General features: G+C 38.9%; 1 protein-coding gene across 1 annotated transcript; it reads right to left on the bottom strand.

The window, feature by feature from the left end:
* Nucleotides 1-8489: 8489 nt before the first annotated feature.
* On the bottom strand, nucleotides 8490-65991 carry LOC140159063 (uncharacterized). The gene is made up of 18 exons (XM_072182393.1): nucleotides 65966-65991; nucleotides 56693-56869; nucleotides 53408-53568; nucleotides 52055-52231; nucleotides 50042-50259; nucleotides 49107-49189; nucleotides 45003-45196; nucleotides 42088-42306; nucleotides 35159-35269; nucleotides 34552-34710; nucleotides 33114-33297; nucleotides 31968-32202; nucleotides 30285-30457; nucleotides 28627-28850; nucleotides 23318-23460; nucleotides 22156-22339; nucleotides 20482-20643; nucleotides 8490-9682 (listed from the first exon to the last, which is right to left on the bottom strand). Exons 2-18 carry the CDS (start codon nucleotides 56856-56858, stop codon nucleotides 9443-9445), a joined length of 3033 nt encoding a protein of 1010 aa, XP_072038494.1. The 5' UTR covers nucleotides 56859-56869; nucleotides 65966-65991; the 3' UTR covers nucleotides 8490-9442.
* Between the last annotated feature and the right edge of the window lie 1851 nt (nucleotides 65992-67842).

The following is a 67842-nucleotide window of genomic DNA, read 5'->3' as shown; positions in this document are numbered from 1 at the left end:
AATGGAATAACCTTTCGCAATAGTAATGTCGAAATTAGAAATTGGTGTCAATAATACGACGGTAGTGTATCACTTGAATTTGATACGATATCCAGCCAGCGATTTAGGGATAAAAAACCTTTGACCACTGACCTGACCTACCGTCACGTAAAGCGCCATATTCGTTTGTTTTTATTTCCTCGTGTGATAATAAATATCATTCAAACTATAGTTGTCGGCCGTAAACGTAGTTTATTACTGGCCTAAGAAGTTTATTTTAAAAACAAGTAAATAATCATTACTCACCGTTCTATTTGATCTTGTGGATTTCTAAACAAGTAATAAATTGAAACGCCGCCACCGGATTGCTCTCAGGTAGTAAAGCGGGCGCACTTTCAAGCTTTGAAGCTTGCTGTTCACTACCGGTAGTAATATTAATTAAGTGATGTCACTGATGTGCAGAGTTTCTGGAATACCACTTGTATCGTGCATGTATAATTTGAATGCAGCTTGCTGTATTTATTATGTGTTGCGCCAACCACCGAGTTTAAGACCATCGAAAAAAGCAATTGAATAATTTTGGAGATTATCAGGGCTGTGCAATAGTTTTGAGTCCTGGGGAGGGTAAAATGGGGGGTGCGATTTAAAACGCTTTATAAAAGGCTTAGGATAACCTGGGGGGGGGGGTACTTGGATTATTTTTCGCCGGGGATGTGCGGCCCGAGCTTCCGAACCCATAACCATTTCTAAGGGTCACGATTTTACCGAAAATAGGTACCCATATCTAAGGATTGTCAGGAAAGTAAGGACCCATATCTAAGATATCTAAGGATTTGAGCTTGAAAATAGTAAAAGCAACATGTTTTTCCCGCATGTTTTTCCTTTTCACACATAGCACGGAAAAAGGGAGACCCATGTCTAAGGATTTTTTCTTCAGTAGACCCATGTTTTAGGATTTTTCGTGGGAAACCTTGTAGGCCTACGTGAGTACCCCGGCCCGGGGGAGGATAACAGTAAATGTCCGGAAACGCTTATGATATGGAAATTTTATTTTGAACAAAAATTCTTTAATCACTATTGATGATTTCGCCTACCATGGTCAATAATGAGTAAAATTTTTTAGTTTTTTTTTTTAAGTTTTCTTATTGTAGGCCTACATCTACAAATCTGATGTATTTAATCATTATTTGGAATCGCACTAATTTGAATGTCCAACAGGGGGTGGTCACAATATTTTGGCAGGCTGAGAGGGGAAGCTATTTATTTATTTATTTATTTATTTATTTATTTATTTATTTATTTATTTATTTATTTATTTATTTATTTATTTATTTATTTATTTATTTATTTATTATAATTATTAAGGCTTGTTCAAGTAACTCGCCTCTACGCACTCACTTGCACCGGCTCAACAAATCAATCAATCAGTTAATCAATCAATCAATCAATCAATCAATCAATTCACAAACAATGAATATGAATAAATTATATGATATTCAATTTCGATCAACAGACGTATCACAACCATCAAACAATGAATAAATGAACTGATCGACCAAGAGCCCTTTGAGTGTGAGTGAGTGATTAAACAAAATAAATACATAATTATTTACATTAAAAACAACAACAAATAAACAAATAAATAAATAAAAAATTTGAACAAATGGTATCGTAGCATTGCATTCACAAAAATAAACATTGCTGACAGGAGGACTCGAACCAACAATCTTGGCATCATCAGTCTGATGCTCTACCACTGACCTACGACGGCGGATAGTGGTGAGGATCTAGTTTTTAGCCTATATACAGCGTTCGTCTGTGATAATGCCGCCTCGTGAAATAAATATAAAATAGACAAGTTATTTTGATATCAATCTTTTTTTTTTCAATAGAGCCGTAACATTTTGTTTAAAGATCTCAATTTTATTTTCTTTAGAGCAGGAAAAACATTTCCCCTTTTCTACAATTTGAGCCCAAAATAAGAATCTACTTCTTTTATTACTGATTTAATGTTACACGTCTCCCAACAGATATTTAGCTGGCTTAATGGTGTTGCACTGTGCTTTTTAACCGGGAGGTACCGAGATCGATTCCCACCTCTGCCTACAATTTTTTTCAAGCCTGGGAAATAATAAGTTTATTTGGCTTCACAACGCTAAATTATTCATGACTTGCCCGATCTGGTGGTGTAAAGTGCTCTCCATAACATATGAATATTAAGCAATAACACAGTGGCTAATTTAAATAAGAATGCGGCACATGCAAATGAGGGATTGCCCTCTCCAGGAATTGCTTCATGCCTTTGGCTTTGTATCGATCCATACTGGACACGCCCACCACATGCCAATCTACCGAGAGCATTCACGATGCTGCTACCGGATTGGTCCAAAGTTTGCATGTTACGTAATCAAATAAATGTAACCATTTGGCAACATTGTTTGGCAAACAACACAGATTTATAATCAAACTTCATCTGATATTGTAACATTTCCATAAAAATAGATTAGCATTTTTTCCATAAAATGTCAGATATAAATGTCCCCCTTTTAATTTTGAGCCGAACAACTGAGATAAGGCCGTATAAAATTAATGTTTTGGTTCTCGTCCAGAGGATTTTCATGAATTGATGAGGGAGGGAGTTTTTTCCAATGTAAAATCAGCATTGTTAGTAGTTTTCGGTCTTTTCCAACAGTGCTCGAGCAAAGGAGGAGGTACTTCCTTTTTTGAATGTGAGATTCTGAGGATAAGGCCCATGAAAGTCAATTCGAGTTTTATATCGTACTTTTTTTTTCCAGGTTGGTGAGGTGACTTTTTCATTTTCATTATTTCATCAGATTTCATTATTGACTTAAAATGCGTATTGATTTAAAGCAAAATGGAAATAAATGCGACGAAGAAATTTTCATGAAAGGTAGGGACTAAAAAAGTTAGAAGAGCCTGGTTTTGCTTCCAAGTTATGAATTTATATATGTTTTACAAACAAAAATATGTGTTTCCAATTGTCCAATTGCTAAAACTGGTGAAAACACTGATTCTTTGAAAATAATGAATTATTTTGGCATTTTTGACAATTTGACGCGGGTATTTTTGATTTCCATAAAGTCACGCGGGCGGGGGACGGTAAACTCGGAATCGACTTTCACGTGCCTAAGCCCCCTAGAGCACCACAAAAAGACTTGAAAGTGAAAGAGATCGAAAGTAAAGAATATAATTCCCCACTGGGGGTGGGGACAGACATTCCTCATACGAACCGGGTCAATATTTCTATTTTTTTCTTTTCATATCTAGAAATCCCAAGAAGTTATGAGCCACCCTCCCCCAGTGACAGTGGTATACCACAATATACTGCCGAAGCACCATGGTTCAGCTCGGTTATGGTGCAGTACGGTAACCACTCTAGTTAGATTCTTGAGCGCAAACAAAAATTGGGGTCAACAATTCACAACTTCAGTCAGCAAAAAAATATTTCCCTTGGTACATTAACAAGTTTGTGCCACCCCCACCCCACCCAGTTCCGAGAACCTAACTATGCTACTGACAAATTGACAAATACTGCATGGTTAGAGGTGAACTATTTTTCCAGAGGTAATGGCAAAAGGGCCTAACTAACAAATTGATTTTTTCGAGATAATTGATTAAAAGTGTGCTCAGCCTGCATAGACTTGTACATGTTAACCCATCCTAATTGGGGTATTTATTAGTGTTTGCGGGTTAGAATAGATGAATTTTATGTTTTTAATTAGACTGGCCCCCAGTCTCAGTTCAGTTTCATCTCTGGATAATTTAACAATAAATAATTACATAATGCCCTATGAAAAAAAATGCCAAAGTCCTGTAACCCCCTTATTTTCTTCAATGCCAAAAACCCATTCCTCTTCATCCACAAATCGACGCCACTGATTACACACACAGTCAACCATGCAGCAATATAGATTCCTTGGGTTGATTTTTAATGCTATGTAATCTACATTATCAGTCGTTCTCCATGGACCCGAGGGAGGGTATAGTTTTTAATAGGTAGATATAGTATCCATTGACCTTCCTGTGGTGAAAACTCCATTGCTCAAAAACTGTTAGTTAGGCCCTTTTGTCACGGTAGGGCAGTATAGGCCTATCATCCCAAATCTGAAGGGTAAGGGGTGATAGGCCCGTAGGCAGAACTGAGGGAAATGATCCTGGGAAATGATAGTGAGTCCTATTTTCCAGATATAAACCATGTAGTATTTGCTAGGAGTATTTTATTACAACAACCTTTGACTATTACCGTAATATACAAATACTGAGTTGTAATAATATACATATACTACATGGTTAGAAGCGAAATACTGCAAACTATGTTTCCCGAGGTACTGGGTACAGGCCTATCACCTGAACCCGGAGGGTGAGAAGTGATAGGCCCAAAGCCAGAACCGATGGGGAAATAGGGAGCCCTATTTTGCCGATATAAACCATGTAGTATTTGCCTCAACACTGGTTTTGCTACTGATTTTCTTGACATCACATTATATAAGAAATATCCAATTGACTTATTCTTTATACACATTTCCATCTTGTTCGACAAAACCAAGTGATTTTTTACTGAACTCACTACAATATTTCATCCTTCGCATCGGAGGACTTCATCAGGTATGACTGATATGGTCATCTGATCCACTTTCCCGGGAAACTGGTTTCCGATACTTCTTAGTTTCTTTCGAATCTTTAAAAGCAGATCGTAAACGTGACTTAGAAAATATTGTATCGAGTAAAAATTCACTTGGTTTTGTCAAACAAAATGGAAATATGTATATTGTAATCAACAAACCTAATGAATAAATTCAACAACTAATATTCTTTATCTTAAATTCTGTTTTTCTCTTTCTTTTCATATAGACAAGCATGCTTATATAGGCTTTTTAGCCTGGCTTAAGCATTTTGCTTGAGTCTGGTCTCATCAGGACCCAAGTGTGTCTCTGCATGGAGTGACCATTGACAAAGAAACAAACAAATAAACAAACAAAGAAACAAGCAGACACAATATTATATGTTTTCTCAGTTAGCTTTTTATTTATGTATAAGCATTATAATATTCCATTATCAAATAAAAAGTTAAATATGGCAGTTACTTTCTGAGTTAACTTCTTACTTGAAATTTCTGAACTTTTAGCCTTAAGTTTTGCACAGAAATCGAGACTATTGTCAAACTACAACTGGATCAAATTCATGAAAACTGTTGTCAACGCAGTATAAAATTTCAAGTAGGTTGAATTTGTGGTCCGCATTATGATCATGATTAAAATATAATATATATATTCATATCTTTTATAGAAAAATAGAAACGATATTGCACTAATCTATTCTACTCGGTAAGTTTTACATTGTATTTGTACAGGTCTAAAGCATAAAGACAAAAAAAAACCATTCATACTATACATTAAAATAAATGAAAGATGCACCAGTTACCAAAGAAATCAAGTCTAGCTTATTGATTGTCACAATTCTGTCCTTAAAAATGATATATCAGGTGCATCACCTGAAAAATCATGTGCAAGCTTTATATTTATATTGTGTAAGTGTAGTTGTACATGTATACATTTTATAAATGTTCTTTAATTACTGTATTTTCCATCCTGTCTGCTTAAATGCTTAAAAGTATTTACCTTTTAAGAAGGTGTAATGTTTTATACAGTTTCTCTACTTTTGTATTGCATATTGTAAAATGTTTGTGCATTATAGGTTAGCTACTTTTTACTATTGTTCAGCCCACTGACAAAATGCATGGTAAAATGTGCTATATAAATTCATTTATTTATTTCTTTACTTATTTACATTATAGTAGGGTAATCCTCATATGAAAAGAAAATATTTTGGCTTGACATAAAGTTTTGTCTAGCAAATTTACCACTGGATGTGACATCTACCACTGGATGGTTCGACAGGGTCTATGCCTAAACAGGGAAACCCAGTAAAAATGGTCCAGGGCCAAGCCCAGTGCAGTGCAGGTAAGCTGTAAATAGTTTTATGGATAAGATAAATTTAAGAAGTAGCACCCGATCAGGGTACAATCTTCCCGACACAGACTATGTTTATAAAACTTATTTATCTTCATACAAAGTGCACCTGTAAAACATGTGTATCTGAAATATTACTTTGCTCAGTAATAGATTCATTAGACCAGACTGTGCATCTACATGTATCAAGCCCTACATGCTCTTCTTTTCACAGTCTCTTGTCAGTCAAAAAATTACTTCATAAGATTTCACACCACCAAACCATAGTCCCATAGAGATATGTGCTAAATTTGCCTTGAGAAAACATCATTTTTTCTTCACAGCCCTTGGCTGATCCCTCTGGCTGGGCAAAAAAATAGGTTGACCATTATTATTTTTTACGACTGGCCCTTGAAACCTATAATGTCCGGGAATTACTGAATTTTAATGCAAAATCATGCCAGTGTTTTCAGAAGAAAAAGGCTGCTTAAAATGATTAAAAATTACTTGATCTCTCCCATTCGTGGTATACCTGCAGGATTTAACATTACTAATCATGATCAATCCAAATTTAGCCAAAATTATGCAAATTTCTGCTCATTTTAATGCTTACTTTAGGTGTAAATGATTTTTTATCAGAATTGAAATGACGGGAGCACAGCCATGTAATACTATTTGGTAGTGTGAAATCAGAAGACTCATCATTATAACCTTTTCATATCATAATTTATTCAGAAAGTATTTTCATGTATGTTTTCTTACATATTGCTGCTTAATTCTGCATTTAAAGCATCATACCTGTATTTCTGTGTAATTTTTGATTTATGTAGAGTTTATTGTGCCGATGGCTGATTAGTTATAATAGATACACTAACATTTAAAATATATTTCAGCTTTAAAAGAAGACACCCTCAAAAGGTTATTACTTTGTTTATTTATCTATAAATAATATAAATAAATAAATAAATTTCGGAATTTATATAGCGCTTTTTCCAGAGGATTCAAAGCGCTGTAATTTCGCTGTGTGGTGAATCATCACAATCGGATCGCATCAACTAGGCTAGTTGCAGCCGAACCCGGCGCAAACCAATCCGCACTTAGATTGTAACATCCACCCATTTTCTGCAGCTCCCCAAATTCCATTGGGTGAAGGAAGTTTTTGATAACGAAACAACTAATCACCGATTTTGAAAGCAGGAGGAAACCGGAGATCCCGGAGAAAACCTGCAAGAACGAGCATGGATCGGGATAAACCAAATGCACATGAGTCCGCGCGGGCTTGAACCCGGGACCTCAGTGGTGCAAAGCGAGGGAACCACCGCTGCGCTTAACTCGCCCTCCCAATTTATTACTTCTATTAAATGTGATTATTGCTTGAATTCCCAATCTACTTTCTACAAAAATTCCTTTAAAAACTCTTAGTGGTCATTCCCAAATCTCAAAAGCGCAGTTTCCCTTTCATTTTGTTAGTTTTGGATCGAGGAACAAATGATCTTTTTTGATCAAATTTGGGAATTTTTTATTTGCAAAATTGCCTTTTTTTATGCTTCCACCAGAGGTATAGTACATATTTCCTGGTTGTCAGCCAGTCCATCTGAGTTTGTGAGTGTGATGATTTCTCGGAACTGATTAAGGGGGTATAGTTATGTGACTTTGTGGACGGGTGGAAATTAGCGGTTTCCATTGTTATGTTGTACCAAAGTTTGGTAGCTCATTTGCATAAATCAAAACTCGTGAGCACAATAAGGCATATCGTAGCAAAATCCGGAATGAAGCATGGACCTCCTCCTCTCATCTAACAAAATTTTCGAAGGTATCACTCTTACAAATGTTTTTCTTTTCTTTTCTTTTTAATTATTCTTTTTTTTCTCCAAGTGAATCCCCCCGGTAAATTTATGTATAGGCATTATGGCTGAAACTTAGCATCAAAAACAGTGAAATTTCTAGTTTCCAATAAAACATGAACCTTGTTTATGGCATACAATTTAAGGTAGCATACAGGATCACTGGAGTGGTACATCACCAAAATTGAGTTTTTATCACTAAAAATCATCTTCAAAATGTATTTTATCATATCATAAATAGATTTTAAAAGAAATCTTAAGATTTAAATCATAAGAGAAACAGTCCAAGACACTTTCAAATTTAAAAATCCCTCAAAATACAAAAGCAAGTAAATCATGTTTTTCCCATGATAGATCGCATTCGCGTAACGCGTACAGCTTGCAGAGAGGACACAAAGTAAACTGGTGGGCGGGGTGATTCATCCTGTGAGCCACTTTAAGATGACAAGATATTGTGCATGACTACTATTGACTACCATGTAGTCCATCATTGGCAGGGTTGTAGCTACGCCGGGCGGTGGCGTGCGGACCCGCCCGGCACTCTTAATTTCCACCCGGCACTCAAGTTAATTTTGAGCCCAAATACCCGGCACTACAGTCTCAAATGTTTCAAAATTAATGAACAATCAGTATAAAAATGAGCAATTCTTACCAAAATTTCAATTTTTTTACCATTTCATATAAATTTCACCCGGCACAAAAATTTGATCATTGGATATTTAATTTGCTGGTTGTTAAAGTAAAAGAAGTACTGTTGCATATTTAATCCTCGGACACATGCTTGTGTCAATTCTTATAATTAGTAGAAACTCCGACCTAATAGCTGGATGCTTATTAACAACATTGCGCAGCACGGTTGGTTTAAGTTTTCCAAGGCATGTATACATCACCATACCCTTGTGGAATGCTTATTGGATGCACTCGTTGCTGCCAAATGTAGAAGTTGTGTCCAAGAATTAAACAGAGGAATAGTGGAAGACAGTATGTGTACATTGAACTAGAATAAAGTCCAAGTTATTCAGCACATAAAACATTGTAAGAAATGTGTAGTGCTGGCAATATAAAAGTATATAAGTAAAATTCCAGAGGGGGGGGGGCACTCAACACAAATGACCATACAGGTATACTCTCCCATAAAGACCCTTGTTTTTGGACTGCGCAGTTCCGAAAGACCCCTGAATTTGACCAAAACAGAGCTCTGAAAGACCCTTGATTTTGATAATTAGGCCTACAGCTTTAAAAGACCCCTAAGCTGCTTATTCCTCACATTTTCAACCAGTCGAAAGCAAATAAAGATCAACCCTTGATTTTGACTGTTCGCAGCTTCAAAAGACCCCCTTTTACCTGTAGACAACTCCAAAAGACCCCCTTTTACAGATACACCATTAGCTCCCAAAGATTCTACCTCAAAATTACGAGAGCATACCCACAAAAAATTTATGATGTGCCCCCCAGGTAAAATTCATGCGCAGAAAATTACAGGCAAGATTGAGATAATTGAAGGTACATCAGAGGCGGATTTAGGGGGTGCCCCCCAATTTTTGCAGAGCGGCGCCTGACTTTCTGTCAGCTCGGCGCCCACAAAAGCGGTTTGGGCATATAATGCCCCCTATTGAAAATTCCTGGATCCGCCCTGTACATGTAGTATATTTATGCTCTAGCTGGGATAGGATCATGTTCTTTGTACTCTCCTATTGGTTTAAATTCCACATCGTCATAACCAAAGGCCTTTGGTCCTACTACTTTCAATGCTGCTTCTGTCTTGAGTAAAGGTGAACAGGCCAGAGCTACTACTGCTACACGTAGTCCAAATCGCACCTCCTCTGTAGTTATTGGCTCCCCTGAATCCACATCTGTTATACAAATAAGATCTGGGACTGTAGCCACAACCTAGCAAATGGAGACGACAAGAAAAAAAAAAGTGTGAAGTAAAAGCTATAATTTATATCTACATGCATGTATATAATTACAGTAAGTTTACTTAAAGTCCCATTCAGTGATCCCAGCGAAAGTATAAAAAAATTCAAATTGTGTCTAAATCCCTTAAAAGTGAAGAATAAGTTGTTAAAATGGTCATTAGGTATTTCTGAAATGAACAATTTGGACACAACATTATTGACAAAGTTGAAGCCCCATTAAAATACATGTAGCTAATTTATATACTGTCAGTATATAAATTACAGATTCATGTAAAATGTCTTATTTTGTCTCTCATACACAGCTTTCAGCTATCACTACTAGCAGGCTATGTTAGCACATCTATGACAATGACAAAGGTACTAAAATGTGAATTTTGATGATTTTTTACGATTGTTTGGATGAGCAAATTACTGAATGGGCCTTTAAAGGCCCATTCAGTAATTTGCTCATCCAAACAATCGTAAAAAACAAGAAATCTGTATACTGACAGTATATAGTTAGCTACATGTATTTGAGATGGGGCCTCAACTTTGACAATACTGCTGTTTTCCTCATTGTTTGCCAATTTTTTTTCATTTCAAAAATACCTATTTACAATTTTAATGACTTATCCTTCACTTTTAGGCAATTTATAAACAAATTCACCTTTTTTGTTCTTTCGTTGGGATCACTGGCAGGGCCTTTAAAGAACATATTGAAATAATAAAAACCTAAAGATTGATAAAGCAAAACTAGTTTCATATAAAGAGGTGATTGGGTCATCAAGACGATACCTAGCCGTCTATCACATGACCCGTGGTGACCCATCCAATGGGTCAGTTGTCTGATGAAGTCTTGTTGTTCCAGATGCAATGTTGCAAAGTTGAAAAAAATAAGTTCCAGTACATGTATTAGATTTATTTCCAAAATTTCTTAGTCGGATATATTTGAGGTGAACCTGGAATTGGAGCATAGCTGCAATTCTTTTGCTGTTTCTAATTCTCTGACATGTCCTAACATAGAATCTGGCTGATGACACTTCGTCATTATTGAGCAATTTAAAATATGACCAAAAGACTGGAAATGAGCCAAAATTGAGGAAATGGTAATTCCTTTATCATGGGTTTCTCTACCGAATGTCGATTTGAACTGAAATTCCTTCCCACAATACAATATGCATATCATGTAATTTTTGTTTGCTTTGGACTTCCTTGCATAGCTTGATGAAGTTTTGAGCTTTGGCTAATATTAAGGCCTCAATTTTTTGCAATTTTTAATTTTTAATTTCTTTTTTTTTTGTTGGTGCAGATTTAGAGATTTCCTGGATATAAAGCCAAGTGCTGCAATCATTCATAGTTGATTTTAAAAAGTTACCAAAAAAAAATACAATTTTGTATCCAAAAGGGGGAGATTTGTAACTTGTGTTCACTTCAGAATTATTCAAGATAATAGAAATGTGTACAAAACCAATGCATTTTTAGATCTCTAATAGATAATAAAGTGAACACAAACCTTTTGGATACAAAATTGTAATTTTTTGGTAGTAACTTTTTTCAAATATTTTTTAATCAACCATGAATGATTGCAGCACTTGGCTTTAGGTACAGGGACTCTCCAACCTACTCTGCATAGTATACAGTTGAAAATGTACAGGGCCTGCATATAACTGCAAAGGTGTGGAAACTTTACAGATTAAAAAATTTGAAGAAAAAAATGGGCCAGGCATTTAGGGAATTTTCAATTTTGGTATATAGTTGCATTTAAACAAAATGTTTGTCCAAAAAAATCATTAAATTGAAATATTTATGCACCTATCACATGTCACTAAGTGGTGTTCTAGACTTCAGTAAGTAGTCATCCTTTTTCTTTGTGTAGAGTAGGGGAAAGTTAAGGGTTACAAAATTTGCACGATTGTACACTGATTTTCCATTGTGTAATCATAATTGGTAAGATTTTATAAGGAACTATTTCATGTTAGCTTATCAACCTGAAGAAACAAAATTAGATACTTTTCTCTTTTTCCCTAGTAAGATATAATGTGCAGGAAATCATGTATGTCAGCAGTTTGCATGAGAAATCCGCTCTCAACTAAATTGATATTAAGGGTGTTGGCTCTTACTAACGTTGTTCTTTGTTATGCAAATGAGCAGTTTACGCTTCCGTAGCTTCTACACAGAAATTTTGGAGCTATTTTTTTGTTATTTCCCTATTCCATGTGCATAAAGGCCGTTTCTATAAAGTTGAATGAGCATGAAAAGAATTTTCCGCACGACTATACAGTGCAAAGTAAATATTGTTTTTGTATACTTTTGGAATGTAATTCTCCCACCATGAAAAAGCCATAAAATATACGATTTTGGTCAAAATTTTATTTTATTATTCTTTGTCAAATAATGAGATAATGTCAGTATCAGGAAGGTTTTCTGTTCATCTTAAGCTGAAATAATGACATAAAATTAATCACTTGCTATCTTGTCTACTTAACTATGTTATTCTATGTGCAATTTAATGTAAAGCCAAGAATTCTCCGCGTTGCGGAAATTCCGCGAAAATCACGGAATTCGGAGGTAAAGCGGAAAACGCATTTCTGAGAAAAATTTTTTTAAAAAGCAAACATGACCTAGAAAAAGAAAAAGAAAACACAATTGAAAAGAAATAGTCCCAAACAGAAATGTTTGGTAGACTCATAACCGGTGCGATCTTACCTTTCCGATGTTGATTAAGATACTTCTTGCATCGATCCCGAGATGCGGAAAAACCAATAGTCATTTTGTCCCACATAAATGAATAAATAACAAAACCCCGATCCCCGGTGGACTCACCCAAAAGGTGACGTCACACCATATGATCGCCCCTTATCCGACTTGGGATCCCCTACTCGGACCAAACTTGTAGGGGTGGCGGGTCGGGATAATCAACATCGGAAAGGTAAGATCGCATCGGTTATGAGTCTACCAAACATTTCTGTTTGGGACTAGACTCAGTACACCGTCGATCTTACCGCTTCGATGTTGATTAAGATACTTTGCATCAACATCTGAAAGATCGATCTAGCAAGTAACCGACGGATGGAGGTACAAGATTGGTCAGCATCTGATCAGGGATCGGGAGCGGTAACGATGGTTTTCGCGAGGTCAGAAAATATTTTCCCCAACGGTCGGGAAACAAAAAGACCACGCGATCACAGACATAAACCTCCTTACTTAATAAGTTTGGTGGTTAAGAATAGCGACACTGGTTCTTACCATGCTGAGTATTCTGTATAGTCTGAAAACCTGGTACCCGTACACCACCGATTATGATCGCCAACAATGTCCCGGTAAACCTCCCGCCTGTCTCTGATTACTAACGTAAACGGAAGTATCGTAGAGAAGGGCGAAGGTGGCTTCCGGGACACCGCCTGCTAGATCTCCTCAAGGGACAACCGAACGGTATACCCAAGATGATGAGATAGCTCGTGTCGAGTGGGTCGTGGGACGCTTGAAACCTTCGCGATCCCCGGACCCCACCAACACCTGGACCAGCCATTGCGACAGCGGCTGGACCGAAAGGCTCTGTAAGGGTGATGAATGCGGTCGTGAGTCCCTCGCAAGGCTTGTGTTCGAAGAAATAGTGCTGCAGCGCCTTATCGGACACCCCAGCCTATCTTTGGCTTCAGCCGAACCTTGCCCAACCCTGGGGATTGGAGAGGGGCGAATGTCGGTATGCACCGCGCCTGTCAGTAGTCACGAGAACAGAGCGCCAAAACAGTGTCGCTCCAGTGTTTGTGAACACGGAAGCTAACCTCGAGACCGTGTGCAACTCAGCACCGCCGTCCCGAAGCCAACGCCAAACCGGAAAGCCATCTTGAGAGTTACGTATTTAAGCGTCGCTTTTGACGGAAGGTCAAAAGGGTGACCCTTAAAGTAATCTAAGACTGTGTTGGGATCCCTTTAGGAGGATCACTTTCCTTTTTGGTAGACACTCGCTGAACATACCGTCGAGGCGTGAGACTAATAAGGTAACCATCGGCTATGATAGTCGAATTCGCCTCGAAACCTCGGTGAATGGAGAGGACAGCTGACTTATAGCTGGCCCCAGTGGCCCGCTGAAGTCTTGCTTGGAACTTTTCTGTCAGAAACTCCGGAACTAGCAGCACAGAGGCTCTAGCGGGAGAGCTATTTGTCTCATTGCACCAAGCGTAGTATGGAGCCAGACTCTGGCTATACGTACGGAGGGTAGACTTCCGCCTAGCCCCGGCGATGAGAAAAACAGCTTCTGATGAAAAGTATCCTCCGCTGCGTGTTCCTGGTAAGGGCCATGCAGCTAACTGCAGGTGCTCTAGTGATAGACTGGGTACCTCCGCCCGGGCATCCGGAGTAGATCTGGTACTGGGAGTGCCAGCGGCCTTGCCGCTAGCAGAATGACAATGCAGTCTTCCCACCCGATCTTGGCCACCACCCTCATGAGTAGTGAGATCGGAGGGACTGCATAAGCTGTCATCCCTCCCCAGTCTATGGACAGAGCGTCCACGGTGAATGCTTGGGGGTCCGCGACCCTTGAGCAGTACACCGGCAGTGGATGATTGCGATGAGATGCGAACAGATCTTTCGAGGGGTGGTACATCCCTTGAAGATCGCCTGAGCGACTCATGGAGCAAGGGACCATTCTGCTGGTCCCGACACCCTTCCTCGTGACAGATTGTGCGCGAGGATGCTGGTGACGCCCGCGATGTGTATCGCTCTCATCGTAATCTGCCTGAACTTGCACCACCCTATCAGGTGTCGTGCATGCAGGCTCAATCGTGGTGGCCCGGAGTCCCCTTGTCTGTTGGGGTAGGCTACCACGGTTGTGTTATCCGTCAGGACAACGGTATGTGATTCCACGATCACCTCCTCGTAAGCGAGGGAGGTTGATGTGAAACTCTGTCTCTATGGCCCCCATAGGCCCGAGACGGAGTCTCCGTGGATGTGGACCCCCAGCCCCGCTTTTGACGCTATGTTCGCTACGTGACATACCGGGGTGCAGGAAACCTGACACCCTGGGTCAAATTGGGCTGATGGGTCCACCACCAGAGTTCTCTCGCGCGATCTCCGACAACGGAACCGCGAGGGATATTGGTGATTTACTGGGCCTGCAAGCAGGCTAGAAGGTGTAGTTGGGTAAGCCTAACGTAGAAACGGCAGTACAGTACGAGGTCTACCATACTGGCCATTAGGCCTACCACCTTCATCCATGCCACAGCGGGTTTTGCCCGAGACTCGCCAAGAGTCAGGCACACCGCACCATGTTCGCCACCCGCTTCGGGTGAGAGCACCGCGAACCCCTCCGTGAGGGTGATCTGGGCCCCTACAAATAGTGGTGTCTCGTCGGGACCACGCTGGACTTTTTTGAGCTGATCAAAATCCAGGGTCCCGCACCCTACGGACTATCATCCCCACGAGCCCCGTGGTCTCCAGTGGAGTGCGTGCGTATATGAGCCAAACGTCCAGGTAGCAACTGATGTTGACACCCCTGTGCTTCAGGTACGCTGCCACCGCTCTGACCAAGAGTGTTAAACACCCTGGGAGAGATGGACAGGCGGATGGCCGGTATCAAAACTGGTAATTTTGATCCTGTGCCTAGAAGGGCAGATGCCTCCGATCTTGAGAGGCGATTGGCATATGCAGATAGGCGTCCGAGAGATCTAGCGATGTTGTTCCCATGCCCCTGATGGGGCAGGCTAGCACCGAGGCGAGAGTCCCCATTCTGAACCTCTTGGGCCTGAAGAACGTGTTCAACAGCCTGCGGTTCCGGATGGGGTTCCTGTCGCCGTCTTCCTTGGAGCCAATGGCTCCAAGATCACCCGTAGAACGGGGGTAGACCGGACAATCGCCCGCCTTCGTGAGAAGCTGTGTGATCCCTGTCAGTAGTGCCCGACGCTGGGGGCCGCCTGACTGGCGGCACTACTGTGGACCTCTGAAATGTGCAGACGAATGTGGGGAGACTGGGTTGCCAGTCTGTAACCCCCACTCACCACGGACCATACCCAGGCGCTCACAGAGATGGTTTCCCACCTCTGGGTGAAAGCCATCAGCGGTCGTCCACTGGGAGCGCCCCCGGTGGAAAAACCGCTGAGCCCCCCAGGAATGCTCTGCCTAGCTTCCCTTGGAAGAGCGCTTGCTCTTCTTCGGGCTTGCCAGCTGTTCCTGTGCTACCCTTGCGCCTCCCAGAAATGGGTGCTGCAGAGGTAGTGCGCTCGGGTACTGTTGGTGGTGCACGGCCTGCTGAAGTCGGAGCTCCTACCCATGGTAAGGGCAGTTTCCGACCTCTTCAGAGTGCTCCCGTTGGTAGCTTCTTTGCACGGTCCTCCACCGTGGCGCAGAAGCATCCAAAGAGAAAAGGACCCTGCCTTTCCATCGCTGAGCGATTGGAGTGGCAGGCCCCTCCCCGGCGCTGAGTGGACACCCTATGGGCTAGGCCCATGGAGCTCTCGTTGAGGCTAGCTGTTAGCACCGCTAATAGGCTCACCTCGCTGGAAGAGCTCAGATGTTGTCAGAGCGTGATACGCTTGACGACATCTGGGTCCCTCTCGGATCCCCTCAGGTAGGTCCTGTGGTCCTCCCGCTGCTACACGCAGAGGAAGCGTGCAAGCACGCCGCGCCATAGCTCTACTGAGCTCGACAGCCCCACGATATCTACCCGTGAGGTTTGCCGGGAATGAGAGTGCAGGCGTCCCTGTGAGGAAGCAGCAGCTGAGCATCCTACTGAAAGGATCCCTGGTCCTCCTCCATGGACTCCCCCTTAGGGGGTGTCCGGAGGAAGATCAGTGTTGTTGCTCCCCTCGCGGGCAGCGGGGAAGGAGATTGTAGTGATGTCACTACGGACTCAGCTTCCGACTCTTTCCCTCGCCCACAGTATCCGTGATCATGCTCCGATGATGACGGTAACTGAGGACGGGCATCTGAAAGCGGGTAAGAAGGCATAACCACTGTGTGGCTCGCCGACTACCTGCCAGCAGAAGAGGGAGTACTCCCCGCAAGACCCTGAGGTATCCGCCATGGCACCACTGGGTCCGCATGCTCTCGCAGCCGTCGTCCTAGTGCTAGCAGCACGGGGCCTACCCTGATCAAGATCTGGGTTAGCCCCATGCCGGCTGGCCTGGTCAACAGCTGATGTTGGTACTGCGTGGCCATCGCTAGGCGACACTTGCCACGGTGCTGGGCCGTGGAAGAAACACCCTGCGGCGGGTACCACGGGCATACCCAGCCGGCAGCTGACCCTGAAAGGATCCGCCACCAGGGTAACCCCATGGTACTGCAGTACCAGCACCGCCTCCCCCCTTGTTGCCACAGAGACTGTGGCGACTAAGGCGGTGCTGCGGTACCGGTGCGGTATCAGCGTGGTACCCGTGAGGGTTCCCAACTGTGGACCGCTGTACCCTCGCCACACTGCGTTCCCTGTTTGGGGATCAAGCTGTGTGCTGGCGGTACCGGCGCCGGTACTAGCATGGGTACCCGTGAGGGTTCCGGTTGTGTACCGCTGTATGCGTGGTTCCAGCGTAGGTGCCCGTGAGGGCTCCCGGCCGTGTACCACTGTACCCATGCCTCACTGCGTTCCCCGCAAGGATCAAGCCGCAGTGTATGGGTACCCGCTATACCGCTGTCCCTTGGCTAGAGGGAGCTTGCCTAGTACCACGGGTAGCTGAGCGTGCATACCCCGATCAATCACCTCGCCACCTGAATAGGCAGCGTCAATCAATGGAGCTATGCCCTGTTGATTTGACAGTGATCGATCAAGAGAGGGTAATTGACCCATTGACGGTAATGGATCACCCACGCTCCGCTGGCTCTCGAGGACATAAGTGGGTTGTTGATCAGCTAGGCTGTTCAAGCTACTTACTGTACCCTCTAGAGCTTCGGCCAAGGTCGCTGTGTGTGGCGGACCACTCCCGGCAGCTATGGGCGGGTGCATAGCGGCTACCACTGACGTCAAGCCGTAGCTCGCCTTTGTAGCTGCCACCGAATGCACCTGGGTCGCTGTCCCGTGAGAGACTGCGAGCCCAACCCCTGAATAATCGCCAGCCAGTCCCTGTGGACAGCCAGCAGCTATTCTAGGGCCCAGGGTATCACTCGGCGGTCCCGCCATGGAACGCTGCCGTGTGACAACCCCAGTTGGTTCTGCTAAGACTACACCCACAGCGTTAGCCGCGTATCGTCTCTGTTGAACCCATGCATGCTAGGGTTCAACCCAGGCAAGCCCGGGTACCCTTGCATGCTGCCCGTCGCTGGCTACTACTGTGGCTGTTTGAGCCCGTGATATGCCTGCAACAGACGGGTGTCCTCCTGCTAAAAACCCGTGAGGATTTTCGCTAGAGGACTGGTATCCTCCTGCTACAAAACCCGCTTAGGGTTTTCGCTGGTGGTTACCGCTCTGCTGCCTGCTACTTTGCTCCGACGTATAGTCAGTGCTTTCGCTGGCTGCTGAGCCTTTGGACGCGCTTAGCAGTCCCGAAGGAACCGCTTGCTTGTCCGGGACCGGAGCCCCTTAAGCAGACCTGCCATGACCCATAGGGGCTGTCACAGCAGAATCTACCGTGTCGACTGGTATCCTCCTGCTGCAAAACCCGCTTAGGGTTTTCGCTGGTGGTTACCGCTCTGCTGCCTGCTACTTTGCTCGACGTATAGTCAGTGCTTTCGCTGGCTGCTGAGCCTTTGGACGCGCTTAGCAGTCCCGAAGGAACCGCTTGCTTGTCCGGGACCGAGCCCCTTAAGCAGACCTGCCATGACCCATAGGGGCTGTCACAGCAGAATCCACCGTGTCGACCTTACCAGTGCCCTTGGTAGATTTCTTCTTCGTCTTATGGCGATGGCGACGGAGCCTATCCCAATCGTCAAGCTGGAACTCGGAGAGTCCTAAGCAAAAGAAAGACATCTAGAAGATCGTGAGCACTCCTGTGGGTGAAACAGAGCGGGTGTGGGTCCCGCTCCGTCACCAGGGAAGGGCAAGCCCGACAGGGCCGAGGCGAAGCGAGGAGAAAGGGAGGGGGCACTACCCCCCCAACACGCCGACTCAAGCCCAGTAAGCAAACCTGAGCACGGAGGCTGGTCGCTAACGTTAGTGGTAAAGTAAGGACTGGCTAACTTTATTACTAAAATGTCAGACGGGTCCCTACCAATCCCCACCGTATGAATATCTGATTAACTCGTCTTTATTGGACGGTAATGAAGACATAACGATAGAGTAATCACCCTAACATAGCAACAATAACCTACCGTACATGAAATACAATGTGTATGTACAAACATCTATTGTAACTTACAGGCTGCAATGGTTGTTTTACGTGGGAAACAAAATGAATGGCGCCAACGAGCGGCCATTTTGAATTGCTCGTGTGTCCCGTGATACAAACGGAGGCACGATATGTAGCTAAGTTTTGGATCGCTTTTTGTCACTTTTTCGCCAGAAAATGCCGTCAAAACTATCCTCAGCCGAACAATACCGGTTTGGTTTTACCTAAGGTGTGAAACTACAACCGTATATCTCGCTTTTGGTCGAGAAATTGATACACAGTGCTATGAACAATCGATAGGCACGCCTGTGTCAGTCGGAGACCAAGGAGGATAAGGGCGATCATATGGTGTGACGTCACCTTTTGGGTGAGTCCACCGGGGATCGGGGTTTTGTTATTTATTCATTTATGTGGGACAAAATGACTATTGGTTTTTCCGCATCTCGGGATCGATGCAAGAAGTATCTTAATCAACATCGGAAACGGTAAGATTGACCGGTGTACTGAGTCTAAATAAAATACTAAATGAAATGGGTCTTCAAATTTCATCAAAATAAAGTAAAATCCGTCATAGATTTACCGTACAACGCCTGTCCTACCTCCCATTGCAGCCATGTGAAATGTTATTTATGTCAGAAATGTGCTAAAGTTACAAAGCGGAGAAAAGCGGAATTTAGCATTTGTAAAGCAGAAAATTCTTGGCTTTAAATTTAATGTCTTAATTAAGGCATGTGGAAGATTGCATGGTATTGCTAGAAAGTATAACATGACTGTGGTTATTTACTTCCTTTTTGGAATTTTGGAACAGAAACATTCAAGAAGTCATGGGTTTGGGACTTTTTATGATCCAGAGAGGGAAATAGACTCCATACTTTGTTGTTCTGTGTGGTTGAAATTCACACCACTTTTACATTCCCTTATATAGAGCCAGTTGGCCGATATGTACGTTGTTTGTTTCATAATACACTAATACCCATCAGAACGAGCTCAGAATGTATCCACAGTTTCATCAACACAGGAAATATTCTGTCATTACAATAACCTATAAAACACAGGTACGGCATTGCAGGACAGTCTGTATTATAGAGAGCCAGTTGGCTGATGGTACGTTGTTTGTTTCATAATACACTAATACCCAGAAAGTGCCCAGAATGTCACCAAAGTTTCCTCAACACAGGAAGTACTGTGTTATTACAGTAACAAAACAAAAACACCACAGGTACAGAATTGTGATTGCTGCATGATCAAATTGCACTGATTTTGTTCACAGAATTCACCAAAATAAACATCACAAACAAGAACTGGTTACTTAATACAAGCCAATTACAATTTTCTAAATTTTGGGTAAATTTCAGCCAATTTTGGTCATATTTTAAATTACTCAATGATAACAAAGTGTCATCAGCCGGATTCCATATCAGGACATGTCAGAGAATCCAAGAAAATGGGAAGGGACTTTAACCAATTTCAAGTATATTTGGAGAGGTGGAATTTTAATCAGGCATAGGGTTGTATAATAGTATGTCATCTATTTTAATACCTGTCCTTGAAGTTTTGCATCGGTGTGTTTGACTACTTTTGCAATGAGGTTCTCATTCTGAAAGTCTACACTCAGTTGCTGTCCAGTGAAGGCCCCAATACCATCAACTAGGAGTGTGCCTTTGTCAAATCCTCCAGTGCGGTTTCTTGCTACATCCAATATCTGAAACATGTTTGTACATATTTGTAAAAATATTACAATATGATTCAATTTAAGAAAAAGATTATGTAAGCTATGACAATCACTGAACTAAATTGAGTCACTTATAGAGAATATATTTTATTTATCGTCGGTGGGCGGGAAAAACCTCATGTGTAGTTTTAAAGGTCAAATGCATAACCTCATATGTAACACAATCTGGTCCATGGGGGGGGGGGGGGGCGGGGGGGGGGGGAAAGGGGGCATTTTTGAAAAAGGGGTTACCATATCTATTACCATATAGGCTATCATATACTGAAAACACCAAATGTCTAGCATACTTGGTTCTAAAGTTATGAAGTTTCGTGATGTCTATTTTCTTATGTATTTTATTGTTTTTTACTCTATATTTTTGCCTTTATCTCAAATTCAAATTTGCCATCTTTGGCCCCCATGGACCAGATTGTGTCAAATATGTAACAAGTAGGCCCCACATACATAAACCCCACATGTGCAATTTTGATCAAATTCTTTATTTTTTGCATATGTCAACTTGAAAAAAAAATGACCCAGCACACCTTCTGACACTTTCCTTTTAACTGTAAACTACACAAGTTTCTGTAAATGACCAAACAACCAACGTCATTTCTCATGTTAATTATCCTGTTAATTTTCAACAGTTTTTTGCATCTCATACAAAATGATGAAAATGTTACATATGAAATTATATAACTTGAGCCCACTTGTTACATATGAGGTTTTGCATTTGCCCTTTGGAATTACATGAGGATTTTCCCGCCCAGCGACGATATTTAGAGAAAATATTTTAATATGGTTTCTTAAATTCAGCAAATTATATAAATTTTGTAAGCAAATATCATTACACACTTAATGACTTTCAGTTTCACATAAGAAAAACACATAATTTGTAATGTTTTTTAAACATATGCCCCTCCCTGTAATTCTACAAGCACACAAAGGTTTGAATAGTTTTGTTGAAAACGTGATTGTTTTAAATAAGGATTCAGTGACCTATAATTATTTAAAACCACAACAAATGGTTCCTGACAATGTGGAGCTTATTTTGAAAATTTGCAAAATTTTAAGGAAGAACACTTTGTCACAGATAACCATGGGTTACAGGCTGTCAGTAGTTAAAACATGATCACATGTCATCAAGTTTCATTTTTGATGCAGTGATTTGTTGAATTTAGGTGTTTTTAAAGAATATTTCATGATTACTTCTATTTCTGTTTTCTACTCCTGATTCTATGATTTCTCCCAGTGATTTCTCTCCTGTTTTCCGTATTCCTTATTTACACACACATAAAACTATAAGTTTTCTGAACATTTAAACAATTTTGAATTTTGACTTCTGTATGAACTTCACACCTCAAATTGTGCAATGCAATACTGAAAGTGAGAGCAGATAAGCTTAATTTTCAACTTGATTTTCTTAAGAAGCAAAATCCATCAAAAAGAACTTTAAATGCTTATATGGGGCCCAAACAAGATCTGACTAAATTTAATAACTACCTTTCCTTTCATAAGAAGTTTGCCAGCTTCATGTTTCACAATACTTTCAACTGGGTCTGCTTTTGAACGTTGTGCTCTTAGCACAGCCTTTCCAAGATGCCAAGCTCTGCTCATGGAGTATAGTACACTATGTTGTAAAAGCTGCTCTTTCTTGAGAGGAGAGAATGTCAAAGCTGCTGCACATCTGAAAATATATTCAAATCAATGATTGTCAGCAGCGTTCGAAATTGTCAGTGTCTTAGATAGGGTTGAGATTGAGAAGTAATTCCTTATCCAAAATCTGATTTTAAAGATTGTATATGCTCATCGATGAAGATGAAAGTGGAAAATTTTTGCAAAACATTTAATTTTCATCTTTTTGTGCTCAATGGGCGATTCCATTTAAAATCCTCACTCCCCCTGTGGAAGATTTTGGAAATATCTTCCACAGGAGGAGTATGAATTTTAAATGGAATGAACACATTAGGCAGCTCTGTTTGAATGTCATACACTCTCTGAGAGAGATTCAACCTGAATCTTCCACAGAGGGAAGGGAGGGTGAATTTCAAATGGAGCTGCAAATGTGTTCATTCCATTTGAAATTCATACTCCCCCTGTGGAAGATATTTCTAAAATCTTCCACAGGGGGAGTGAGGATTTTAAATGGAATCGCCCAATGCAGCTACTGTAAAAATTAAAACTGTACGAATATCCCGGGACGAATATGTTCTTTTATGTACAGGTCTATATGTAAGAAAACTCAAAATTGTGAATTTTAAATAGGTAGCTTACAATCAGCAAAGCACGAAAAAATACACCTGCGAAAATCGCCACTTTAAAGTACAAAAAGTGCACTTAGCATAGGTGCTGCATCCAATAGCGTGCACACTGTTCTTTAACAATCCATGTCATGGGTCTTGCCCATTACATTTGTGACCCAAAATTTGTGGGAAAAAACTAAAGAAAACCGAATATATGCCAAAACAAATCACAAAAAACGATTTAAAAGAACTAAACACCACAATATTTTTTCAAAATATAAGACTGCAATAATGCACTAAAATAGCTCTTTTATATTACATGGCTTTAAAATCTTAATTATTTTGTTTATTCACATATGAATTGTTTGTTCTCTTTGTGAAATGCTATAAATATACAAAATATATAACCTCTTTATACTAACCCCATTTTGACCACATTGACCCTGAAGAAGTTCTCCAGATCCTTGGGTGTATCCGTCTGTAGTGCAACACAGCGTTGAATTCCTGTATCATCAGCAAGAGTGCTCGGATATAGAGGATTTCCAGATATGGCTGGCACAAACATCTACAAATAATTCACAAATGGGGCATTATTTCAGGAATATATAGCACTATTTATCATACCACTAAGGGAAACATCAAAGAACACCGCTAACCTGATATATTTTCGTATCTAGTCAGTGAGTGCGTATTTTACGCTTTATATCTAGTCACTGAGAGCGTTTCGCAAGCCCGATCTGGCGTGTACGGCGAGGTACGCGATAAAGGCAATTCACAGAAACCGGGCGCGTAAAATGCACGCAATCACTAATACGCGGAACAGTCATTTTTTTTTTGTAATGTTTTTCCTATTTAGCAGCAATTAAAATGTTTAAAAACGTAATTATTTCAACATTTAGAATGACTTAGTGGTATGATAAATTCGTTATTAGGTTCAGCGTCGGTATGATGCGAGGGAAATTATCGTGCGCTCAGTGTCATACTGGGTTCAGCCTTCGGCTTCACCCAGTATGACACTTCAGCACGATATATTTCCGCACTATACCTCCGCTTCACCTAATAACTAATAATCCCAGGACTATATATCTATAAACACTGTCATAACATAGCTAATAAAATATCATCCCCCAATTGCAGTAGTCAACCATCACAGGTTGGCTAGAGAAAGAAATTTATGTAGAACTTATTTTGAAGCTTGCATATAAAAGCATATCCCCTAATTGCAGTTATCAACCATCAGAGTTCATGGGCTAGAGAAAGAAGGAGAGTGAGAGCTCTCTACTGCTCTCCTTAAATCTGATATGAGAGTGATTTTTAGCTCTCCTTAGTTGACCAGTCTCTCATTACATTCTATTGTAATGCTCTGAACAGCTCTCCTTGAAGGTTCCAGAAGAGCTACTTAATGCTCTCCAGCAAATTCCAAAAGACAGTCCCTGATGTTCACGTAAAATAGTCCAGGCCCTAGCTAGAACCCGGCCTACACCGGATAGGGCAGAGATTTTGACACTTGATTTGGGTTATTGGACCTTTGAGGTTAACGAATCACAGAGGTGCTTTTATGAAGCGCTGCCACTGAATTCGAGAAATCCAAGATGGCACCAAGCGCCATTTTGAAAATTTTAAATTTTAGTTTTCACTCAATATTCATGTGTAATACATCATTCTATAGGTTTTTGCATACAAGGAATCAATTTCTGACATTATTTTTATGATTGAAGGTCAGTATAACATGTTTACATTCAAAATGGCCACCGAATGGTTGCCAAAAGATGGGGTTTTCATTAAAATGCATTTAGAATTCAATATTTTAACTTATTTGATGTTAAAAATAACCATGGGATGCTGATATTATGGTGACAACAAAGCATAAGTCGTCTATGTCATTTCTATCATCTCCTGGATATGTTTAAAAATCAAAATGGCTGCCAAAATGGCCGCCAAAATAGTCTTTTTTCATTAAAATGTGTTACAGGAGTATTATAAAGTACCAGATTTACAATGAAATGGTGCCAAACATTGTGTTCTTTTGTATTCAAAGTATCCCTCTGGTAAAGGGGTAACAATATGACATCGGCATCAATTAATATTATCTCATATGGGCATGTAAACATTCAAAATGGCCGCCAAAATGGCTGCAAAACATGATTTTTTCATTAAAATGGTATTTAAAACAGCATTTTAATAGATGTTGTGTTAAATATTTCCATGGAACGCTGATATAATGTTAAAGGGATATTTCTATCCCAATTTCTTCCTGCTCATGTGTTTTTACATTCATAAAAGAATCTTAAATCCTAAATTTCATGCAAATCGGACATTCCGTTGGCGAATTATGGACTATAACATACCGTATATTTCAATGGTCCATAGGATTGTGTGTTATACTTTCGTTGGCGACAGAATAAAATTCAAAATCGAATATGTTGGCCGGTTTCTCTGGAAAGGGAATATATTTGCAAGATTCCTCTTGCACATGATCATTATGCACCTAGTATATAAGGGGTCCCGTTGGTATGAGCATGCCGGCAGAATCATTTTACGACAGAATGTTAACCATATGCCATGAAGCTGAAAAAATGACATCACCTGTAAAAACTGGTATCTTGAAAGTTGGTGTAACAGTCATTTAAAAGAATATAATATACTCTTTTAAATGACTGTTACACCAACATCCAAAATATTATTTTGGTGGCCAAGTTGAATTTTAAACATGCCCAATTACCCATAAGTCCATGCTGTTTTCCTATTACTGCTATGCTATAATGATTATGTGGGAAAATACTCTCCTTTTATGGCACCATCCCCTTGAAAACCAGATACCTAGTGTCGCTGTAACAGATTTTGATGAAAAAATAATATCTTGGTGGCCATTTTGGGAGTCACTTTTATTTCTTTGAACTTACCCATGGGATAATTTTGAATGACATATTTTACGTTACCCTTCTGCCACAAAGATATTTTTGGATCTCAAGAAAGCACTCATGTGGCACCATTTCCTTAAAAATCAGATAAATTACATGTTGTTGAGACATAATATTATCAATTTAAAACTACTTGCATGGTCATTTTGGAGAAAAAAAGAAAGGAAAGAAAGCACTATTGTTGCACATAATACATTATGTAAATTGTAAGTTGCTGGAAGGTATGGGTCTTGCTTAAAATGCCATATAGTTGAAAGCTTTCCATCCTGTTTCTGTTTTATGGAATTTGATGGAAAACAAAAAATAGACTATGGGACAGGTTGGCCCACTTGTGCTGGGGCAGGTTGCCCCCATTGTGTTTATGGGCAAGAGTTATGCATACTTTCTCCATTTTCACCCATTTTGTGTCAAATGAAGCAAAATACAATTTACACACCAACACTAGTCAGTTCCATGGATAAAATTGTTCAAAGGCGGAGTATAGTACAAAAAAATCTATATTGTTGTCCTATTTGAGCACTTTTTGACTGGAAATAGCAATATTTCAATATCATATTTCTTTATAATTGGGAATTTGTACATAAAAAGTAATTCATCACTCAGAATAGTTAATAATGAACAAAAAAGTCAATTACAATTGTTATCCACAGCCTTTCAGTTTTTCGTTATGGGTTTTATAAGATGATTGGTTAACGTTATTTCCTTGATTTTAGCTATTTCCTCAAGAATGACCCATGATGGCGCAAAATGAATTTTATTTTTTGATTATCTTGGCACTATGATAGGTGATATCTTACCACAGTTGTAACTTTAGAATGTTTTATTGGAAAGAAATATGGCAATAACACACGGTTGTGCATAGAGGGCCAACCTGCCCGCTTGGTGGGCCAACCTGCCCCGACCTGGTTAATTTTCTTTTCGCTCTCTCCTACAACTAGTATAACTTTTGTATAAGTCACAGAGCCATATAAATTTGTTAGCATTTACCTAGAGTAAACAGCTCTCAAGTATCAAATTGAGAGCCTCTTAACCCACAAACTGAGCTCTCCAGATAAGTGGGGGAAAAGGGGCCAACCTGCCCCGTCTCCCTTACTAGGTGCATAATGATCATGTGCAAAGGAATCTTGCAAATTTATCTTATAAATTTATAATTTATATCTAGAGAAATGGGCGAAATGTTCGATTTTGAATTTCATTCTGTCGACAACGAAAGTATCACACACAATCCTATGGACCATTGAAATATATGTTATAGCCCATAATTCGCCAACTGAATGTCCGATTTGCATGAAAATTTGGGTTTAGGTTTCTTTCATGAATGTAAAAACACATGAGCAGGAAGAAATTTGGATAGAAATACTCCTTTAACATTATATCAGCGTTCAATGAAAATATTTAACACAACATCTATTAAAATGCTGTTTTAAATATCATTTTAATGAAAAAAATCATGTTTTTTCAGCCATTTTATGCCATTTTGAATGTTTACATGCCCATGAGATCATATTAATTGATGCTGATGTCATATTGTTACCCCTTTACCAGAGAGATACTTTGAATACAAAAGAACACAATGTTTGGCACCATTTCATTGTAAATCTGGTACTTCATAATACTCCTGTAACACATTTTAATGAAAAAAGACGATTTTGGCGGCTATTTTGGCAGCCATTTTGATTTTTAAACATATCCAGGAGATGATAGAAATGACATAGACAACTGACCATAATATCAGCAACCCATGGTTATTTTTAACATCAAATAAGTTAAAATATTGAATTCTAAATACATTTTAATGAAAACCCCATCTTTTGGCAACCATTTGGCGGCCATTTTGAATGTAAACATGTTATACTGACCTTCAATCATAAAAATAATGTCAGAAATTGATTCCTTGTATGCAAAAACCTATAGAATGATGTATTACACATGAATATTGAGTGAAAACTAAAATTTAAAATTTTCAAAATGGCGGGCGGCCATCTTGGATTTCTCGAATTAGCAGCCGCTTTAAAAAAGCACCTCTGTGATTCGTTAACCTCAAAGGTCCAATAACCCAAATCAAGTGTCAAAATCTCTGCCCTATCCGGTGTAGGCCGGGTTCTAGCTAGGGCCAGGACTAAAATGGTGGTCCCATGTACCAGAAGAGCAATATCTGGACATGTAAAACTTGCAGGCCTTTTTCGTAAAGAGCAGGGGATCAGCCCGGGCCTGTTGTCTGTCACACTCAGCATTGAGGTCAACTTGCGCTGCCCTTTGGGGCTTGGCAGCATATCGACCTGCGGTGCGCTTTGAGGAATCTATATTCAGAAAGCATGGATAAATGCCGTTTTATTATTATTAAATTATTATTATTTATGTAGAACTTATTTTGAAGCTTACGTATGAGCATCAATTAGTGTGTTGTATGGGGGCATGCAACTATAGGCGTCTGATCAATATCTTAATCTAGCCAACAGCATAAGTTTGTATGTATTTCTGATTTTTTATTTTACGATGATGGGTAGTAGCGCGCGCTGTGAAAATATTTGGAAATCTATTCTCTAAACATCCAGACGCAGGTTAACCATATTTGTGCACAATTATAGTTCCCAGCAAGGTTCTTCAGCGATCTGCCGATTTGGCGCTGTTTATGGCGTAACATGGAAGAGGGGTTCTGATTGGCCAATTGAATCACATCATCATCACATCAGCACCTCATTTCCTGGTCAAGCTGCGTAGCATCGCGAGACCTAGTTTTTCAGAAAGAGCAGATGGACACCGCTGAAGGAATTTGCTGAATACTATAACAGCCCTGCCTCCGGTCTTACCTGTAACTCTGGGAATGCTCTTCCCATACCATCACAGTCTACAACAGGAAGACCAGTTCTTGCAGCAACTACCAAAGGTTCCATGGCATTCAGACCACCTATCTCTGCAGACATTACTGCTACTATCTTGGGGGCTTCTTTCCCCATTTTAGGGTCAACCTCTGACTGGATCGGGAAATTGTCAATAAAGTAACCACCATCTTTCTTCTCGATGTCAACTCCCCCTTTAGAGAAAATGATTAAATATGATTTGACAATTTTAGGTGGGGCTTCAACCCAACTCTTGCAAAATAATAGGAATAATATAGGAAAGTGAATGAAAGTAAGTAGAATTTAAGATCAAAAGTAACTTTCTGCCATTTTGATTAAGCCAAAATACCAAAGAGTACCCCTGGGCCAGGAGAGCACCACAAAAATTGGTCCCTCCGTTAATTTTCATCAGGACACATTATTTTGGAAGGAGCTACTTACTTGTTTTTTTACAAAACAATTTTTGAAAAAAAATTAGTGGGGTGAAATCCGGTTTGTTTAAATTGGCAATTAAGTCTTCACCTGAAGCCATGAGTGTCTCTGACTTTCTGATATTTGTGATTCTGCTGATACTTAAGCTTGGTTTTAAAAAATCAGATTTTCTTGTGTTGTGAGCAAAGGTTAATTTAGTAGGCCTATTGTGTAAGGTATATTTCATCATTAACATGATTGTAGACTTTCATGTGGGCAAATGTGTTACTAGTGCTTAAGAATAAGAGGTAGGGTTACGTGTAAAATTAAGGTAACCTTAGGTGTTAGGGGAGCTAGTCCAATTACACATATATTTTTCATTAATCCTTAAATTAAAGTACATTTACCTAACATTCTGATCCAAGAAATCTAAATTTCAAATGACAAGAATATTACAACTAGGGCTGTTGTTGACAAGGCTGTTGTCGAAAAGCAAATTTACTGATTGTTGACAAGCATGGACGTATTATCGACAAAGACTACTCAATATTACAGATCAGCTTATGATCAACATTATTTATCATGAAATACCGTATTTCGTCAAATAAACGCCCCCGGGGCATTACATTTTCCCAAGGGGGGGGCGTTTATTCAAGGTCAATTTTAGAACGATAATTCCCGTTAAAATCATTAGGTAAACTAAAAACACACGCTAAAATGATGAACTATGAACTAGAAACACTGACTTCGGGCTCACTTCCGGGTTTCTGATCCAGATTTTCGCCAATTATTGACGCTATAAGCTTGGTAAGCTTACTACACAAGATAGCATGGAAATATCTGCATTTTTGAAACATGTTGGTTGAAAAAAGTGGTGGGGGGGCGTTTATTTGAGGGGGGGCGACTATTTGACGAAATATGGTAAGTAATAATTGAGCACAAGATGACAATATTGATATAGTGGATTAATAGACCTCATTTTGTAATATGGTAGTTACCGATTTGATTACATGCATGTAGTTGCCAGTAATATTTTGATGTAAATAAAAGACACAGAATGTTGTCTCTGAACTTAAGATTTGGACTTAATTGATGATTTCTTTGTCAACAACTTGCCGATGTCGGATCTTGAGATTTGACAATTGTCGACAATGAAAATTCTACTTGACAACAGCCCTAATTACAACTGATAATACACACAATTATTTTTACCATACCTAGTTGTCCTTCATATGACCCTTCTTTGAAGCCAGCAGCAAAAAGATCTTGCATACATTGCATTGCATATGATGTCTCTTTTCCACTGGGTATCTTTTCCACTATAACACCAGGAGCACCCATAAAGGCTACAGTAGCCACAACCCCTGTCAACTCGGGGGTGGTGTTCAGCCTAAAGAGAAAACAATGAGTTTAAAAATCAGGAAACTCATATGTGAAGCAATTAACTCCACATGTCATTTGTTATAATCTTTTCCTGTAAATATCATTTGTTATAATCTTTTCCTGTGACTTTTGACGAGAGCGTATTTTAAGCGTGCATTGCGTATCAACTGCGCTCTTGATTGGCTGCTGCATGAAGCGATCGGCTGTTGCAGAGTAGAAATTTATGAATGAACTTTGCACCGTACACTTTGCAACATCACAGTAGTACCCGCTCTTCAAAGGTTTACAGCAAAATATTATAACATGCTTTTTTCCCCCAAAGGTGATGTTAAGCTGAAAAGTCCAATATTGTAAAAGACATATTTTATGCTGCTTGTAATTTACAAAACATATATTTTTCCAACAATATTTCAGAATTACTTATACTTGGATACGCCTCATTTTACCTGACCACATCACAAAAAAGTATCATTATGTATAAAACCAACATTGGAAGAAAACAAACATGTGCAGGGAAATAATATAAGCTTATATAATAAGTTTAAATAATTAACAACTTTTCTGCTCTTTTTAGTAAATCATGCCATAGCATGCTAAACATGGTACAGCCATGGATTCACTTAGAGGCACACCCCTACCCAAACCAAACTTGAGTACGGGCCACCCCACCACCCCCCCTCGAAGTTAAAGTTTGTTCGGCTTATATAAGGCGGAAATTATTCGGCTTTTGTTACTTTACTCGCATAAATTCACATAAGCGTGCGCCAGTCACGCATTACGCAACGCACAGCTAGCGTAAAGCATTGCGCCCAACTGCGTGCATGCCATTCTATATCAATACACAGTGTTATGAGTCATATTTTTTCAGCCTTATATAAACCGAACAAACTTTAGTGGTTCGGTGGAATTTTCTGATTTCTATATCATTTATTTTTCAAGATAGATAAGGCTAGGTTAGAGAACTTGAAACCAACTTGAAGTTATAATAATAAATAGCTGCTCTATATGGAATGTCTTTGAGTTGTGAGTTGTGGTCCACAAGCAAGATAAGGGGACAGAATCTCAATTAATTTGCAACATTTTTGAAATAATTAGTTACACTCAGGGACACAGGGTTAAAAAAAGGCACAGTAATTTATAGTGCACTACGCACAGGCATATTGCCCAGATCGACATTGATCCACAAGTGCCTCAGCACACTTTACAGGTTGTCGCTGACTACTATGGCCCATAATATTCCATAAACCATTAAAAAAACCACAGGGACTTGCAGCTAAGAAGCGCACACCCTAGACATTCCACAATTGACCTTTGCAGCCCGGATCAGCTCTCCGAGTTTCGCACAGGTTTATGCAACAAGACAATTAGTTAGCAGTAAGTTCCATATCCAGGAGAACTCAATTTTTACATGAGAACATGATAACTACCACCAGCGTTCAAACTCGCAACCTCTCGTACCATCAATGCCTTATCGATTGAGCTAACTTGACTGCTATCGATTGAGTTAAAGTGGCTACCTTTCAGGCAAAATGATCTTGATTTTGTTGCCTTCCTTGAGCTGTTGCAGTGCCATTAGTTTTCCTAGATATGGGCTTCCTCCTCCTCCACATCCAAGGATACCAGCTCCAATACTGATGCATTCAACATCCCAATATGACAGGGACCATTCTCCTGTGTTAGGATCCACTTCTGGCTCAGTTTCTTGCAGTGGCTGTATGGGCTGAGAGGATGCTTCCTTCAGTTGGGATGAATCTAAATTCAAGAAAAATTAAACAAGATTTTAGAATTTAAAAAATCACCATAATTATTCATTTGTGTAAATATAAATAACCAAAAGTAACTAAAAAGTAAAATATCAGCTACTGTAATTTGTTCTATATTGAGAATGTTGATATATTTTGATGTTTTTGTTTTGTTTTTGTTTGTTTTTTTGCCTTTTGTTTTTTATATTAATATTATGCAAATCAAGACTCTTTGTTTTTCTCCAAAAGAAAGTTCTCTTGAAAAGATATCTTTTCACCTTTAGTTACAAACTTCTTTTTTAAATGTATTTATGTTCCCAACAATTTCCTAAATAATCAAGATAAGAGCCTAAGACAAGTCAATCGGTTGCTAACTTTGCTACATATTAATTGACTTAATCAATATTGTAACATTTCCATAGGAAATAGAATTTGTTTTCCACAAAACGTTAGTTTTCACTATCACATATGTCCTCTTTTTATTTTGAGCCGAACAAATGAGGCAAACAAGGAAAATGCCTACTTAATTCCAGCAGCTCTGTCACCAATGTACTCCATCGGTTGTGACTGAGGTCTGTCCTTTTTATGTGTTATGACCATTCCGTACACCATGTATGTACAGTGTTAAGAACATGTCTGCGTTCAACTTATAATTTGGATCATATGAATTAAAGTCCTTACTCAGTCCTTTTATAAAAATCTCAAATTTTGTCGTAACTACAGCAACTAAAGCCTTGATTTTGGCAGAGTATGTCAGTTAATTATAAAATTACATTATCATCCTGTAAAAATCATAATATTGAAAACATTTGAGGGCATCCACCCCTCAGTAAATGTTACAACATTGCTTTAAGGGCACCAATTTGGTATTGAAAGTATGAATTAGACATTTTTCACGAAAAAAAAAAAATCACAGCCTACCTGAGACTGGAAGCTTCTCTACTTCAGATACAAGCTCTTTTTCTTTGGGCAACAGCCTGGGAGCTTGAGTTTTCACTGCCTCAGTTTGTTTCACATCTATCTTCAAGTTTCCAACTGCCTTTATTTTGATTCGAGTTGCATTGCCAGGAAGATATGCCAAAGGAACCTCGCTCACTTCAGTGATCTACGAACAAAATTTCATTTATGCTGTATTAAAATCAGATTGATCCTTTTCTTTAAGAAGTAACAAGTTTGAATCATTCAGATGAACTGGGGGGGGCACTCAAGTTTCACAGTGTACACATGTGTGACAGAAAAACATGAATTAAGAGTCCTTTTCAGAGAATGAACATGAATCGCACAAATCCTGTTTAGGATGTCAAAAATGCCTGTTTTCAAGAAAAAGGGTTGTTTTTAAACTTCTAGTTGGTGCTTTAGGGTCATTACTTTGTGTTATTTGCATTTTATTATTGTACCCTGGCTAAGTGGTTTTTTTTTAAAGTTTGTGTTTTCTGATTTGCATGAGGAACATCAACCAAACATAAATATTTGCAAATTATAAACAAAAACATGTACAGATAAAACTCTGCTTAGGGGTATCTTTCAATCCTGTGTAGGGGGTAAAACGTGTTGCAAAACCATGTTAAATTCATGTTTAGGGGTATTTTTTGCTCAAAAGGACAAATCCTGCTTAGGGTATGTTTCATGTACCACCTAAATTTGCCCATCTGTGTAATATTAAAATGCAAGGTATTTGGGTTACCTCAGGGTAGAAATTTGTAATTATGGAAACATTGTCAGCACTGTCATTTATTGCATCTGTATGTTACACATAATTATAGTAAACATCTCAAAAAAAGTAACTAACCCCCCTTAAATAATGACCATTATTCAAAAACTGGTGATTGTATTACAAATCTGTAAAATGCGTTGGAAGCAGAATTTATTTCTGCACATTTTGACATCTCATTTGTAGCAACTGACTAAATATTGACGTCACAGCGTACATTTAAATCAATGTAACTCAAGATTTGAAAGTTGCAGTAAATTGTATTGATTTTGTATTCAGTGTAATGGAAGGAAATCTGTGTAATGATATCTGAGTGTTTTTGTATTGTTTTAATTTGTATGCAAGTGCAACTTTCATATCTGGACCTCACTACATTAAATTAACCGGTGTTTTATTGTTTTCTGGGCTATCGTATCAAATGAGGTGTCAAAATGATCAGAAATAAATTCTGCTTCCAATGAATTTAACGGATTTGTAATACAATAGCCCCCTTTTGAATAATGGCCATTCTTTAAGGGGGCTTAGTTAATTTTTTTGTGATGTTTACTTGATTCCATTACTATTTATTTGTAATTTTAGGCAGTGGACATTGCATTGGACAAAATAAAACTGAACTAAACTGAACTGAACTGACATGAACTGCTTTACCTCAACAGTGTCTGGTGTAGCACCATGTTCAATTGCATTTTGCTTTGCTTGTTCTTTGGCCTCCTTCAAAGCATCATCTCGACTGGTATTGGCTAGTGCCACCACAGTATCTCGCATTCCACCCACTTGACTAAGAGCTGCTCCCACAGCATTTGCTACCTGTTAAATGTAAACAACTCGTATAAATTATTTTACTTGTCCTTCACAGGGAGATGCTGGCCGCCCTATGCCTGTGGGATTCTGGCAGCCCTGATATGTAAGATTTTTTAGGTGTTTTTGTACTTTTTAGCCCATTTTTGAATATTTTCATCAATGTTTGCCCGTCTTTAAAGTTGTCTTGCCCCCCCTCCCCCCTTGCCCACCATCTGAAAAAGTGCTGGCTGCGCCAAAATAGGCAGACCTATGTCAAGTGACGCAGCATGTGTTTTTTCTCTTTCCTGTTTTCTTGGTGGAGACTGAGAGTAAGCATCTATCATCTGGAAATTACAATTAAAGGTACAAGTATAACTGGCAAGAAGAATTCAAAATAGCTCATTGAGCCCTCCTGCAACCCAGCTACACATACATGATACACTAGTACTGATGGCTTTATTAGTTATTACTTTACCTGGAAGTGTGGTGGTTTGATGACTTTAGATGCTCCTTTTAGTTTCCTTTTCTCATCTACAAGGATGCTGCCTCCACCAACAAGAATGACAACAACATCCTCTTCACTCAACTGCACAAACAACAAGTAGAATAGTAAATTATGTTTTCTCTCCTTTCCCAATTTCCTCTCCTTTCCCTTTCCCATTTTGTCCTCCATTTCTTTCCCCCTTTCCCTCTTTGTCCGCGCCTCAGTGCTCTAAGGTAGCGGTTCCCAAACTATTTCTGCATGCATTGGGCCCTTTGAAATGAGGTTGCTGAAGGGATGCTGAAGTGTCTAAGTGCCCTCAAAAGCACAACAAAAATGTTTACATGAAAGTTGGCGTAAGAAAGGCTCTGCATACACTTTTGCAAATACTTCTGGAAATTGAGCACTGATAAAAAATTAAATTGAGTTTCTTTAGCTTTATGCTGGAACAAAAAGCAAATACTTATTTGAATTCAGTGCAAATGGAGGAATATATATGTCCTTGCCCCTATAATATGCATATCTTACTTGTCCCCAATGCGCTATAATTTTTGAGAAAAATGCAAAAATAGGCACAAAATTGGGTAGGGATGTAGTACCCCCTTGTAAGATCCAATAGATTTAGGGGTTGTTTACTCACTGTAATAACAGACACATTTCACTACTCAAGTTGACAAGTACTTTCATGGTCGACGCCATTTTATCTTGTGACCTTTGTTGTAACCCTAGCAACCAAATAGATGGCGCTATACTGTTTACTCTCAGAGGGGGTTGGTAAGCTTGAACATTACATCTCTCCCCTTTTTAGATAAAAGTCACTTTGCTTATTGTAAACACTGAATGTTAATGTCCATGAGTTCAAGAGTTCTCAACAAATTGTTCACTGTTAAGTTTATACCAGGTTAAATAGCAATGTTCATTAAAACTCAGAAGATGATCAACATACTTTGAGTCTGGTGTTTTTGTATTGACCTGTTTTGCATTTTGTTTTGTTTTTTATAACACCAAAACAATTAATACAACGTGTTCCAAAAAACTCCAAAACAACACTGAGCACAACTTGCTCAAATTATCAAACTTTGGCACTTGGTATCTTTCCAGTGCTAAGATAAAGTTTAAAGTCTCACAACTGGTACACATGTCTTGTGCACTTTAACTATCAATTTTCAAAGAACAGTTTCAAACAGGGAACTTTGAACATGACGCGATTACGCACCAAATGCGCTTACGCACCAAAACAACCTAATAACATGCGCTTTACTTATGCGGGTAAATATAAGTATGCACTTTACAGAGTGTTACGCTTTTAGAGCGCTAGGTAACATAACTCTCAAGTTTCTTGGGTGGCTGTCTGATCCTTGTGGACCGTCTTGGTTGAGTTGTGCTGAGTTGAGATGGCTGCAATTCAACAGATGGTTCTGCTGGAGTCTCAGCTGCTGCTGGTTGATCAGAAGTCACAGGGAACATTGAGGCAGGGGTATCTGCATCTGGGAGTTCCACAGGGTCGTGTGTGGGGACCATTTCTAGATTCATGGGAGTGTCTGCAGGAGTCTCTTGAAGAAGGATACATTCCTTGTAAGTCTTGCCTCACCTCTTTGGACAGTTATAGCGTTTCCTCTCCTTTCAACTACTATGAAGGGATGAGGATTGTATGGTGGATCGAGCATGTTTTTTCTGTTCTGTTTCACTAACACCCGATCACCTACTTTGATGTTGGATTCAGTCACATGGAGATGCTTGTCGGCGTTTGCTTTGATTTTGCCCTTTTGTTCAGCATCTCTACTGCGAATTTTGTCGTTGCCAGTCTTTGTCGGGACTTGTGGAAGGGTCGTTCTCATCTTTCTGCCGTTCAGTGCTTCACTGGGCGAAACACCTGTCGTCGCGTGTGGAGTAGCACGGTATTGGCGAAGAAAACCCCACAGCTCTTGCTTCCAGTTGCTTGCTGTCCGGATAGCTTTCACCAATGTTCTCATAAACCGCTCAACTTCCCGTTTGCTCGCGCCACAACGGTGTACATTTACGATGAGTGAAACCGTAGAAGTGTGCGAACTTAGTAAATTCACTGCCATTGAACGGCGGTCCATTGTCCGTGCGTACTATTTCAGGGATACCCTGACGAGCAAATACTGCGTCTAGTTTAGGGATTACCGATCTTGCTGACGTAGAGCTTACTATTTCCACTTCAGGAAAACGACTAAAGTCATCAACTATCACGAGCAAGTATTCACCAGTCGGAAAGGGACCTTTAAAGTCAACCGAGACTTCCTGCCAGGGACCATCCGGTAGTTGAGTCATTCGTAGTGGCTCAGGAGGGATCTTTCCTGACGTTGTCGCTGCTTGACATGGGACACATCCGCGAACCTTGTGTTCAACTTTGGAGTCTATGCCGGGGAACCATATCTTTTCACGTAACAGTTTCTTTGTTTTAACGATTCCTTGGTGCGAGTCATGTGCAAGATCGATGGCTCGTTCTCTCAGGGCTGACGGTAGAACTAATCGCGTATCACGTAGGATGACCTCATTGTCCAATACCATAAGCTCGTGGTGTATTTGCTTAAAGTCACTGATCGCGTTGTCATTCCAGTCCTTTTCTTTTCCACTTAGAAGGGCTGCTTTGATCTTCTGTAGTGTGGAATCATGTTTTGTCGCTTCCGACGACTTCCTCGTATGTCATTGCTTTTGGAACTGCGTTATGACATACGTAATGAACGTATTCATCAGATACTGATACTTGCGATGCAAGGTTAGGGTTGGTGTGACTGGGTGGGTGCCTGGACAAATAGTCCGACGGATTGTCTTTCCCAGGTTGATAGACGAGTGTGTAGTCATACTGCTGAAGTTTTAACAACCACAGTTCAATGCGTGCATTTGGCTTTGAGTTCTTGTTATTAAACAATGGCAGAAGTGGCTTGTGGTCAGTACATACTACAAAATCACTACCGAACAAGTACATGCGAAAGTGCAAAATTGCCCAAGTCACGCTTAAGCGCTTCAGCGCTCAATTTGTGAGTATCTAGATTCTGTATCCTTAAGCGCGCGGCTTGCGTACGCTACCACGTGACCTGCTTGACATAACATCGCTCCTAGGCCGCTGGGGCTAGCGTCCACAACAACAGTTGATTTTTTGGCAGGGTCAAAGTACACGGTTACTCCTGATCCAGCGAGGGCGCTCTTCAGATTATCAAAAGACTGTTGTTCATCGGTTCCCCACTTCCACTCTATATCTTTGTGGGTTAGCTGGCGCAAGGGAGCAGTGATTGATGCATAGTGTGGTATGAACCGGGCGACATATTGTGCCATTCCAAGCAAAGACATGACCTCTTTCGCATTGCTAGGGGGCGCTGCATTGACTATAGCCGCTATCTTTTGCGGGTCAGGGGTGACGCCTTCTGCGCTGAATACATGTCCGAAGAATTGTACTTTGTGCTGCGGCGTGCACTTGCTTTTTGTTTAAGCCGCGTTACATTCGCGCAGATCGCTGAAGCACCGCTGCAAGATTCTTGTCATGTTCCTGCTGCGTACTGCCATAAACAATTATGTCGTCAGACATGTTGCGACATCCATCCAAACCTGCTAACATACGCTACCGCATTTTGGAAGATTTCTGAGGCCGCGTTTACCCCAAACATTAATCTTTTATACCTGTACAATCCTGAATGGGTTGTAAACGTGGTAATGTACCTACTCTCTGGGTGTAATTCAAATTGATGGTAGCCTGCTTTTAGGTCAAGTGTACTAAAGACAGTGGCTCCGTTCAAATCTGTGATAACTTCCTCAATGGTAGGCATGGGGTGTTTTTCACGCTGTATTGCCTGATTTGCTTCCCTCATATCAACGCACACGCCAAGACTGATTTGTCTTTTTTAGGCACTATCACAACAGGGCTAATCCAAGGTGTTGGACCTGTCGCGCACTCGATTACATCATCATCGAGTAGCTGCTCAATTGCTACGTCAACATCTTTTCTCACATGAAAAGGAATTCTCCTATGTTTTGGATTTTTGGTTGCACGTTTTCATCTATGTGCAGTTTGATCACCTCATTTTTCACCTTACCAATACCATTGAAAAGATCATCATAACTTGCTATCATGTCATCAGTATTGTTTGTGACTGAGACATTGTTTGTGATTTCAATTAGCCCAAGCTCAGATGAAGTTCCAAATGACAATAAATTGCCTGCGCTGCCCTCTACAACACTGAATTTGGTTGTTACCTGCGCATTTCCAACACTTACACGCGCTTTAATCTCACCAATGACAGGGAGGGGAGCTTTTGCATTATAACCAAAAACCGGCGTGCTTGATTCTCGCAAGCTGGTTGAGGGCGCACTAGTTTCCTTGCGGAGGCGATTAAAGGATGCGCTATCCATGATATTGACACTGGCTTGTGAGTCAATACCGGCTTTTAGGACTACGCCGCCAATTACCATGTCGCATGAGGGGAGCCGATCTTTTTACGCGAGCTGGTGTTTGCGAACACGTATTCTGAATCGTCCATCCTCTTGCGCGTTTGTTGCTGCGCCTACAGATGAACTTGCACTTACTGCGTTTGCTTTTTTTGAAGATGATCTATCGCAGTATTTCTCAAAATGATTGCTCCGCCCACACGAAAGTGACATATTTTACCTGCTGCTGGGCACGGCGATTGCGTATGCGGATAAACGCCACCACAATTCCTGCATTTGTTTGACGCTGGGCATGGCGATTGCGGATCATGTGGCCATCGCCACCACAATTTCGCATGTTTTCTTTCCTTTGCGCTTTCCTGATCGCGCGTTAGCTTTGTTTGCGCTGCTGATTTGATCTACGGTGTGCTTTAGGCTTTCTTGCACCTGCACTATGCACAGTGGCAGTATTAGGCTCGGCGTGGCTGTATCTGACATAGACATCGCTTTCATTTGTGCTTGTATGTCCTCTAATTGCGCAGCTTCGGACAAAAATTGAGCGAGTGTCCACACCTTCTGCACAGCTTTTTCCTTTAGCCTTGCATTGTCCACAGTTAGAATTAAGTGTTCCAAGATACGCTCATCATGATTGTCACCAAATTCACATTCACCTGCTTTTTTCTCGTAGTCGCGCACCGTCGAAGCAGTAGATTCACCAGGGTAGGGTCTTGTGCTCGAGAAAAGGTATCTCGCATGTTGTTTGTTCTTTTTAGGAAGGTAGTACGTGTTCAATTTAGTTCTCAGTTTTGTGTACACATCACCTTCATCTGGGTCTGGCAGAGATTTTGCCAACCTAGCTATCTCCTTTCCCCCGAAAATTATGATTGCATCTTGCTTGTCTTGTGCCTGTGTTATTTTGAAAAATCTAAACTGTCTCTCAATATCCTCGATCCAATCTTGCCATGCAATGCCCGTCGATATTTGGTCGTCTGCATGAGTGAACGGGCTATTTTAGATTTCTCGATTCAGTGACAACAGTTATTTCTTGTGCCTTTTTCACAGTTACTCGCAGTTACAAAGCCTCTCTTGGATCACTACTAGATGCTGAAGTATCTTGTATCCCATTCTCCGCCAAAAATGTAAGATCCAATAGATTTAGGGGTTGTTTACTCACTGTAATAACAGACACATTTCACTACTCAAGTTGACAAGTACTTTCATGGTCGACGCCATTTTATCTTGTGACCTTTGTTGTAACCCTAGCAACCAAATAGATGGCGCTATACTGTTTACTCTCAGAGGGGGTTGGTAAGCTTGAACATTACACCCCTTAAAGTTGTAATATAAATTATATCTATACTAATAAAATAATAAGCGGTCTCTATCTGTGTATCTGTCTGTCTGTCCGGCTATGCGTTCCGCGCCGCTTCGACGCATCGAGCGAAAATTTCGGATATGGATAGGTGACGGAAAAGCAAGTTAACCGGTGGTTTTGAAGGGCCCCTCGAGGTCAAAGGTCATCTAGGGGGAAATACCCCAACTGGATAGCAAAAGCAGCAGCAAGTGGATACAAAGATGTGTAATGGGCAACTCTGGACAAGTTTCATTCAGCTTTTGGCTGTTTGCCCAATTTGAAATGCACTGTAATGTCTACCCAGAATGCATTGCTGCAAAGCTACAGGTGCACTAGCATTAAGAAAATAATGAGCTCTGTGTGTTCGATGGCAATGCGTTTCTCCGGCTTGAATCATCATTCCGATATTTCGACATAGATGGGTACCGGGCGTGCGCTGTTCACCGGTAGTTTTGAAGGTCATCGGAGGTCAAGGTCAAAGGTCACAGATTTCAAACTTTGTCCGATCGGGCCCAAACTTGGTGGGTGGGATCCTTGATAGGAGGGAAATATATGTCCAAAATAAAAGCGAGGTCAACCGAGGTCAAAGGTCATTACGGAGGGGTCAAATTGCAAACTTTGTCCGATGGGGCTCAAACTTGGTGGGTGGGATCCTTGATACGAGGGGAATATATGACCGAAATGAAATCGAGGTCAAAGGTCATTACGGAGGGGTCAAATTTCAAACTTTGTCCGATCGGGCTCAAACTTGGTGGGTGGAATCCTTGATACTGAGGGGAATATATGCCCCAAATAAAATCGAGGTCCACCGAGGTCAAAGGTCATTATGGAGGGTCAAATTTCAAACTTTGCCCGATCGGGCTCAAGCTTGGTGGGTGGAATCCTTCGTATGAGGGGAGCATGAAAAACATTATATGGAGGTCATCCAAGGTCAAAGGTCATGGATTTCAAACTTTGTCTAATCGGGCTCAAACTTCATCATCTGAGTTCAAAGGTCATCTGGGGTCAAAAAGTATCTCTATCATCATCTGGGGTCAAAAAGTATCTCTATCATGCAGATGGTGCCCTTATTATAGCTACAGGGCTATTACAGCAGCAGGTGCACTAGTATGTATATACATTTACAAAATCAACTTATTAATGACAGCCTAAAATATGACAGCAACAAAAACAAGTGCCTCACTTTGACTAAGTCAATAAGATCCTCCACCATCTTGTGTATTTCATCCCTAGCAGCATTCAATACTGTCTTTGGTAGATCCTCAACATGTTTAGGATCCCCAATGGTAGCCATGTTGGTTGCTACGGCAATGCAACTGGTTGTCAAAATGTCACCTCCAAAGACTTTGGCATGTGTGCCAAGCCGAAAACCAACACTTTCAGGTCCAATGGAGATGTGAATCTGAAAAAGGATGTATCGAGTGAGTAAAATAGGTTCCTTAATGTAATATCTCGCTTGGAAAAGTACAGTCTTACTATTTCTCATGTTATGGTACCCATTCTCCTTGGTTCCTTTGTTTATTGCATTTGACAAAATTAGCATCCTTCTCTATAATCAGTACCATGACCTCTGCAGACTTATAAGCACCCCTAGAAATAACTTACATAAGTACCATGGGGCACCATATGATATATGCTTAATTTATGTTAGGGTCCGTGGGGGGTCACTCTCACACAGAAGTGCTACCCATCCGCGTCCAACCACCTCTGAAATGCACCCTTAATGGCCAATTTTCACATAACCAAATTGCACCCCTTAATGGCGAAACACATGCAAAAACCTAACCTAAATGGCGTAGCACATACACTAAATGACGTCAACTGAGAAATATCTAATTTATACCCTAAGTGGCGTAAACAGAAAAATAAGCTAATTTGATACCCAAGGTGTCTTTTTGATGTTGCAAACCTATAGATACTAAAGAAAACATGCACAAAGGTAACAAGAATCAATTAAACTAGAGCGGTTCTCGACTTGCGCGGTTCTCGACGCAAAGCGTCGGCCACAATGCCTCCACCTTGAGGCGTATCATTTGAACCGGTGCAATTTCAACCCGAAATGACCTGCCAAAAATTTGGCTCTAAATGTTGAATGTACCCACCAAGTATCATGCTCATATGACAGTATTTACTAATTTGACCTCAGCTGACCCCTAGATGACCTTGGATGACCCGAAATGACCTTCCAAAATTAAACTTTAAATGTTGACTGTACCCACCAAGTTTCATGCCCATTCAACAGTTTGAAGCTATTGTTGACCTCAGATGACCCTGGGTGACCCCGGATGACCCCAAAATGGCCGTCCAAAAATTTGACTCCAAATGTTTATTGTACCCACCAAGTTTCATGCCCATACGACAGTTTTAAGTTATTTGACCTCAGATGACCTGTGGGTGACCTTGGATGACCCCAAAATGACCTTCAAAAAATTTGGTTCTAAATGTTTACAGTACCCACCAAGGTTCATGCCCATGTTTACAGTACTCATGCCCATATGATGGTTTTTGCTAATTTGACCTCAGATGACCCCTAGATGACCTTGGGTGACCTTGACCCACTAACCACACCTACTGGAATTTGAAGACCGCCAATGACCATCCCTCCACCAAATTGCATCACTATACATCTTACCAGTTGGCCCATATGACGGTTTTTGCTAATTTGACCTCTGATGACCCCTAGATGACCTTGAGTGACCTTGAACCACTAACCAAACCTACTGGCATGTGAAGACCGCCAATGACCATCCCTCCACCAAATTGCATCACTTTACATCTTACCAGTTCCGAGAAATTGGACCCATAAGCTCGGACGGACGGACGAGACGGACAGATGGACGGACGGACGGACAACCAGGAAACATAATACCTCCGGTGGAGGCATAAAAAGTGGTGATTTTTATAAAATTAGTGCAAACTCACTCAAACAATAATATTACTAACCCTAAATGTCTAAGGATTTGGCTGAAAAAGGACTCCTAAATGGTGTTGCCTTCTGAAAAAGTACCCCTTCTTTCAAAAAGATGTCGACGACGCTGTGTGGTGAAAACATACCCTTTTAGACGTTTTTCTTGGATGCGGGTGCGTAGCAAGTCAAGTAGTGAGTGACCCCCCCCCCCCCGGGGTAGGGGTCCCTTGTACACATTCAACTAACATCCGTTCAGTCAAAACCAATGGTTTTCTTTTTTTTCAATACCCTTACAAATTAGATATCAAACTGATCAGCTTTCAAGACTGACAAGGTCCAATGTTTCCTTTTGAACAAATGATGATGTCATTAATGAAAGACTACGCCCTTTTCATGTGATATTGCAATGTAAAACAAATCAGTAACTTTGTAGGTTTTTTCAAAGGGGGTTTGACACCTACAACCAGTTTAAAATAGTTGGCACCACTTGCTTAAGGGTATACAAGGTATTGTTGGTCGAAGCAGCCAAAAAAAATTGATTTCCATTATCTGAATCAATTTATTATTGAAAAATAACACTTTGGTGTTTTGCAAAAGTTCATTCTACAAATCATATACTTTGAAAACTTGCTTAATTTATTGTTGTCAATGAGTTATGTACGTTTTACAAAAGTGTTGTTGTTGTTTCAGCCCTCTTTACAACATAACTCAAGAACCACAGGACCTACAAAAGTATATCTGTGATATTTGAATTCTTCAACATGCACTCGCTATGAATTGAGCAATGCAATTTTTGCTACAGCTCACTACCATTCGCAAGATGCTGTGAACTTTTTTTCTGCTGCTCGACCAACAATACATCGTATAACCTTAAAACATTTCAAATGCATGTCATACCATAGCCCTGTATCCCACCCATCCCACTTACCATTTTTCAATTTTGGAGGGTCTCATGGACCTGTTGACAACATGGCTTTGTCCAACATAGAATTGGGGGAGCAAAATATGTGCAGTCAAATTGTGCTAACTTTCCATAATTGTAGAGATTCACTAGAACCTCCAGGTTGTAGTATAATGATTTTGCTTTATAACATTAAACTTGCAAAGAATCCTTTGACATAACCCCATAGGCCCAATATGCTTGCCTGGTGCTAACATCTCCAAAGTAAACTGTAGATTCCAGTACTAACCCCTTTATCAGATTCCTGGTACTTGACCTTTGAGCCTCCACCTAGGCCAATGCTGACAACATCAGGCATTCTGAAGTTGGTAGTGGCGCCTCCTACTTTGACTCTTGCAGATGCTTCCTTAGGAAAGCCAGCCATCAGACATCCTGCATCAGATGTTGTGCCTCCAATGTCAATCACTATGGCATCTTTTATATCTTCAAAAAGAAGGTCACATGCAAGGAAAATTACAATACTGTAAATGCCATTCAGAATGGACTTAAAATACAATGACCAGAACAGCCTCTGAGAATCAAAGAAGTGGATCCACCAATATACCAAATTTGAACTATCCAAATTCATAAAGCCCACATTTTCTATCAAATTTAAAGCAAATTAGAAACATTTTTAGCAAATGTCATGAAACGATTATGATAATTTATGAATAGATAAATAAATTTGCCATATTTTACACTCGGTTTCAGAGAAGAATGGCATGCAGTCCCTTGCTCAGATTGACGTGAGCGCCCTGTTGATGAGTGACATACGCAGAGCTTTGTTTGTGCCGACCAACGTTTTGACACATAATCGACCAATCAGATTATGATTGTCAGATGACTGAATCAGCCAATCATAATCCCAGTTCCGTGTTTATGCTGTGCACTCTCAAAATATAAACAACTGGAACACTAGTGCTTGAAGTGGTCAAGCGTCCCTCTTGCTCATGTCTCGCATCATAATAATTATATTTAACTAGGTAGGATAAGCCTGCAACAGGTCTGAACCCAAATTTGATGTTACACTGGTCCATATTAATGTGACACTTTAAAAAAACCTGCGAAGCACCATGTCAGTCTCTCTCTCTTGAATTCCATCTCCCCACTCTCCTCTCACTTACTTCTCTTTCTAATCTTTCTATCTCCCCCCCCTCTTAGTTCAGTCAGTGATTACTGGTTTCGTTTTTATCTGTATGTTTCTTTGTTATCTTTTGAATTATGAAGTTCCCTTCTCCTCTTCTCCCCTTTCACTGGTATGTTTTGTTTGTTTGTTTGTTTGTTTTTGTTTTTTTGTCATCTTTTTAATTTTTGGATTTTCTTAATTTATCTGTTTATTGGTTGTAGTACTTTACTCTCCTAAACAATTTGCAAACTTTACCAGTGTAATCAAAATAACTTAAAAAATGTGACCAATGTACATTGTTATTGATTTGTGTTGACCTATATCTCATTGTCTCGAGACATCAGGAAAACACAACACCAAAGCAATGATTAGACTCCGCATTGCCCTCCCGATCATGAGGACCATTTATTTATAAGCTATTTATGACCATTCAACAATTTTATATTCATATACATAAATATAATTGAGATAAATAATGATAGATTTCATAGCACTTTCATAGCAGTTAAGACATAATATAAATAGAGATAACCATACTGAATTATTTATCTTCCAATAAATATTATTAATAACACAATACAAGAATTATTGGAAAAATGTGTACAACAAGCCAACCATATAGGCTGGACATGCAAGAATTGACTTCTGTATCACATTTAACCAAATTTCATCTTAAGCAAATACAGATACCTCTTTGGATCAAACAGAGGATTGAATTGGAAAACAATATTTATAACGCAATTATTAAATAAACAGAAATCTCCAAAAGAAGAAACAATGCCAACTCTATCAATGAATTAAATCTTTAAATCCCTATATAAGCTGGTAATTATTGAAAAGTCAGCCAAAATTTACTATGAAAAAAAAAAAAAAAATTAATAAATGAAATAATCCACTGACAAAAACAATCAAGCCAAAAAGATACTTCAAATAAGCATAAATTACTCTACATAAAGCGTAGTAGAAAGTGGAGACAATCTACTGACAAGATTCCAGACAAAGCAGCGTAGTAGAAAGTGGAGACAATCTACAGACAAGTTTCATCAGGTATTGACGAGACTCCATACAAAGCGTAGTAGAAAGTGGAGACAATCTACAGACGAGATTCTTCAGGATTTGAAGAAACTCCATACAAAGCATTCATTTCCCTTTAAAAGCGTAGTAGAAAGTGGAGACAATCTACAGACAAGTTTCATCAGGTATTGACGAGACTCCATACAAAGCGCAGTAGAAAGTGGAGACAATCTACAGACAAGATTCTTCAGGATTTGAAGAAAATCCATAAAAAGCATACATTTCCCATTAAAAGCGTAGTAGAAAGTGGAGACAATCTACAGACAAGTTTCATCAGGTATTGACGAGACTCCATACAAAGTGTAGTAGAAAGTGGAGACAATCTACAGACGAGTCTCATCAGGTATTGACGAGACTCCATACAAAGCGTAGTAGAAAGTGGAGACAATCTACAGACAAGTTTCATCAGGTATTGACGAGACTCCATACAAAGCGTAGTAGAAAGTGGAGACAATCTACAGACGAGTCTCATCAGGTATTGACGAGATTCCATACAAAGCGCAGTAGAAAGTGGAGACAATCTACAGACGAGATTCTTCAGGATTTGAAGAAAATCCATAAAAGCATACATTTCCCTTTAAAAGCGTAGTAGAAAGTGGAGACAATCTACAGACAAGTTTCATCAGGTATTGACGAGACTCCATACAAAGCGTAGTAGAAAGTGGAGACAATCTACAGACGAGTCTCATCAGGTATTGACGAGACTCCATACAAAGCGTAGTAGAAAGTGGAGACAATCTACAGACGAGATTCTTCAGGATTTGAAGAACTCCATACAAAGCATTCATAAAGCCATCACAAAGCGTAGTAGAAAGTGGAGACAATCTACTGACGAGATTCTTCAGGATTTGAAGAAACTCCATACAAAGCATTTATTAAGCCAACACAAAGCGTAGTAGAAAGTGGAGACAATCTACAGACGAGATTCTTCAGGATTTGAAGAACTCCATACAAAGCATTCATAAAGCCATCACAAAGCGTAGTAGAAAGTGGAGACAATCTACTGACGAGATTCTTCAGGATTTGAAGAAACTCCAGACAAAGCGGAGAGTAGCATAATTTGACATACTTTTATTGAAGCATCTTGGACAAATGAGATAACTGAATTACCCTTCCAGCTACTGGGAGGGTGGGTGGGATTTTTTGGTCCAGCATGATCGGAGGAGCAAATGCAAGTGGCTTACTAAGAAAGGTATGAACACAACTAAAGAAATGGAATTAAAGCAGAGACCTGATTGGCTGCACCCCACTAAAGTGCCATCTGAATGGCCAGTAATCTGGGATTGTTGCTATAACAACACAACAACTCCTACATCATTCCAATACCATGACCCAAATCAATAGCATAAACTTTCAAGAGGACTTGATATGGCTCAAGTGGAACTGATAGGATAATTGTCCAGACTTGGCTGCACATGAATGCCCAAGTTTCCCTGATGCTGAGACAATCTGGTTTTTAAAAGATTTTCAACTTTGAAAAACCTCATTAATAAGGCATCTTGGTGATATTGACTTTTTTTTATTCATTGGGACCAGAGGGACAACATGCAATATTTATTTTTTAACTTGATTAGAAGCATTTCAAAAATTTAATCCCCTTGTGTAACATACGCTTCTCCTTTCATTCAGCTTTGTGTCAAAATATGTGATTTATTATATATTTTTTTATTATTGTACTTTTGATTATCTGATTTAATGATTCCGTTCAATTAAATTTCATTTATTCTTATTTCGGCCACATGATATCATCATTGTAGTACATATTAATATTGTAGCGTAAATAAAATTTCCATCTTGTTCAGATTGGGTGCCACAAGTTTCACGCTCTGTGTCTTTGCGGCATCCACATCTCTTCACTTCTCATGTTCTTATATTGTATTTCTATAAGTAATTATCATTAAGTATTTCTTATCTTGCATTTCCATTTGTATAACTTTTTGTGAATTGAGATGAAAACAAATAAAACTTGAAATTGAACTTGAACCTTAGACCTCAATTTGCTCAAGGGTGCCCTCCTGGCGGAATCTAAAACTACGTCCTCTATTACATTAGTATGCAACTTCACAGTCATACTGGGTCATCAATAATCTCGACCTTCGACAACAATCTTCTGTATAAAAGAAAAAGGAAAAGCTACAGAATATAAAAGCTTACCTGAAAGATGGGCTGCACCTCTCATACTATTTGTTGGTCCAGATGAAAATGTATAGATTGGAAAGTCCAACGTTTGCTCAGCACTATATATTATATTGAAGAAAAATAAGTAAAAGTAATTGTGGCATATTATGGGATGTTAGGATCTATTTAATGACAGAAAAGAAAAGAATGGAAAAGAAAGAAAGAAGACTTTCAGAAAACTTTGAAAACGGGTTAATCTGACCCCAACCTTCCAACCCACTGAAAGGGCTACCTACACCTGACTTGTAAAAAGTATGCCGCATGTTGGCACTACTCCCCATTCCAGAAAAATACAGCACTAATATTTTTGGATTAAAAAAATATTATCCCCGGGATATTATCCTGTTTTGCCAAATGAAACATAGCTAAATCCTAATCCATTAGTTAGTCCTAACTGGCAATGAAAGTGTAAAATTCTAATATTCAGTCAATTTTTGGAAATAAGGGCCAAAAACATGTGTTTTTAGGGTGTTTTTCGACCTTTTTGTAATCTGTGATAATCAAGCCCAGAGACTTGAACAAAGACTAATTTATGCATTCTAACTTTTGGAAAACACATTTTCCAATCTTTTCCATACCCAATTAGCAAAAATAACATAAAACATAAAAATTATGAGCTAACTCTTACCCTATACTCAAAATGTGGAATGCTTAGACTTGTGCCAAGTCTTGCTATTTTGTGACTACAATTGTACGAAAACATGCCAAATTGCATGCTTTTGGACCATTCTCCCTCATATTGCAAAAATATTCAAATTTGACTTTTATTGCCAGTTAGAACTAACTAAAGGATTAAGATTTAGCTATGTTTTATTTGGCAGAACTTGATAATATTTTTTTAATCCCTAAAAATTAGTGCTGTATTTTTCTGGAATAGGGAGCAGACACCAAATAATACAATGTAATTATACCTAATAACAGTACCATCATTTTGTGTTAAAAACAATGGGCACTTTAGGTTGAGTTCTTTCAAGGCATTGGTAAAGGCACTAATGGTTGTGGCACACAGTGGTTTCAGACACTCATTCAAGATACTGGCATTTTCTCTTTCAAGTAACCCCATCTGTCCCACATGATGAGATAGGGTTAGGCTGACATCGTTATAGTTTTCCCTGAATAAAGCTGCAACCTATAGTGTTAAAAAGAGAAATGAAGACAAAATAATTCTAAAGTGAATTTCAGGTGGGAGGGGGGAAAAATCAACAAATTTTGCACAAAATTGCTGCAAAAAGGGGAATCTTAAGTAATTTTTGGGGTTTTGCCTCAAAAGTGAGGGGGGGGTTCCCCCTTTCCCCTAGCACCACCACTGCTTAGACCTACATGTACATATTTGTTCTCAAATAAAATATGAAAAACATAAATAATCACAGGGCTTTTTAAAATGTAAATGAAAAGTGATTTCATTTCAAGCACGATAAAAAATCTTAGAAATGTTGTTTTATTTGTTTTGAATTTAAATCCTCAAGCAGACAACCGGACATTGTAATATACTGTATAAGTGGTAATTTTTGCGAGGGTTTTATTTTCGCAGATTTCGCGAATGGAGTGCCATCCGCGAAATTAACACCTCGCGAATATATGTATAAATGTATTGCAAGTATAGGGCAAGACTAGGCAATCGCGAAAATAACAATCCCAAAAATGTCTCTCTCACTCCAATTCACGAAAATAACTGTACGCGAAAATAACCACTTATACAGTAGATGAGTTGACTTCTGACGTCAATGCCTGACAGTATGCGCACGCATCATCACAATTTCGCATCATATTTTGTTCAGGGCACATGTTTTCAAAACTCCCGCTGCATCACAATAAGGCTATTGAACAGTGTAGTGGTTGCATGGAGTTCACTCAAGCATAATGATTTACCAGTCCCTTGCCTTTGTTGATAAACATTGAGGTCAACTCATCTATAGTTAGACACTTTAGCCACATTTCATTTTTTCGACATGTCTTTATTATGGTTAAGCCTTCGCACCATCACCTTTGATGAGTGTGAACGCACACACATACAAACACCCCTACCCCCCCCCCCCCACACACACCCCTACTTGTTAATGCCAACCGGGGGCGGGGATATGTGTGTAAACTATTAAACCATGACTATCCAAATGCGCTATGCTATGTTGCATTGCATGTGTGGATAATCCCCACTTTGCTGGAAAAAATCATGTGTGTGTATCCCCAGTTAGATAGTATGGAATCAGATTGGTTGGATTCTGTACTATGCAATAGGGGATATCACCCCCCTTATGCAGGCCATATGCCTAAATAATGCATTTAGCGCCCTCTAGGGGGGTTGTATAGCCCTTTTAGCATGAAAAATCAACCGGTGATATCCCCGTTTGCAGGTGTAACCCCATTTACACAGTAAAAATTCAGAATTTATGTATCCCTGTTTTACATGTTTTACGCACGCACACCCCCACACAAATTTTGATTGATTATAGTTCTTTCCTTTTCTTTTACCACATACCAACACACCCCCTCTCACTAATGTATATTTTCCACAAGTGCACAAGTTATCTTTCATTTTCCACTCATGTCATCTCTCAATCTTTGTCGCCATCTGCTTCTCAGTCCCCCAACCTATTCACAGGGATGTAAATGGGTAAAATATACATTTCCTGAAAATCCAGTTTGTGTGCCGTATTGAACATTTAGAGGGGTTTGTCCGTGGAATACGCTGCAGGGTATCACCCCCTCCTAAAAAAGTTTTTTGGCACTTTTCATGATGATTTATCATCATCCAATTCTGGAAATGCACAAAAAAAAACCATAATTTTTTCCGTATTTTTTTTTTTTTTTTGGGGGGCAAATTTTGGAATTCTGGTAATATCCTGAAGATTTACATCCCTGTATCCATCTCCCCCCCCCCTCCTTACTCTCTTCCTCCTTCCCTCCTTATAAAAACATGTTCATACCTGCTCTTCCTGTGACCCATTGACAGGTGAAAATACTCCACTTATCACCACATTTTTCACCTGGTTCTTCTTGAGGTCTTCAATGCATCTCAACACTTCTTCTTTATCAACTTGGGTTATGACTTGTCCATCAAACTGGTAACCACCATTGATAAGATGGATTGAGGTACAAATTCTCTGTTAAAAATGAAAAGTGACACTAGGTGAAAAACATATGTACAAAACTTTCTCGATGATACTGTTACATATTTTACACTTTTATTATTCACTTCATGTCACTTTGGTCTGTATGCACAAAACAAGTTAGACCTGGTCTAACTTAAAGGAATATTTCGTGATCCTAGCATCCTCTTTTTATGACATTTTTCAGCAGATATCCACGAAAAAAGCTTATTCCCAAAATTTCAGTTCCTTCCGATTTTGCGTTTGCGAGTTATGCATGATTATGTACAATACACTGCTCCATAGACAATTTGTTGTAATTTCGTTCTGGTATACCAGAACGAAATTCAAATTTCACGATATCTTTGCTGAACGAATTAATCGGCAAGAAATATTTTGTACATAAACATTATGTAGGCAGAGGTTTCCAGTGATAGAAAAATCTCTACTTTTTTTGAGAAAAGTGGGGGATGAGGCTGTGGATCACGAAATGCCCTTTTAAAAGCGCAGTTAAATGTAACATGTATAATGTTTGAATAGTAAACCCCTAACCTGATGACCTCTGTGTTTTGTATCAAGTTTTTTGTATAATGATGTAATATTAACATCAGTTTTGGCAAAACTTTGGGATAACAGCTGCCCCCTCCAAAAAAAAAAAAAAAGGATTTTGTGATTCTCTGCTTGTGTGTTTCTCTGCTGTTGAAATCATTAAATTCACAGAATTTTGGTGCACTCGGATGGAGTGCAATTAGTCTTTTTTCTAAAAATAGCAAATATAGTAATTGACCAATCAAATGACAAGAATCTTTGAATGAATTATATAAAAAACAACCATGCATGGGGAATGTACAGAACATATATAATGTACAATTGAGCCAAATCAGTTTGCATGTAAATCAACTTAGAGCCAAATCAAATTAATTTTAATTAATATGCACTCAGGTGAACAGTTCACATATCCCATTGCAAGCAAAATTGGAGCTGGGATAGGTGTAGCATGGTCTTCATGTTATGATGTTGCGTCACATAATTTGATTAATGTTTTAGTCCAATCTGAGTAGTTTTAAAATTTGACCTTGTCCAATTTAAAGTTCCATAGCAAGTTATAAGAACAGCGTAAAAGTCCCTTCAACATGCATGGGTGGGGACATGATCATAGCAACTCTTCTAAATCACTTTAATTGAATTTACCTGCTTCAAATCATCAGGAAAATCAACAAAGGGCTTGAGTGAATTGGTAGCTGTACCACAAAGCCTCACTACAGCTACTGGTGTGAGATTTTGACGCTGGATTACCGCATTGACAAAGTGAGTGGTACCAATATTGACTCGGCCTATGGTTCCAATTTTACCTGAAAAATATAAATCATACATTCTATTACAATTCATTTGTCTCATGCAGTCTAACATCAGGGCTGCAATGCCAATGGTAAGTTGCAGTAGCAGCACCACAGGGAGTGGAGCAAATGCCCCCCCCAGTCAGAACTCTTGCACCCCTGTTGCCTCCAGTAAAAACTCAAATTACGAAAATGTCCGCTTTTTACGGCAATATTGCACAAAATTTGTTGATTGGCACCCCACTGAAATTCACTTTGCCCCCTATGCCCCCCTAAAAAAAATTCCTGGCACTGCCACTAGCAAGTTGATAATGAATATTTTTGAATGACGATTGGATCAGAGATTTGGGTTTTGAAAGTACTGTTTAGAATGGAGAAATTATTTTTTAAATTATTTTGTAAAATTTCTATTGGGCTTGTCAATTTTTAAAGTTACAAGCCTCACTGGCTGTGGAATGCCTCAAAAAATGTTAAGGTCTAGCCCTGTTTACCATATTAAATGATGATGATGGAGATGAATATATTCATACATAGTGAAAATTATTAAAGAGTAACCAACTAACATCTCCAGCAGATGGTAATTAATGCTGTGATGATATTTTGTTTGCTGAAGACACTAGTCGACCTAGCGTAAATGGTCCATTTGAGTGAAAAATAGTGTGGTGTTGATGTTAAACTCTTTAATCATGTTCATATGTTTTCAATTTTTTTTTTGATCTTTGGGAAATTTACTTTAGGAATCAAAGTTTGATTCACCCTAAATCATTTGAGCAATTTTAGCAAAATATTGATTTGTGGATTCACACTGATATTCTGACATTTTCAGTGTAAAGTAATATTCATACATGAATTAAAGGTTAATGACCATCATATAAAATTAACAAAAGAGTTGTTTTTATTCTGGTGAATTTTGGTGGAAAGGGGCTCCTTGCCCCTTTTCTTTTCCTTTGCCCTCCAGATTTTCTCTTTCATTTTTTGTCAGAGGAGCACATTTTTCTTTCATTTTTTTGTTAGGGGTTTTGCCTAAATCATCATATCTCAACAATGCAAAGTGTTAATTTCACATTATTTCAGCAAAATTTTTCAAAAAGAAAGACAATAAAAATTAGGGATATGTAAAATTTCTGTCCATTATATTTACTCTAAACTTGAGTAAAAAGGGGTCAAAGTTGGGTAATTAATGTTTTTATTGAGACACCCTATCTTTGCAAGAGAAAGGAGGAAGAATTGAGCATTCTAAGGGACTGTTCACAAACACTTGTAATGGGGGGCCTGATGCAAAAAGAGGGGCCTGAATTTTTTTTATCACTCTAAACAGGGGGGGGGGGGCTTTAAAATAATGACCTTAATTTTTCTCATAGAACATGAGTTTACACTATTTTCTATGGAGGACATTTTTCATGGCCAGAAAGGGGGGCCCTGAAAAAAATGTAGGTCTGATATATGTGATTTTTTTCCCTTACATCAGGCCCCCCTCTAACAAGTATTTGTGAATTGGTCCCTAACCTTGTGATACATGTCAGTGACCGACTGCAATTGACCATTGGTGCAGCTAGCTGGATGGGAATTTCCCCAACAGTGGCAGGCTATTGAAACAAACTAGTCATTTCCTATTACACAGGATTAAGGACACAATACCGATACAGATCTCACACCTGCTATTGAAAACATTTTCTTTGATTTTCAAAATGTCAAAAGTATTAAGTTCCAGGATTTTAGCATTGTCACTACTTCAACACTTTGTTTTCTATTATTTGCATTAACTGCTTTCACATTTCAAAACTTTTTAGTAGAAGTCGTGTTTTTGAATTTTCCGAGTATTCTAAGTTTAACAGGTTTCTTTTTTGTTGCAAAAAGTCTTTATTCCAAGAGCCTGGTCATTTCTTGCTTACCACAGATTTTTTTTTCAGATTTTTTTTTTAACTTGTGTAATTACTCTGTTAAGGCTTAGCCTATACATAGAGATTTGGCAACATGTTTTTTCTGAATATGTAAATATTCCAGAGATAGTGCACATGAATGCTAAATGTATAATAAGGATTGTTCGATCCCCTAACATAGATCACCTTTCCTTTAGAAAAAAAATGAGAAAAAACAAATTCTATGCTCAAGAGATTTTTTTGCACTAAATCTGTTCAAGTAGTGTCCATATTGTCGATTTAACTGTCCATGTGGTTGTGATTTGAACAAATTGTTCATTACCTGCGATGATTGCTGTTAAAAGTCATTTTACAATTGTTACAATTTGTTCTTTGCAAGTCCCTTAGCTGTTTTTTTTTAAAGCTAGGATCATAATTCCCATGGATATGCATCAATTTCCATTTGAAGTGGCAAACAGATAAAAAAAAACAAAAAACCTTAAAGGATGTTTGATGAGAGTACAAGTGAAGATATGATTTTTTTTGTGTATGAGAATGAGTACAAATATTAGCCGGGCAGAACTTGACTGTGAATGTGAACTTGACTGTGAATGACGAAAAATGTTGGGGTTTTTTGTTTTGTTTTGTTGTTTTTTTGGTTTTGGAGTGTCCCTGTCAGGACCGTATGCAGGATTTTTTTTGGGGGGGGGGTGCTGATTTTGAAAAAGTGGAATTTTTTCCAAGGGGGCGATTTTGTGAAAAGTGGACTTTCTTCCCAAAATTTGGACCTTTTTTGACCAAAAAAGCGCAAATTGTAATTTTGGGACTTTTGTATACTTTTGCCAATTTGGGAGGTGCGACCGCACCCCCCACCCCCTGTGTAATGCGGGCCTGGAGCTACCTGTACCTAGAGCTAAATGCTAGGATCAGTCTTGGTTGACATTAAAAAAATAGGTCCTATGTGTTTTTAATATGCAAAGTTATAATTTGTATTCATGTCATACTCTATTAATGATTTCAATATGCATTGAATTTGTATCCATTTTGAAACCATTAATAGAGTATGACATGGACATAAATTATAACTTTGCATATTAAAAACACCAGGGCCTATTTTCTTTCTTTTTTATGTCAACCATGAATGATTCTTGCATTAAGCTTTAGGTTCAAGGACACTCCAAAACCCAAAAAATAAATATCTTTAAAAAAACCCCATTATTAGCATTACACATATATATTACTCTATAAAATAGCAATTAAATCTTTCTTAAATTTAATACCTTTTTTCTCAAGCTTGCTGAGGAGATTTTCTAAAGCTGTTTTTACACCAGATGTGACATCAGCAGTTGTAGAAACCTTGGAGTAATCTATTACAGTGTTACCATCCAGGCATACAGCATCAGTGTTCGTTCCTCCAACATCTACTCCGATCACATAGATAGTCATTATTACAGATTCTATGGAAAAAAACATCAATGTAATTAGTTAATTAGAGTTATATTAATTGTCGAGACCAAACGAACAACAGGTTTTGTTTGGATTTGGTAACAAAGACAAAATGTCAGTGCCAAAGAGCATAAATACATAAAATAAGTTGTATAAGAGGTATATGTACAAAAAGTTCACCATGTAATGAAGGCTTGGTATATTCAAGAATTGTAGAAATAAGTCAAACAGTTTACAGTTAAACATGAAAATCTAAAAGAGGGTACTACATAATTGAATTGTACTTTTAAGTACAATAATTATAAACCTCAAGTGATCCACAGCCTCACTCCCCCCCCCCCCCACTTTTTTCAAAAAAAGTGGAGATTTTAATACCACTGGAAACCTCTGGCTACATAATGTTTATGTACCAAAAAATTCTTGCAGATTAATTTGTTTAGCAAAAATATCGTCAAATTTGAAACGAAATTATAACAGTGGCCTATGGAGCAGTTGTAATACAAATCATGCATAACTCGCAAACGCAAAATCGGAATCAACTGAAATTTTGGGTAAAAGTTTTTTTCGTGGATATATACTGATAAAGGTCATACAAAGAGGATGATAGGATCACAAAATCCTCCTTTATCTAATAATCTATGAAAGTAAATTATTTCAGTTTAATAACAGTGGCTCCGGAACCGGGGGGGCCTCAATAATTTTGGTGAGGGGGCCCAAGTACCCTAGAGCCCCCCCCCCCCCAATAATCTGAGGTAATAAAATTCATAATATTAGGGGAAAAATCATAATTTTAAGGTAAAATTCAAAATTTTCAACGTAGGGTATAATTCATAATGTAAGGTACAATTCGTGTAAAAATGTATACATTTCAAAAGGCATAGCCCCTCCTGCACCCACCCCCTTCAGCGTTTCGCGCCTCCAGGCAGGCCAAAACATTTGCCCCCCCCCCCCATATTCAAAATCTTCCGGAGCCTCTGAATAAGTATTTTATATGTTTTCATCTTAATGACTCATTTTGATGCAATGAAAAACTGCCCCCCCCCCCAATTTATGAAATCTTGTGATATTAATTAATAGAAACCTTAACATAAATTTAAGAAAATGTGCCAATTTAGTCAAGTTTTTTTTTTATTGTAATATCATAAACATTGTATTCATTTTTTGTTAGTAAAAGATATTAAAAGCTATTTGTGATGCTTTTGAGGGAACCAGTAAAAAGTTTCATGTGTCATGCTGGTGTTTGTTTTATTTATGCTTACTTAAAGGGGTACTACACCCCTGGCCAATTTTGTGCCTATTTTTGCATTTTTCTCAAACATAGCGCATTGGTGACAAGTAAGATATGTATATTATAGGGGCAAGGACTACTATTACTGCACTGGAAATTTTATTTCAACACAGACAACAATTGTGGAGTTACACAAAAATGAGGGAAAACCTACTGCACTGAAAATTCAGCAACTCAAGGCAAGTAGTTATTGATTTACTGATCAAATATTGGTTTTCCCTCATTTTTGACTGTAACTCCACAACTGTTGTCTGTGTTGAAATAAAATTTTCAGTGCAGTAATAGTAGTCCTTGCCCCTATAATATACATATCTTACTTGTCACCAATGCGCTATAATTTTTGAGACAAATGCAAAAATAGGCCCAAAATTGGGCAGGGGTGTAGTACCCCCTTAAGCCATAGGCTTCGATATAAAAAGTTTTGAGATATTTTCTCAAAAATCAAGAGCTATCTTAAGAACCAATTAACCAATAATAGGCTTGTTACTCATTTGGATGCATCTATCGCATGCTGATTATCAGTCTATAATATCGAATTGATTAATTCGAATTAAACAATTCATCGAGTGGCCATGGGCAGCGTCATTAGACATGTTACAAGACTACCAAGTGACAGGTGATGGACCGTACCCACACAATTGAATAGGCACTTTTTTGATAATTTTCATCAAGGTATACATCAGGAGTCTCTGCCTTTTTAATAAGTTATGAAAAACTTAATTTTTAAAATATCTACCGACGGAAATCAAAATCCATCAACGGATAGTCTTGTTATGCTCTCACAAACTTAGAAAAAAATCGGAAAAATCCAAAATTTTGGTCTAAAACATGCCCAAGGTTACCGCTGTCCCATTCAAAAGTAGGGCCTACAGGAAGACCACCTACAGCGTTGAGGTCAACTTTCTAGACTTTCTGTCTACTGGCAGTAATGGCTACTACCCAGTGCTAACATCAATGAATTGTTTAATTCGAATTAATCAATTCGATATTATAGACTGATTATGGTCATGAAAATGTGCAATTCTCAAATTTGTGAAATTTTAAAGAAACTTTGAAACTTGTTGTCTGCAGTGAAGTTAGTCAACACCCGCCTGGAGAAGGTTAAATTTTTACTTGCGATGAATTATTTCTTTATATTTTGTATTTAACATTGACCACAAAGTTGGTCAAGTAAGACCAAAACCCGGGGGGTTCTAAGTACAAATGACCATACAGGGACGTGCCGCAAATATGGGTAGCATTTTCAGCCTCTTGGTATCAATGACCCCTTTTTCAAAGCCTATTTTGGTATACATTTGTATGAATGGGTCCTTTTTTCAAAATTTTCTCAATTTTTTACGGAAAATAGCCCAATTTTTCGTTAATTTAGCAAAAATTTTGGGAAAATTTGTAAAAACTAGGACAATTTGGATTAAATTCGGCCGAAAATTTTGACTTTTAGTATATCAATGGGTCCAAATTTCTTGAAAAATTGGTATATTTATGGGTCCACTTTCAAATTCTCAGCGCACGTCCCTACCAAAACCAAACTTGAGTACCCCCGGACCAAAACCAAAATGTGTTTAAAACATGTTTATAACATTTTTTAAAATTGTGTTTGCTGGGTAAGCAGTTAGCATGTATGTGAACCCAATGTTAAATGAAATTGTAAAGGTTATACATAATAAGTTCAATCAAAATAAAAGCGCTGGTTATGAAGATAAAAAGAATTGCTGATCTTAAAAGGTCACAAAGTTAATGTTCCATTCATACTTAGAAAACAACAATGGCTCATTGTCATAATATTTATTGTGCTGCAAAATTGCTAAATGTCAAATCCGTATCTTTGTCATTTAAGTGATTTTAACAACAAAAGGAACGCTGCAAGAACAGAATATATGTGATTGAAAATCACTTTGCTTTATATAAACAATAAGTTACAGGGAAATTTTTAGAGGAATTGCCGATAATTGTCTCTATATTAAGGTCACAAAGTTTATGTCCACCCCATTCTTAGAAACAACAATGGGTCATTGTCAATCTATTCACTGTGAGGCAAAATTGCTAAATGTCATCCGAATCTTTGGCATTTAACAACAAATAAAGGAACACTGTTACACTGCGTTGATGAATGATTGAAAATCACTTTGCCTTTAACAACATTGAATGCACGTTATTGAGTTAGGGGCTTCAGGTTTAATTGATAACGTTATAGATTCTAATATTATTTGTGGAATTAAGTCTGATCACTCAATTCTGAAAATGCAATAATTCTATAAATTATAAGAATTATGGCAAAAATTAATTTCTATTAAGACCACAATTAGTAATAAAAAGCACAATTTTCTTGCAGAGCGCACAATTTGTTTGTTTTCGATGGGGGGGGGGGCATTGCACCACCTGCACAGCTGCACCTACCTCCATTTTTGTTTGGTGGATTTGTCATTATCTTAGGTTTGATGCAATTTTTATTTCATTTTATATTAAAGATAAAATTACTGACTTTAAGGTGGTACTACACCCCTTGATAAATTTGTGACTGCATTTTTCTCAAAAACTAATAACACACTGGTAACAAAAGCTATGTATATTATAGGGGCAAGGAATCCAGTTACTACATTGGAATTTCAGTGACTCAAGACAAGTAGTTATTGATTTATTGATCAAATATTGGTTTTCCCTCATTTTTGACTCCACAACTGTTGTCTGCAGCGCTGAAATAAAATTTCCAGTGCAGTACCACCTTAAAGACATTAACAAAGACACTATCATGTAATCTACATGTTATGGGATGCTTTTTTAAATGCAAATGAACTATCACTGGTCATTGCATTCAATATAATACTGCAGCAGAAAGAAAAAAGAGAAAATGAAAAAAGAAGAAACAAGCGATTCAAAACAAAATTGATCAGATTAACCCAAGATATTTCTAATCTCAATGATGGTGACACACAAAAACTTTCTAATTTGCTTAAGGGCTCAGATAGCAACATTTTCACATATTTTTTGTGGGACCTGAGAGCATATCAGACATATCGAATTGCATTTTTAAAACAAGGAATGTCCTTCTGATATCAAATAATTTTGATTTTTTTTTAATTCGCAATATAATACACATGTTATGGCAGATGATTAAAAATTGATATTTTTGAAATTTAAAGTCCTCAAGGTAAATTGTATAAAATCTAATGATATATGTACTTTAAGTATTTGAGCTGGGATGATGACCCGGCAATCAATTAAAATTTTTACCTAAAGATAAAGACTTTTTTCCCAAAGATGTTCAGGTATCAGGTCATGTACATAATTATGACAGCCCAGGGGTCACTCCCATTATTGCCTGTACACCATCCCCGTGAATCAACTTTTGAAAAGCACCACTCACCCCCGGCACTCACCCTAAACAAGGATTTAACCTTTGGCTATAAATGATACCCTATTAAAACAGGTAACATGTACCTGTTTTCACACTCTAAATAGGGATTTTATCCCTTGCATCAAATTTCATACCCCAAGAAGGATTGCTGGGTAGTTTGTTTTGGTGACTGGTGACTCGTCATTTATGGTTATTTTTCCCCGATTTTCGGGAAAATTTCAAATGTGCACCACAGATTTCTTCTTACATGCTTTTTGAGGATCATTTCCCCTTTCATATTTATCTCTTGATTCTGTCCAATTTACATACCCTTCCACGTATCAGCACATTGCATTTTGCTATCTAATTTTTCATGTTTTTTGACACCCTAAACACAATACGTGCGTATATCGTGTCCACCCACAAAAAAATACCCTTTTTACAAATTTTTTCTCACGGATACCATAAAACATGTAAAAAGGGTAGTTTTTCAAGGGTAGGTACGATGGGGTACAGGCCACAATGGGAGTGACCCCCCCTGGTGGTGACAGCAACATAGATATAGTAATTTTAAACAGATCCTATATGAGATAAATCTCAAAGGGTCAGGTTAAAACAAATACTGTTTCCTACCTATTTCAGCAAATGTGAGGTCATGACAACTCAGTTTTGGATATTGTTTTGAGACAAAAGAAGCAAGAAAAAGACAGGCCATGGGAATTGAGGAAAAAAAGAGAGAAAAAAAGAAAGAAGCGAAACAAGACCGTTCTCGAACCACACGTCTTATCTGCTTTCGCGACCAACTGCTTTTGTGCTGACCACAGGTAGCAGAAGGTTTAGTCGTTCCCACCAAATTTCATGAACATGCAAGAATCTATGGGGCACGGAATAAGAATTCCCAATTTCTTATTTCTCGACCAAAGGGTAAGAGTAAAATTGTACAATTGATTTGTTGAGAGTGGTCTTTATTTTCCGTCCTCTTTTTCTTCTTTCTGTTTCTTTCGAGTTTTCTCTCCCAGGGGTGGATCCAGGAATTTTCAATGGGGGGGGGGGGCATATGCCCAAACCAAACGAACGAAGTGAGGGGGGGTTCAGTCGGGGGAGTTTTTCAATTTTGTTAATCTACTATGATTAATTTCTCCCTCAAGAAGCAAATGGAGCAGTGAAACACTTATTAAGAAAAGTGTGGGTGCTGAGCCGCCACCGCGGTGAGCTTGGGGCCCACACAAAGTCAGGCACCGCTCTGCAAAAATTAGGGGGGGCGTGTCGGGCACCCCCCTTAATCCACCTCTGTCTCCATACAGGCCAGCATGCTTATATAAGTTGGAAGCTTTTTAACTTGGCTTGAGCATTTTGCTTGAGCCTGGTCCCATCAGGACCCAAGTATGTGTCCACCCGGACCGTAAACAAACAAAAGGAAAGACTCTATAAACAATCAATTCAATCAATCAATCTAGAAAGAAAAGAAAGAGATGATGCTTGAGGCACCACCTCCACCCCCCCCATGGTGGTGCTACAGGAAGTGGGAATGCCCCCTGTCAGTGCTCTTTCCCCCCTAGTTTCGTCCCCAGTAAAACCCAAAATTACAATTATTGATCATACGGTCTGCTTCAAACACACACACACACACCCCCACCCCATCGTACCATCCATATCCGCAATTGACATTGCATTACCGCTATACTAAATAAGAGAGCAAGATGGCACATACATGTAGGCAAAATGGCGTATGGCAAAATTGCATGAAGGCAGGGTAGCGTGTAGGCGAGATGCCTTGGAGGCAAAGTGCATTATGGGCGAAGTGTCCTGATTCCAGTGGGACATAATAATATGTGATGCGATCCTAGCAAACTCGGCAATCCTAGTTTTAAATAAAGTGTGTAGGGATGGAAAATCAAAATTGACTTTTTTGCAAAAATGGAAGCGAAAAACATTCTTCTTTCACATGCAAATATGTTTTGATGAAATTCCGAAGGGAAAATGTTAAAAGAGTGACTTCTTTGACCCCATCCAACTTCGATAATTGTCAAAAATTGTGAAATTATTCCAAAAGAAGTTCGGATTTAGTGTTTAGTTATGTCAAATTTTGCAGCCATATCTTAAACCGAAGGTATCGTTGCTAAGTTGATTTAAAAGTATAATGTATTTTGACTTGTTCAAGTACAACTTGATTTCTGTTTCTTTCTTTTTAATGTACCGGTGTTCAAATTGTTGTAACTTTGTAACTAAACATCATTTTGACATGGGGTTTTCACTAAGGCGCCCAAAAAAATATTGTTGTGTTGCCCTCAACCGTCCTACCCTAAATCCTGAAAAATCAGGGTCGCAATTTTTTTTTTTTTTTTTTTTTGAATTATGATTTTTACAGATTTGTTAAAACACTCAATGTTTTTCACTGAAAATTAATATTTTATTGTAAGACTAGTCTTTAATTGTTGTCTAACAGGTATCCAGTAGTCAAAATTGACAAATGTCCCCTAATTGAACAAGCATTATTTAATATTTGAGGGGAGTTTTAAAAACTGAAGGTTAAAAAAAATAAAAAAATAAAAAATAATAATAATCCGACCATCCTACCCAAATTTCCCATTTTTCCACTTGAGGGCAACACAACAATATTTTTTTTTTTGCCTAATGTGGAGCTGTGAATATGCTAAAAATGAACATGTAAGAATCCCAAAATTGACCTGGACCTACTTCAAACTGATTTTGCTTGATCGCATCCCATATATGTTAAACTTTCATCGATTTGCAATATCGACTGGTTATCATAAAATATCTCAAATATTTGCCGAAAAGGCCTCAAAACGAGCAAAGAAAACTGATACTTTTACATATATTCCACAGTGTCGGCACCAGGAATTTTTAAGGAGGGATATTATGGGCAAATAAAATTTCAGGGGGCGGCGAATCGACAAATTTTAAGCAAAATTGCTGCAAAACGGAAATTGACCTACCTAGAAACAAAAATTCAGCTTTGGTACTCAACTCCATCATAGTTAGATGGCTCTTGAAAATAGGGAGGAAAACCTGTTATTTATTGTCTAAGGGTGTTGAATTCGGCAGCCATGATAACAAAATATGCCAAATTTTGAATAAGTATATATGTTCATATTTTTGGGTCGTACCTTACAGACCACTCCAGATGTGTTAGTTAGCCTCTAAAACACATCCAGAACATATTTCATATGACACTTGAGATAACTTGTGAAAATACTTAGTCAAATTTTGCCAATTTTATTGTCATGGTTGCTGAATTCAACACCCTTAGACAAGAAATAGCAGGTTTTTCACCCTATTTTCAAGCTGCCATCTAACTATGATGGAGTTGAGTACCAAAGCTGAATTTTTGTTTCTAGGTAGTCTTATTAGTATGTTTCATGGCTGTAAATTTCAATTCAAGTTTTAAGTGTCCACATGGTCAACCATGGTCAGAAAGAGGGGGGTCTCCCGGCAAATTTTCACCCGGACCCAACTTCGGATGCCCCCTATTCCTCCATCAATGATTTGATTTGCTCAAACTTGCTTGTGGGCTGAGATATGTACCCATAGACAATGTATCTATGACATTTGAGTCATATGATCACATATTTTTGGCACCAGGGGACCCCCAAAATGACAAAATCACATTTGCGGTTGAATAAATGACCAACTTTGGGTGCTCATATACTTAAAAAGGAAAGTAGATATCTGAAATTTAGAGCCAGATTCTGAAAATATGACATAAGATTAGCTAGAATACAACCTTGCAGCTTTATATCTGTTCAGAACAAGAAGTTATGAGCTACCAAAGTTGGTAAAAATGACCAATGACCCGGGCCAATGACACTCGCGAGTGCCAAAAAGGAGAAAAGGGGGGTCTGGGCCAAACTTTAAACAGCCATTTCTCAAAAACGACATGGCCATTATGAGGCCAAATTTTTGTATGGGTTTATTGTGGCCACAAAAGATTACTCTGATGGAATTTCATCAAAATCTGAGAGGGTCACCTGGGAACTTTTCAGAAAATTGGTTGATTTGACATGGACTGACATAATATTTACTATTTAATGACAAACCTGCAACTCAATTAATTTTTATAAGCATAGGTGAAGGCACGGTGAAGGCCTATGATTTAAAGCTACTTCTATCATGTCTACAGGAGGAGTCTTGTATTTCTTTTTAGTGCAAACTCTAAATTGAAATTGCATTTTGCACCAACACTCTTTGTATAGGCTACAGAGAGCTACAGAGCTCTACAGAAAGGCCTATAACTACAAGGAACACGACGCGGGACCAGACGGTAAAGAGTACTCTCTGGTCATGCTGGTATCTAGGTTCCCTGTTTAGAACTGAAAATGAACCTGGGAACTGTTACACTGACACAAAGTGATACCGTGCTCATGTGCTGTATAATTTATAGCTCGATGATTATACTCCAGAATCCTCATAGAATACATATTCCAGAATTTTAATTTATAGCTATTTATTGAGTCAAAACCTTACCTTTTCCTTCGTCACGTTAGTACACAATCACTACACATAGAAAGCGGCCACCATCAATAACCATGGCATAGACCTTGAATGCATCCCGGGAATGCATTGACCTGTTGTTCAGTGACCATAAACATGCATAAGGGCACACAACACTATATTGTAACTATCAAAATTTATATCCTGACAATTAATTATTTAATAATCTGCAGCTCGAGATATTTATATATTTTGGATAAGGCCAAGTAAAATAAAAAACATGTTTCACGTCCGGGTTTTTGAAAAAAAGGAGGAAGAGGGGGCTTTTTATTTTTTATTTTTATCGCAAAATCGGTGTGAATACCCATAGAGCTGTTTTAGCGTAGGCCTCCCGGGGGGGGGGGGGGCACTCCAACTTTGGAGGAGACGCGTATGTAGGGCTGTAAAGACCCCCGTTTTCAGCATCGCTGTCACCCAAAGACCCCATATTTTTTTACGAACCAATGCTCTGTCACCCGAAGACCCCCTATTTTTTCATTTGATCTGTCACCCAAAGACCCTTTGATTCAATTTGTTCAATTTGAACAGCAACTTTCATTTTTCACTGATTTTGTTACTTTGAAAAACAATGACATTTGAAGTCGTTTAGAACTAGAAATTTGATTTTCGAGGTTTTTGTGGCGCTGTTTCGGCTCTCACCCAAAGATTCCATTTAAAAAAAAGGTCATGTTCTCACCCAATGACCCCATATTTTTTACATTTTGCTCTCACCGAATGCCAAAAATCATGCTCTCACCCAATGACCCCATATTTTTTACATTTTGCTCTCCCCGAATGCCCCTTAGTGCGAAAGTGCTACACCTATCCATTTCATATTGAAGTGCCCCCCTTCGGGGTAGGCCTACCGTATACAATAATCATGAATAATGCCTGGGAAAAGGAGGAGGCCTCTTTTTATTTCTTGTTCTGAGAGATAGGCCCCCTCTAACTATCACAAAACCTTATAAAAGTGTTTCTTGTATATTAGCAAGGCTATAGAAAGCATCTCTACTTCGAATTCCTAGACATATTTTTTGTAAAGTTATAACTGAATTTCAAAAAATAAAAATAAAATTGAAGAAACCTCAAAAAAGGAAGCGGGAGGGGACGTGAAACATGTTTATTTTTTTATTTGGCCTAATAGCTGCACCTATTGATATAAATTTTTAGATATTTGGATATTTTAGATAATTTGGATACTATACTAGGCCTATATCAAGGCGATAATGGATATTCTTATATTTCAGATAATTATTTGCAGGGATATTTGGATATTTTAGATCATTTGGATATATTATTCATGGCTAATTAGAATATTATGGATATTTCACTTTGGATATCAATATTATGCCAAATAAGATAATTTGGATATTTCAGATAATTTGGATATTACAGCTAACTTAGGATATTAATAATAATAATATAATAATGGGCATTAAATTTAAAGGGCATTTCGTGATCCACAGCATCATCATCCTCCACTTTTCTCAAAAAAAAAGTTGAGATTTTTATATCACTGAAACCTCTGGCTACATAATGTTTATGTACAAAAAGTTCTTGCAGATTAATTCGTTTAGCAAAGATATCGCGAAATTTGAATTTCGTTCTGGTATACCAGAACGAAATTACAACACATTGTCTATGGAGCAATGCAATACACATAATCATGCATAACTCGCAAACGCAAAAGCTTTTTTCGTGGATATCTACTGAAAATGTCATAAAAAGAGAATAGTAGGATCACAAAATACTTCTTTTATAAAGCGCACAAAACAAAGGGTTTCTAGGCGCTACACAAAAGGAAAAATACCGTAAACTACAAACATCTTAAAAACTACAGAAGCATAAAAACCCATCAAAATTAATATCAA

Source organism: Amphiura filiformis, chromosome 8 (genome assembly GCF_039555335.1).
Source record: "Amphiura filiformis chromosome 8, Afil_fr2py, whole genome shotgun sequence".
NCBI lineage: Eukaryota > Metazoa > Echinodermata > Ophiuroidea > Amphilepidida > Amphiuridae > Amphiura > Amphiura filiformis.
The sequence above is the reverse complement of the archived record's forward strand: the minus strand, read 5'-3'. Positions and strand labels throughout refer to the sequence as shown.

Coding starts and splice junctions, on each gene's coding strand:
- LOC140159063 (XM_072182393.1), bottom strand. CDS start 56,858: ATGACTATCTATGTGATCGGAGTAGATGTTGGAGGAACGAACACTGAT. Junction 52,232..53,407: donor TTCCTGATGATTTGAAGCAG/GTAAATTCAATT, acceptor CATTTTTAACAG/AGAATTTGTACCTCAATCCA. Junction 28,851..30,284: donor GTCATATGAAGGACAACTAG/GTATGGTAAAAA, acceptor TTTTCTCTAAAG/GGGGAGTTGACATCGAGAAG.